The 72089-nt window shown below is 39.9% G+C and overlaps 1 protein-coding gene across 1 annotated transcript; it reads right to left on the bottom strand.

Annotated features, from left to right (window-relative positions):
- Window positions 1-34005: 34005 nt before the first annotated feature.
- On the bottom strand, window positions 34006-62114 carry LOC126484446 (store-operated calcium entry regulator STIMATE-like). Its single transcript, XM_050107966.1, has 5 exons — window positions 61776-62114; window positions 39856-40000; window positions 35812-35933; window positions 35537-35733; window positions 34006-35432 (listed from the first exon to the last, which is right to left on the bottom strand). Exons 1-5 carry the CDS (start codon window positions 61897-61899, stop codon window positions 35208-35210), a joined length of 813 nt encoding a protein of 270 aa, XP_049963923.1. The 5' UTR covers window positions 61900-62114; the 3' UTR covers window positions 34006-35207.
- Between the last annotated feature and the right edge of the window lie 9975 nt (window positions 62115-72089).

The following is a 72089-nucleotide window of genomic DNA, read 5'->3' as shown; positions in this document are numbered from 1 at the left end:
GATTAGTATCTTTGTAGAGCCAGCCATTACGAACTATTCACGTGGTATGCAAGATATGTGAGAAAGGTGAAACACCCTCAGACTCCAAAAAGAGTGTAATAGTGCCAAAACCAAAGAAGACAGGTGCTGACAGATGTGAACACTAGTGGACCGTCAGTTTAATATCATCGTTCGCAAAATACTGACACGAATTATTTACAGATGAAAGGAAAAATCTGTGGAAGCCGACCTCAGGGAAAATCAACTTGAGTTTCGGAGATATGTAGGAACAAGAGAGGCAATATTTGCCGTACCGTTTATCTTGAAGAAGGTCAAATCTATGTCTATAGCATTTGTAAATTTAGAGAACGTTTTTGACAATCTTGGCTGAAATAGATTGACTGAAATTCTGAAGGTAGCAGGGATAAAATATACGGCGCAAAACTTTCTCTGCGACTTGTACAGAAATTAGATTGCAGTTAGAAGAAACGAGAGACATGAAACAGAAGCAGTAGTTGAGAAGAGAATTAGGCAGGGTTATAGCCTATCCCCAATGTTGTCCAGTCTGCACACCGTGTAGAAACGTAGGAGAACTTTGGAAGGAGGATTAAAGTTCAAGAAGAAGTAATAGAAACATAGAGTTTTGCACACTGGTAATAGAAAGTGTTTCTGAAACAGAGAAACTGTTTAACATCGAATATAAATTTGAATATTAGGAATTATTTTTTCAAGGTATTTGTTTGGAGTATAGCCTTCTACGGAAATGAAATGTGGACATAACACAATTCAGACAAAAAAGAATAGAAGTTTTTGAAATGTGATGCTACAGAAGAATGCTGAAGGACAGATGGGTATATCGGATAACTAATGAAACTTTAAATAAAATTAGGGAGATATGAAATATATGGCACAGATTGACTGAAAGAAAGGATTAGGATATTCACACATCAGGGAGTCGTCAGTTTGGTATTAGAGAATAGTGCGTGGGGCAAGAAGTTGTAGAGGGAGACGAAGGCTTGAGTACCGTAAGGAGGTTCAAGTGGGTGTGGAGTGCAGTAGTTATAGAGAGATGAAGAGGCGTGGACAGGATACAGTAACATGGACAGCTGCATCAAACCAGTCTTTGAACTGAAGACCATAACAATAACACACTGGACCTCGTTAAACATTTAACAGAGTAGCGTTTTCACCAGATGTAACGCTATTTTTCGCCATTCACCTCGTTTTTGGATAGTAATGAGAAAATTATTAAGTTTTTTATTACAATGGTTTTCATTTTGCCGTTGCAATACAGCGCTGCAAAGTAAATAACTTTCGCGGTTTGTCAGTAATAGGCAGCTTCTGTGTTGCGTCTTGTGACTTATTACGAATAGACAGCTGCGTGCGGTCAGGGTCTTATTTGCGCGCCTGCAATGTATTCGTTCCTTCGGAAGCTGCTACCTGTTATCACGAAATCAACAGCGCCGCAAACAAGCAAGGTAGCGCGTACGCCGTTCTCTGTGTAGGCTGTACAAATGGTTCAAATGGCTCTGAGCACTATGGGACTTAACATATGAGGTCACCAGTCCCCTGGAACTTAGAACTACTTAAACCTAACTAATCTAAGGACATCACACACATCCATGCCCAAGGCAGGAGTCGAACCTGCAACCGTAGCGGTCTCGCGGTTCCAGACTGAAGCGCCTAGTGCCGCTCGGCCACATTAGCCGGCGTAGGCTGTACAGTTTAAAGCTATACGAGACGGTCCATGTTTTACTCCAGTCGTGCGTGCCCTTAAGAAACCAGCGACAGTGATGAAATTACTGTTATTTTTATGTAGCTTCATTAAGAGAGAAAAAAGAAAAAACAACGTTAAGATTTTGGGTGCACGTCATCTACACCAAGAATTATGATCATGGAGAGTTTAATACACTATTTCGAGACTCGATAGAAGATGACATATTTTTTGTCAGTACGGCACTATTCAATATAGCTCCCGAGAAGTTTATATCTCTCTTGAATTAATTTGGCGTGGTCTAAACAAACAAAATACCTTCCTCAGAAATTCTGTTGGACCAAACGAAAGACCAATATTTACTTTGAGGTATAGATATTTATTTTAATCCAGTAATTATACTTTGACTTAACGTGGATGACTTAAATTTAATTAAACTTATTTTCAACATTAACGATTCATTGAAATTATTTTTAACTTAAACGAGTGAGGCGCAGCTTTCTATACAGATACTGCTACAAAAACTACTTTCTTTTTTTAATTAAAAGATTTTTCCTCCACTGTACTTCTACTGGAACGGACTCTCATGAATTCTTAGGAAACCTAATTTCTGTTGCAGTTGGCATGTTAAGCATCTTCCTTTTGGTTTCAATTTGGACTCGCAATAAGAACGTTTTGACTGTGTTCTGCACGGAAAAAAGTAATCGTTAATTTTTTCTGTTTATCTCTTGTCTTATTTTTAATTTCCAAATATTCTTGAAAACATTATCTTCTTTTTTCGTGCTGCAGGCTTTTGCACTTTTGGAGTATTCCAACTTAAAGGAGCGGCTGTACTACTAGTGAAGTACGAGGGTCGTTCAATAAGTAATTCAACACATTCTTTCCTGAAAGCAAGTTGGTTTTATTCGGGATTCCAATACACCTTACTCTTCCCACAAAATCTTATTTTTCAATATAATCTCCGTTCAATGTGACGGCCTTACACCAACTTACTAGTCGGCCGCTGTGACCGAACGGTTCTAGGCGCTTCAGTCCGGAACCGCGCTGCTGCTACGGTCGCAGGTTCGAATCCTGCCTCGGGCATGGATGTGTGTGATGTCCTTAGGTTAGTTGGGTTTAAGTGGTTCTAAGTCTAGTGGACTGATGACCTCAGATGTTAAGTCCCATAGTGCTTAGAGCCATTTTTGACCACCTTACTGCGAGGGTCTGTATGCCACTCTGCTGGTGAACGGCGAAGCAACGTCTTGCTGCATTAGTAATGTCCCTATCATCCACGTGCTGTTTCCCATGGAGTGCTTCCTTCATTGGGCCAAACAGATGGAAGTCGGAAGATGCGAGATCCGGGCTGTAGGGTAGTTGAGGAAGAACAGCCCAATGAAGTTTTGTGAGCTCCTCTCGGGTGCACAGACGTGTGTGAGGCCTTGTGTTGTCGTGGAGAAGGAGAAGTATGTTTCCATTTATATGACGACGAACACGCTGAAGTCGTTTCTTCAGTTTCTTCAGGATAGTGCAATACAGTTCAGAGTTGATCGTTGCACCTTGAGGGAGAATATCAAACAGAATAACCCCTTCAGAGTCAGAACGTGGCCATGACTTAACCAGCTGAAGATGCAGCTTTGAACTTTTTTTTCGGAGGAGAGATAGTGTGGCGCCACTCCATTGATTACCATTTTCTTTTCGGTTAGAAGTGATAAACCCATGTTTCATCGCCTGTGATAAAAATATTGTTACAATCAGCCTCGTAGCGCGCAATCAATTCCACACATATGGATATTTGTTGATCTTCATGGTCTTCTATTAGGCGGCGAGGAACCCGGCCGGCCTTTGGGTATCGCAACTGGTGGACGAGTGTGTCAGCACTACCAACAGAGACATAAAGTTGTGCAGCGACGTGTTTTGATTGTGATCAAATGTTCAAATGTGTGTGAAATCTTACGGGACTTAACTTCTAAGGTCATCAGTCCCTAAGCTTACACACTACTTAACCTAAATTACCCTAAGGACAAACACACACACACACCCATGCCCCAGGGAGCACTCGAACCTCCGCCGGGACCAGCCGCACAGTCCATGACTGCAGCGCCTTAGACCGGATTGTGATCCCTCGGCTATCTCGAATGAGAATGTCCGCCAAGTTCCAACGTTGCAGGAGTCACAGCTGTGTGCGGTCGGCCGGCACGCAGGAGATGGGACAGATTTGAGCGGCCTCGTTGCTATGATGACGGACGCCTCCCCAAAGACACACCCTGCTTTTGTTCACTGCCAGATCTCCATAGACGTTCTAAAAGCGCCTATGAATATCTGCGATGCTCTGGTTTTCCGCCAAAAGAAACCCATTGACAGCTCTCTCTTTGGAACGATCCTTCGTTGCAGACGCCACCTGTCGGAAATTCATGAAACTAAAGAGGAGCTGAAGGGGTAATATTCCACAATGTCCCACAGCAAATTTCGCATTATTTCATCCGAAATTGACAGAGGAAAAAAACGTATTGCATCACTTATTGAACGCTGCTCGTATTATAAGACAGTGGCTATTACGTTCGTTATATGTAATGAAGTGATTTTGGATAAAATATCGTTTAAAAAACGAGAATTATAAAATTATGAAAATGTGATGTTTTGTTTTGGTTTGTTTCTCGCACTCAGTTTAGCACAGCACCTGTAAACGGGAACGGCACTAATTCAAAGTGTTTTCCGAAATTTTCCGATCAGAACCAAGATGGCTGGGCATTTAAAACATTAGGCCCTATACAGATTATTTCCTTACACTGATCACGTACTTACGGATTTCACGCCCTCTGCCTGCTGACACTCACATGAGGCTATTACTGCAAGAGTCAAGCGATACTCGATGGAAGCCTTTTCACCTCATTATTTGCGGTTGTTAAAAAAAAAATGGCTCTGAGCACTATGGGACTCAACTGCTGTGGTCATAAGTCCCCTAGAACTTAGAACTACTTAAACCTAACTAACCTAAGGACAGCACACAACACCCAGCCATCACGAGGCAGAGAAAATCCCTGACCCCGCCGGGAATCGAACCCGGGAACCCGGGCGTGGGAAGCGAGAACGCTACCGCACGACCACGAGATGCGGGCTGCGGTTGTTAAACATACGGGAAAGAAATAAGATGCAGTACTGGTCACAGAACCAGAGCTTTCATCAAACCAACGTACGAGATCCCTGGTAATTTCATGAAAACATAAGAGTAGCCTATTTTGTTCCCGATGATGTCACATCAGTAATTCTTCGTTCTCACAAAACTTATTCAAATTTCCTTTTTTTATATAATTCCATGTCTGAAGTGTTGTAATTTGGAATAACTATAAATATTTTGTAGGCCTATTCAGTAAAAAAAAATGGGGGCCAGCAATGATCACTGTTGTTTTGATGACCACGGTTTAAAGGTCACTGAAGAAGAAATAACGGAAAATTAATTTTTCAAAATTTCACACTCTAAATGTAAAAAATGTTATTGTAGTGTACCTAAAGTGCAAATGAAGGCTCAAAGAAAGAAGCTTCAAAGAGGCCTGTTGAACAAATTTAAAAAAAATAATAACTTTGGTGGCTTTCTGTAGTCTTCAACGGTGCGAAGCAGCACAGCTGCCAACGCACGTGGCAGAATTATGTACTGAAGTGTCCAATCGCTACGTTCTTAGTATCCTCAAACGTACTAGACAGTAATTAATAACTTTACAGCTAAGTTGTTTTTGCAGCTTTTTAAAAACGTTTCGCCAACGTTTCTACTTACACCTGTCGTTTTTACCGTTGTGATCTAACGTAAGAAACATATGTGTTTCAAGAAATCCCATACCAAGATGTAACATGAAACACAAGGGTTTTCCTATTTTTGTAATAGTAAATAATGACCCATAATTCTATTGTTGTTGTTGTTGTTGCTGTGGTCTTCAGTCCTGAGACTGGTTTGATGCAGCTCTCCATGCTACCCTATCCTGTGCAAGCTTCTTCATCTCCCAATACCTACTGCAACCTACACCCTTCTGAATCTGCTTGGTGTATTCATCTCTCGATCTCCCTCTACGATTTTTACCCTCCACGCTGCCCTCCAATACTAAATTGGTGATCCCTCGATGTCTCAGAACATGTCCTACCAACCGATCCCGTCTTCTAGTCAAATTGTGCCATAAATTCCTCTTCTCTCCAATTCACTTCCATACATGGCTACACTCCATACAAATACTTTCAGAAACGATTTCCTGACACTTAAATCTATACTCGATGTTAACAAATTTCTCTTCTTCAGAAACACTTTCCTTGCCATTGCCAGTCTACGTTTTACATCCTCTCTACTTCGACCATCATCAGTTGTTTTGCTCTCCAAATGGCAAAACTCCTTTACTACTTCAAGTGTCTCATTTCCTAATCTAATTCCCTCAGCATCACCCGACTTAATTTGACAACATTCCATTATCCTCGTTTTGCTTTGTTGATGCTCATCTTACATCCTCCTTCCCAGGCACTGTCCATCCGTTCAACTGCTCTTCCAAGTCCTTTGCTGTCTCTGACAGAATTACAATGTCATCGGCGAACCTCAAAGTTTTTATTCCTTCTCCATGGATTTTAATACCTACTCCAAATGTTTCTTTTGTTTCCTTTACTGCTTGCTCAATATACAGATTGAACAGCATCGGGGAGAGGCTACAACCCTGTCACACTCCCTTCCCAACCACTGCTTCCCTTTCATGTCCCTCGACTCTTTTAACTGCCATCTGCTTTCTGTACAAATTGTAAATAGCCTTTCGCTCCCTGTATTTTACCCCTGCCACATTCAGAATTTGAAAGAGGGTATTCCAGTCAACTCTGTCAAAAGCTTTCTCTAAGTCTACAAATGCTAGAAATGTAGGTTTGCCTTTCCTTAATCTATTTTCTAAGATAAGTCTTATGGTCAGTATTGGTTCACGTGTTCCCACATTTCTACGGAATCCAAACTGATCTTCCCCGAGGTCGGCTTCTACCAGTTTTTTCATTCGTCTGTAAAGAATTCGTGTTAGTATTTTGCAGCTGTGACTTATTAAACTGATAGTTCGGTAATTTTCACATCTGTCAGCACCTGCTTTCTTTGGGATTGGAATTATTATATTCTTCTTGAAGTCTGAGGGCACTTCGCCTGTCTCATACATCTTGCTCACCAGATGGTAGAGTTTTGTCATGACTGGCTCTCCCAAGGCCGTCAGTAGTTCCAATGGAATGTTGTCTACTCCCGGGGCCTTGTTTCGACTCAGGTCTTTCAGTGCTCTGTGAAACTCTTCACGCAGTATCGTATCTCCCATTTCATCTTCAGTTACATCCTCTTCCATTTCCATAATATTGTCCTCAAGTACATCGCCCTTGTATAGACACTCTATATACTCCTTCCACCTTTCTGCTTTCCCTTCTTTGCTTAGAACTGGGTTTCCTTCTGAGCTCTTGATATTCATACAAGTGGCTCTCTTTTCTCCAAAGGTCTCTTTAATTTTCCTATAGGCAGTGTCTATCTTACCCCTAGTGAGATATGCCTCTACATCCTCTAGCCATCCCTGCTTAGCCATTTTGCAATTCCTGTCGATCTCATTTTTGAGACATTTGTATTCCTTTTTGCCTGCTTCATTTACTGCGTTTTTATATTTTCTCCTTTCATCAATTAAATTCGATATTTCTTCTGTTACCCAAGGATTTCTACTAGCCCTCGTGTTTTTACCTACTTGATCCTACCCCCATTACTGTCAATTTAATTGTTCCCTTATGCTCTCCCTGAAACTCTGTACAACCTCTGGTTCTTTCAGTTTATCCAGTCCCATCTCCTTAAATGCAGTTTCTTCAGTTTTAATCTACAGTCCATAACCAATAGCTTGTGGTCAGAGTCCACATCTGCCCCTGGAAATGTCTTACAATTTAAAACCTGGTTCCTAAATCTGTGTCTTACCATTATATAATCTATCTGATACCTTTTAGTATTTCCAGGATTTTCCATGTATACTACCTTCTTTTATGATTCTTGAACCAAGTGTTAGCTATGATTAAGTTGTGCTCTGTGCAAAATTCTACCACACGGGTTCCTCTTTCATTTCTTACCCCCAATCCATATTCACCTACTACGTTTCCTTCTCTCCCTTTTCCTACTCTCGAATTCCAGTCACCCATGACTATTAAATTTTCGTCTCCCTTCACTACCTGAATAATTTCTTTTATCTCATCATACATTTCATCAATTTCTTCATCATCTGCAGAGCTAGTTAGCATATAAACTTGTACTACTGTAGTAGGCGTGGGCTTCGTGTCTATCTTGGCCACAATAATTCGTTCATTATGCTGTTTGTAGTAGCTTACCCGTACTCCTACTTTTTTATTCATTATTAAACCTACTCCTGCATTACCCCTATTTGATTTTGTATCTATAACCCTGTATTCACCTGACCAAAAGTCTTGTTCTTCCTGCCACCGAACTTCACTAATTCCCATTATATCTAACTTTAACTTATCCATTTCCCTTTTTAAATTTTCTAACCTACCTGCCCAATTAAGGGATCTGACATTCCACGCTCCGGTCCGTAGAACGCCAGTTTTCTTTATCCTGATAACGACGTCGTCCTCTTGAGTAGTCCCCGCCCGGAGATCCGAATGGGGGACTATTTTACCTCCGGAATGTTTTACCCAAGATGACGCCATCATCATTTAAGCATAAATTAAAGCTGCATGCCCTCGGGAAAAATTACGGCTGTAGTTTCCCCTTGCTTTCAGCCGTTCGCAGTACCAACACAGCAAGGCCGTTTTGGTTAGTGTTACAAGTCCAGATCAGTCAATCATCCAGACTGTTGCCCCTGCAACTACTGAAAAGGCTGCTGCCCCTCTTTAGGAACCACACGTTTTTCTGGCCTCTCAACAGATATCCCTCCGTTGTGGTTGCACCTGCGGTACGGCTATCTGTATCGCTGAGGCACGCAAGCCTCCCCACCAACGGCAAGGTCCGTGGTTCATAATTCTATTACATATTGGAAAACTCAGATGAAGAATGCCTCAAAATCTGAAATACATTTTATTGTTTTTCCATTCATAGCTGTGATGCAGGATGGTTTCAAAGTTTAAAGTGTTCCAAGTAACCTCAAAAGGTAGTAGCTTTTTTTCTGTATAAGGTTACATACGCACCGAGTCTACGATAGGTAAGTACGATCACACATGCTTGCGAATGTACGGGGGGTATCCTACAATCATTACTGTTGAAATAATGGAGGCGTAGACAATTTTGGTCGAATAGTATGAACTTCTGGCACTTCATATCACTTTCATATTTAGTTCTTCATTTTTAGCACCGTGGGGCTTCCAAATAGACCCTACGTGGTGCTAGTGATCATATACTGCAGCCTAAGGATTCTACTTTTTCGAAGCAAGGCGGCTATATATACAGTGTGATCAAAAGTATCCGGACACACCAAAAAACATACGTTTTTCATATTAGGTACATTGTGCTGCCTCCTACTGCCAGGTACTCCGTATTAGCGGCTTCAGTAGTCATTAGACATCGTGAGAGAGCAGAATGGGGCGCTCCGCGGAACTCATGGACTTCGAACATGGTCAGGTGATTGGGTGTCACTTGTGTCATATGTCTGTACGCAGGATTTCCACACTCCTAAACATCCCTAGTTCCACTGTTTCCTATGTGATAGTGAAATGACACATGAAGGGACACGTACAGTACAAAAGCGTACAGGTCGACCTCGTCTGTTGACTGACAGAGACCGCCGACATTTGAAGAGAGTCGTAATTGTAATAGGCAGACATCTACCCAGACCATCACACAGGAATTCCAAACTGCGTCAGGATCCACTGCAAGTACTATGACAGTTGGCGGGAGGTGAGATGTGAGAAAACTTGGATTTCATGGGCGAGCAGCTACTCATAAGCCATACATCACACCGGTAAATGCCAAACGGCGCCTCGCTTGGTGTAAGGAGCGTAAACATTGGACTATTGAACAGTGGAAACACGTTGTGTGGAGTGACAAATCCAGTACACAAGCCGATGGCAGGGTGTGGATATGACGAATGCCCAGTGAACGTCATCTGCTAGCGTGTGTAGTTCCAATAGTAAAATTCGGAGGCGGTGATGTTTCGGTGTGGTCGTGTTTTTCATGGAGGGGACTTGCACCCCTTGTTCTTTTGCGTGGCACTATCACAGCACAGGTCTACATTGATGTTTTAAGCACCTTCTTGCTTGCCACTGTTGAAGAGCAATTTGGGGATGGCGATTGCATCTTTAACACAATCGAGCACCTGTTCATAATGCACGGCCTGTGGAGGAATGGTTACACGACATTAACATCCCAGTAATGGACTTGGCTGCACAAAGTCCTGACCTGAATCATACAGAACACCTTTGGGATGTTTTGGGACGCCGACTTGGTGCCAGGCCTCACCGACCGACATCGATACCTCTCCTCTGTGCTGCACTCCGTGAAGTATGGTCTGCCATTCCCCAAAGAACCTTCCAGCACCTGATTCAACGTGTGCCTGCGAGGATGGAAGCTGTCATCAAGGCTAAGGGTGGGCCAACACCGTACTGAATTCCAGCATTATCGATGGAGGGCGCCACGAACTTGTAAGTTATTTTCAGCTAGGTGTCCGTATGCTTTTGATCACATAGTATACATAGTTATTGGTTTCTGGAGTAAAGTTCTTAAATTTCTCTTCCCAAAGGCGGGTCAGAGCTGGTATTAGTGTATCTTGTCTGAGGAGTGCCTTACGCACTCCCTGCTCTGTTTCTGTGACCAGTAATGTGTCTTATTTCTGTATACAGGGTGTACATAAAGTCCGCAAACACTTTCAATTATTTATTGCAAAAAAAATGTGTGTGAAATCTTATGGGACTTAACTGCTAAGGTCATCAGTCCCTAAGCTTATACACTACTTAACCTAAACTATCCTCAGGACAAACTCCGAAAGTTTTTTTTTCCCTCCCGGAGCTCTGCTTCATCACGTGGTAGGTGCGGTTCATACACCAGATTTTTAATGTGTCCCCACAGAGAAAAGTCACACGGAGTGAGATCTGGTGATCAAAGAGGCCATTTCATGAAACAGCTGTCCCCTTCTGTAGCATGGCCGATCTATCGATGCAGCCGCTTTGTGTTCAGGTACCCACGAATTTCACGATGAAACTGGGCTGGAGCCCCATCCTGCTGAAAGATGAATGGAGAGTCCGATTGCATTTGAGGCATCAGCCATTGCTGCAACATGTCCAAGTAGGAATATCCTTATGAATGTCTCTTGTACGCGCTCCACATTCACTTCACTCATATTGGGACATCCGCTTCTCTTGCCGGGCATAAGCAGCCCACCGTAACGAATTTGTTGTGCCAGTGGTAAGTAGCCTTCCTTGTTGGTGGCTTCATACGGTACTTGGTTCTAAACATCCGTGGAACAGCTGTAGCACACTTATTTTTGTCGAACTCCAACACATAGAAAGCTCGCTCTGCACGTGAGCTCGTTATGTTTGCGACTAGCGCTGATTATCGGCAAATTACCAGACTCCGCTGTGGCGGTATACATGAATAAAAATTCTCAGGGTTCCTCTTCAAAATGACATATGTACGATATCTGTACAATTGTTGGTTCTTGTGTAATAAATAATTTAAAGTGTTCCCAGACTTTATGTACACCCTGTATTTGCCTTATGCTTATCAATCGCTAATAATGAGGTGGTGAAAAGACTTCCATCGAATATCATGCACTAGACTCTTCCAGTAATGGTAAATCTCTTGCTTCAGGTCAGTGTTAGCAGGCAAAGGGCATTAAATCCGGAAATCCGTGATCAGTATAAGTAAACAATCTGTACAATGTTTTAAACCCCCTGACATGCGGATACTGATGCGCTGATTTCAGAAAAAAACTCCGAGTTCGTGCGGTTGCAATTTTCTGTTAAAACTGACTGCGAGAAACAAAGAAAAACATATTTTCATAACCTTATAATCACAGTTTTTTTAAAAGATTTTTTTATCAAAATCGTCACATCATATATAAACTATATAATATCGAGTGTTTTCGAATACAGAAAACAGTTTTGTTTCCCCATGATTATTTCTGAATTATGAAATATAACGAACCTGCGTCCGTGGCAGAAGACGTGTACAGACTTGAAATTCCAAGTGACACTATTGCCACTCGAGTGGCAATATCAACTGCCGTATTCTAACCTCCTTAATTAATTTATTCCATCAATTAAGAATTATTCTGTGCACAGGGTCAACACATATTCTATCATGCGAATGACGAGACAAAATTAAGATATTGTGCGAATTTCAGAGTTAAAAGCTTTGTTGCTATCTAAAATATTTTTTTTTAAAAAAAACTTAAAAATTTACTTGGTTCTTTCATTATTTTGTTGCTGTCTGTAACCTGGTTGTCTTTCGTTGATAGTTGGAGTATGCTGACTGTTAAAGTTTTCAGGCCCATTGCGCCTCGTAGAGGAAGACATTTTATTCTTGTGTCGTTCGACACGCTTAATCCGCCAGTGTTTCGTCCTTTTACATTACAAACCAATCAACCAATCAACCGCCTCGCATTTTACGCGTCGTCCCCACAACAATCATGCTGCTCGAATTTCACGCTGGTCGGCACGCACCATGCAGCTTTAAGAGTTCTACCGCACTGGGATCCAGGGGAGGTCTCCTGGCAGAGACACGAGACAGAAGCGTGGGATGCAATGGCGCCTCCCGCACCTGGCACCTACCTGAGCGTGGCAGCTCTGCCAGCCTGGGGGCGCTGCCAGTGGAGTTCATGGCGGCTTACGGCCGCTCCAGCACCTCGACGCGGGTAGCATTCATTTCACGCTAGGTGAGGAGAGCGCTACGTCAGCGTGACGTAGGCACGCGTCATCATGAGTTTCACGAGCTGTCCTATCGACTGTTGTGTGCGTCTTGAATCTGCACTGTTCATTGTTCTTAGTTGATTTACAACATGAAGGCAAAATTAAATGGAACTAGATGGTTTAATATTTCCAGCAACATTCGAAATTACTTCGAACTTAAGTTTCTCAGTTTAACGTTTCTGCCCACATGAATTATGTACAATTCATCGGCTTTTATAAAAATATGAAACACTTTAATTTCTCCCTATTTCACGTTTTTATCCACATGATTTATGCACGATTAATCGGACTAAAAAATGCCTAGACACTTTCGTTATGGTTACGATTCCTTCATTCAGATATTCTTTATGTTCATGAAACACACAATAACATCCCACATTCTTTGCATTGCAGATTAATAATTAATTATTTCATGTACCTATCCACAGGATTTAGACACGATTCATCGGATTTTTTTAAATAAAATGGGGTAGCATTCATTTCGGGCTAGAAAAATAACAAGACACTTTCGTTATTGTTATGATTCCTTCATTCAGATATTCGTTATGTTCATGAAACACACAATAAATCCCACATTCTTTGGATTGCAGCTTAATAATTAATTATTTCACGTTTCTATCCACACGATTTATGCACGATTCATCGGATTAAAAAAAAATTGATCAAAGCTTTTTTTTTTACTTTCGTTATGGTTCCTTCGTTCAGACATTCATTATGTTCCTGAAACACAAAATACCATCCAAAATTGTTGGGATTACAGCTTAATAATTAATTCAACTGGGAATTCGTTTGTACACATGTATTTACATTTAGCTTTGACGTTATCGGTACAACCGCAAAGATCGATATACGCACTCATGTAGTCGATTTAGGTTATTTACGTCACGATGAAGTAGTGTTACGACACTATGAAATACGGTTCTCCTCACCTAGCGTGAGATGAATGCTACCCCCTGGACGCCAGCAGAGCTGCCGAGCGCTACCTGCCGCTAACCCGTACCTAGTTTTGTCCGCCCACAAGAGCGCTATGGATAGTTTTGACACCGAAACTTTTGTCTGTGAGGTTCAGATGAGATCAGCAACTTGGGACACTCCATCTCAGAATTATTCAAAGCGTGAACCGGAAAAAAGTATTGGGAATTACGAGGGTTATAAATAAAGCTCAGTTCGAAGAATATTCCTCTCCACATTACAATCACGTTCAAACTACTTACGATGGCTCACTTTGTGGAACCTGGCTGACTGGAGACCCTGGAAGTTATCGATCCTCAATTTCTTCACAACCTGTTCCTGATGCTCCACTCCAGCCGCAAGAGCTTTACACGACAGACAAAGAACGTTTGCTATCCGAGCTATACATGGTGGTCCATTGATCATGACCGGGCCAAGTATCTCACGAAATAAGCGACAAACGAAAAAACTACAAAGAACGAAACTTGTCTAGCTTGAAGGGGGAAACCAGATGGCGCTATGGTCGGCCCGCTAGATGGCGCTGCCATTGGTCAAACAGATATCAACTGCGTTTTTTAAAATAGGAACCCCCATTTTTATTACATATTCGTGTAGTACGTAAAGAAACATGAATGTTTTAGTTGGACCACTTTTTTCGCTTTGTGATAGATGGCGCTGTAATAGTCACAAACATATGGCTCACAATTTTAGACGAACAGTTGGTAACAGGTAGGTTTTTTAAATTAAAACACGGAACGTAGGTACGTTTGAACATTTTATTTCGGTTGTTCCAATGTGACACATGTACCTTTGTGAACTTATCATTTCTGAGAACGCATGCTGTTACAGCGTGATTACCTGTAAATACCACATTAATGCAATAAATGCTCAAAATGATGTCCGTCAACCTCAATGCAATACGTGTAACGACATTCCTCTCAACACTAGTTCGCCTTCCGTAATGTTTGCACATGCATTGACAATGCGCTGACGCATGTTGTCAGGCGTTCTCGGTGGATCACGATAGCAAATATCCTTCAACTTTCCCCACAGAAAGAAATCCGGGGACGTCAGATCCGGTAAACGTGCGGGCCAATCCACCTGTCATGAAATATGCTATTCAATACCGCTTCAACCGCATGTGAGCTATGTGCCGGACATCCATAATGTTGGAAGTACATCGCCATTCTGTTATGCAGTGAAACATCTTGTAGTAGCATCGGTAGAACATTACGTAGGAAATCAGTATACATTGTACCATTTACATTGCCATCGATTAAATGGGGGCCAATTATCCTTCCTCTCATAATGCCGCACCATACATTAACTCCCCAAGGTCGCTGATGTTCTACCTGTCGCAGCCATCGTGGATTTTCAGTTGCCCAATAGTGCATATTATACCGGTTTACGTTACCGCTGTTGGTAAATGACGCTTCGTCGCTAAACAGAATGCGTGCAAAAAATCTGTCATCGTCCTGTAATTTCTCTTGTGCCCAGTGGCAGAACTGTACACGAAGTTCAAATGATAAGTGCACAGAGGTACATGTATCACATTGGAACAACCGAAATAAAATGTTCAAACGTACGTACGTTCCGTATTTTAATTTAAAAAACCTACCTGTTATCAACTGTTCATCTAAAATTGTGAGCCATGTTTGTGACTATTACAGCGCCATCAATCACAAAGCGAAAAAAGTGGTCCAACTAAAACATTCATATTTCTTTAAGTACTACACGAATATGTAATAAAAATGGGGGTTCCTATTTTAAAAAATCGCAGTTAATATCCGTTTAACCTATGGCAGCGCCATCTAGCGGGCCAACCATAGCGCCATCTGGTTTCCCCCTTTAAGCTAGACTAGTTTCGTTCTTTGTAGTTTTTTCGTTTGATGCTTATTTCGCGAGATATTGGCCCGGTCACTATCAATGTACCACCCTGTATAAGTTTTCCTCGAAAACTACTTTCATACCGAAATGGCACAGCCACATCTCCTGCTGCAGTAACAGATGCTAATGGGCCAGATACCTCAGACAGGCTAGAAATATTTTAGACCGATTTCCGACTTCTTGTCTAAAACTTTTATAATTTTAATTTCAGTTTATAATAACGTACTTTTCAAATAAAAACTGAAGAGCACTTCTATGTATAGTTTACAGTTACAACTAAAACTGTAAATATCGCTGCAGAAAACAAATAGCTATCGAGTACACAGGTCACAAAAATCTTTCCCTCTGATGAGATTACTTTCCTTAAAACCATGATTTTTTTCGTCAGTTAATTGCGGGAGATCTCCACTACCTCTTCAAATGAACAGTATGACGTTCTCGGGATATTGGAAAATTTAGCACTGTAGTTTCTTAAATCATTATAAAGCGAGTCGAATAACCCATTAATTTCACGATCAGCAATTAAGGAATGTGCCCAGAACTTCTTTTCCTGCATTCCCTTTTTATTTCGAGCTTGCACACAAAACATGTAGCTCTTCTACTGAGCGGAGACTGAAGGCATTCCTCTGGCGTCTCATGCTGTCAGACCTGAGCACTGCCAGCAGACCTACCGTGGCGTCACAGTGCGGTAGGGCCCTTAGCGCACACGTTCTGCAGAGAATAAGACAAAGCGATACGTGCGGCTCTTGCAGTACGCTCCAATAAATGTACTCTACATCGCAGGCGTTTCGCGTGACTCGTTATTTGATTAATCGTCTGCGCAAGCACGGTGGAACTCGTGGCTGAGACGTATTCGCTACTTTGGTCTTCAGTAATACACACCTCAAAAAAAGCTTTGCATCACCTCGAATCCGAGAGTTCCGGAACCTGTACAGAAAACTGGAATAGAGGTCAACATAAACATCATTTCCGTCCTTTCTATTGCTCATGAAAACCACACATTGCATGTGGCACCACCATTGAGACCTTCAGAGGTGGTGGTCAAGATTGCTGTACGCACCCGTACCTCTAATACCCAATAGCACGTCCTGTTGCATTGATGCATGCCTGTATTCATTGTGACATACTATCCACAAGTTCCTCAAGGCACTGTTGGTCCAGATTGTCCCATTCCTCAATGGCGATTCGGCGTAGATTCCTCAGAGTGGTTGGTTGGTCACGTCGTCCATAAACAGCCCTTTTCAATCTATCCCAGGCATGTTCGATACGGTTCATGTCTGGAGAACATGCTGGCCACTCTAGTCGAGTAATGTCGTTATCCTGAAGAAAGTCATTCACAAGACGTGCACGATGGGGACACGAATTGTTGTCCATGAAGACGAATGCCTCGCCAATTTCCTGCCGATATGGTTGCACTATCAGTTGGATGATGGCATTCACATATCGTACAGCCATTACGGCACCTTCCATGACCACCAGCGGCGTACGTCGGCCCCACATAATGCCTCCCCAAAAAAGCAGGGAACCTCCACCTTGCTGCACTCGCTGGACAAGCTGTGTAAGGCGTTCAGCCTGACCGGGTTACCTCCAAACATGTCTCCGACAATTGTCTGGTTGAAGGCATATGCGACACTCATTGCTGAAGAGAACGTGATGCCAATCCTGAGCGGTCCATTCGGCATGTTGTTGGGCCCGTCTGTACCGTGCCGCATGGTATCGTGGTTGCAAAAATGGATCTCTCCATGGACGTCGGGAGTTAAGTAGCGCATCTTGCAGCCTATTGCGCACATTTTGAGTCGTAAACGACGTCCTGTGGCTGCACAAAAAGCATTGTTCAACGTGGTGGCGTTGCTGTCAGGGTTCCTCTGAGCCATAATCCATAGGTAGCGGTCATCCACTGCAATAATAGCCCTTGGGCGGCCTGAGCGAGGCATGTCATCGACAGTTCCAGTCTCTCTCTGTATCTCCTCCATGTCCGAACAAATCGCTTTGGTTTGCTCCGAGACGCCTGGACACTTCCCTTGTTGAGAGCTCTTCCTGGCACAAAGTAACAATGCAGATGCGATCAACCACGGTACTTGTCGTCTAGGCATGGTTGAACTACAGACAACACGAGATGTGTACCTCCTTCCTGGTGGAATGACTGGAACTGATTGGCTGTCGGACCCCCTCCGTCTAATAGGCGCAGCTGGTGTAATGTTGTTTACACATTTGGGCGGGTTTAGTGACATCTCTGAAAAGTCAAACGGACTGTCTGGCAAAACTTTTTTCGATGTGTGTAGTTAACAGTGGCTTGCATTTCGGATGCACTATTCTTTCCTATTATTTTTCCACTATTTTTATTGCTACCGAAAAATTGAATGAATATTGACATAAATTACTACGTGATAGGCCTCTATATTACGACGCCACTTATATAATCAAGAAATTCATAATATGGTCGTAAAACATGACATGTTAAAGAACAAAACTCTACAGGCATAGGCACATTAATCATAGCAGCTCACTTTTCATACTTCCCGAGTCATAACGTTCTTCCCTCCAATAACATTTGAGTCAATATTGGAAAATGGTGAATTTTAATTTTAATCAATATGGCTGTCATGATTCCGGTTGATGTTTTTGATGTGGGAGTCAAAGTCTACGGCAGTGCTCTATTTTTTTCGAAATTATTTAAAAATTTCCAGTTCTTTGAAATGCGTCACTATTTTATAAGAATGCTTTGAGGTATGAAATATAAAACAACTAAAATATGAGTTAAAACTAACAATTAACTTCTTGCCAGTTCTACTTTCCACAAAACGTTCTCCCTCCCCCTACCCTCCGCCGGCCGCGGTGCCCGAGCGGTTCTAAGCGCTTCAGTCTGGAACCACGCGACTGCTATGGTCGCCCTTGGATGTGTATGATGTCCTTAGGTTAGTTAGATTTACGTAGTTCTAATTTCTAGGGGACTGATGACCTCAGATGTTAAGTCCCATAGTGCTCAGAGCCATTTAAACCCTACCCTCCTTGTTTGTGTATACTAAATATGGGAGTTTATTTCTTTCCTCTCCTTTTCATTTTTCAGCATCTGTTTGAGAGTTGGCTCCCAAAATGGCAAAACTCCAAACCGCAATAAGGCTGAAGCAACTACATCATCTGGTTTTCCCCTAAGCCAACCACAACACGGTTCACTATCTGGCTAGTGAATCAGAAATATCTGCTGTATTGGAAAAACAGCACAACTATTCCTATCGTTAAGATGAATGAAAGAGTGCTAGCAGGTAATCAGACCCTGAAATGGTCATTGGTGTGACAATTGCTTTCAGAATGTGCAAGACACTTGATATCAGTGCATTTGATCACCATCAGATTGTAGCTACCTAATGCGTGGAACAGTCTGTCTTTGAGGGCAAGCCAGGAAGATTTTCATTTACCATGTTAGGGTTTACATAGATGGTGTACTGTGAGTGTCTCAACTTGGGAAAACTGCCACTGCAAGAGATGACTGTGACTGGCAACAAGGAGTAGGCGACATATGTCATTTACTACCACAGATTGTAACCAGGGGTAGATGAATCACAGTGAAGCAAATCATGTGTCAGTTCAATTCTGGACAACAGTAATTGGTGAGGAGCCTTACTATTCACAACAAAATTCTCACTAAAGGTACAAGACATCACTGCACCATAGGTGAATATCTGCCCACTGTGTGTAACTGAGCACGAACTCTAACTAAATTTATATAGAAAAACTGTCACTGGATGCTCAGAGCATAGAAAAAGGTCACCTGGATTGAAAAATTAGGTACACATTGTAGCATGCCAATGAGTATATATGAGGGCCGTTCAGAAAGTAACCTCCAGTTGGTTTAAAAAAATACACCAAGTTAAATAAAAATATTTTAATATATACATCTTACAACTACATCTTTGCACTATTTTTCTACATAGTCTCCATAGCGATTGAGGCACTTATCGTATCTCTTCACAAGCTTTGAAATTCCTTCTGCATAAAAATCACCCGCTTGTGCCTGGAGCCAGCCTGTGACCGCATCTTTGAGCTCTTCGTCGTCATCAAACCGCTGTGACCAGAGCCATTTCTTCAAATGCATGAAGAGGTGATAATCACTTGGCGCCAGGTCTGGGCTGTAAGGTGGATGGTTGATAACGTCCCACTTGAAGGACTCAAGAAGGGCCGTTGTTCTGCGAGCAGAGTGAGGACGGGCGTTATCGTGCAAAAAAACGATACCGGAAGACAGCATACCACGGCGTCTGTTCTGTATAGCCCGTCGTAACTTTTTTATTGTTTCACAGTACACATCTTGATTAATGGTCGTACCACGTTCCATGAATTCAACCAACAACACCCCTTTGGCATCCCAAAACACCGTTGCCATCAGTTTTCTGGCAGAAAAATCTTGCGAGGCTTTTCTTGGTTTGGTAGGCGAATTTGAATGTGCCCACATCTTTGATTGTTCTTTTGTCTTAGGGTTCACGTACTTAATCCAGGTTTCGTCACCGGTCACGATTCTGTTTAACAATGGTTCTCCTTCGTCCTCATAACATGACAGAAAGTCTAATGCAGAGGCCATTCTTTGAGTTTTGTGGTGGTCGGTAAGAATTTTGGGCACCCATCGTGCACAGAACTTACGGTAACCCAATCTTGCTGTCACTATCTCGTACAAGAGTGTCTTAGAAATCTGTGGAAAACCAGTAGACAACTCCGACATTGAGAAACGTCGATTTTCACGAACTTTTGCATCAACTGTCTGAACGAGTTCGTCAGTCACCAATGATGGTCTACCACTCCTCTCTTCATCATGAACGTTTTCTCGTCCACTTTTAAATAAACGTACCCATTCACGGACAACTCCTTCACTCATAACTCTTGGTCCGTACACGGCACAAAGCTCACGATGAATAGCTGCTGCAGAATATCCTTTGGCTGTAAAAAACCTTATGGCAGCACGCACTTCACATTTGGTGGGGTTTTCTATTGCAGCACACATTTCAAACTGTCACAAAAACTAAACTAGCGCAGGTACGACGTTCACTCGACCACGGCTTGATGCTGACTGACCTGTTGAGTGCGTGAACGCACAGATGGCGTCGCTACTCCCCCCACAACCCGCACTGTGACCAATCGGAGGCTACTTTCTGAACCGCCCTCGTAGAAAACCACATAAGTTTATGTATCCCACTCATCAAAAGGAGACTGCTCTCTATATGCTCATGCTCAACTGGAACAGAAGCTACGCCATATTGGAAGGGGGGGGGGGCACTTCTGTCACCACAGCAAATGAAATAGTTCAGTATGTCATGTAACTGCAATGTTGCCACACCTTGCACTGGCTGTTGACATGATAGCAGAGTTCAGGATGGTCACTGTGTGTGTGATGTGAGCATATTTAGTATCTGCCAGATCATCAGTGCATGATATAACAATGTGTTCAATGTGCTTGTCATAGTAGTTTTTCCACATTCCTATTTTCTTATTCATTATTAGTTTTGTTCCTGCATGCCCTCTAACTGGTTTTGTATTTATAACCCTTTATTCACCTGACAAGAAGTTCCGCTCCTTCTGCCACTGCACATTGCTGATTCCCACTATGAATAACTTCAACACCAGTGTTACATCAAATCATTGCAGCCATCAAAATCATATCTGACCAACTACATGCTGCTACATAGATGTGTCTAGCTCAACTGCTTATGAGTGTATAGTGGAAGAACGCATAAAGTGTATTATTTCATTACATGGACTGATACATATAAATATTGCAGTCACCATCAGATCTACGTCATATAGTCCTGCTTCTTAACACACATTACACTCTATTATTGTCACTGTTTCAACTGTAAAAGGGAGAACAACCATATTTATTAAAAATTCTACAATTCTAATTCAACCAGTTCATTTTACTTCACTATTTAACACATATTTGAACCAGCAAGGTTAGGGCCTTCAGGCCCTCTCTAACATCTAACCAGACTTCCTCAGTAAGTAAACATTCCAGTATGTATGATATATATGCAATATATAATTATAATGATAGTACAGGTAAAGCAGTAGTAGTAACAATAATGACAATATAATGTAAGAAATGTCAGTCTTATTAACATTAAGCAATTTCCTCATTACATTCTTGCCAATGTGGGTAGTCACATCTAACAGAACCAAAAAAATAAATGTTGAGAAGAAGTTGACTGGTCAGAGGAAGAGCATGAAATAGTAGGATAAGATTAGCAGTTGAGATGGAAAGAAGAAAACAGAAGTAGTAAGGGATGAGAAAAATAGAGACTGGTGCCATGCCAATGGTAAGAGAGAAATCCTTGATCTTATCTTGAACGCAGAGCAGTTTTGCATAAGGTGCAAGTTACAGAGTGATTTGTTCCATAGTCATATGGCTGAAATGGAGGAGTTGGAGAAAGATTGAGTGTTGTGCAAAGGTAGAGCCAAGATGCTGGACATATCGGATCTGGTATTGCAAGTGTAGAATGACAGGTATTAGATATGTTAGGAGAGGCACTGAGTACTCAAGTGACTAAGAAGCTGATGAATAAAACAAAGCGAGTGAAAAATCAAGCCACCTATCCAATCACATCCAAACTTGCTGAGAGTAGGGAGGACTCATATGGATAATCAGTTTGTTCTCTGCAACACATACTAAAATACACAAAGCTGTGGCATGAGTTATTTCCCATTTTAAATTGGAGGGATGTTTGGTGTTAAGACCCTTTCAGGTCAGTCTACAAATAATTACATTTCATACATCTAAAGCTGATGACATATTAGTCTCACAGATAAATTAAGGAGGAAGCCACATGTTTTAATGACTTCAAGATCATGAGCAAGGAATGAACAGGTGTACTAAAATACGGATCCAAGAAAGTGGTGACAAGTAAGGCTTGTAGTGTATTGTTTGACTGATGTGAACTGCCTTCAGAAACTTCCAAAATTTGCAGTAGCTAAAATTTCTAATGTCCAAGGAACATAACACAGTCATACTTGGCTTTTAGATGATATAGCACACCTGTGTCAAGTGTCACCCAAACCGTATGTGACAATCATTGCAATAAAAAGCAAGTTGTACTTGCACTTATAGTGATCTGTAGATTATTAACTGAATTCAGATTCACTTACCAAACAGAGTTCAACAGTTTGAAGCCATGTATCATACCGCTTTTTACAGTATTATACTGAACAAAAACTGGATGTGGTTACCATTAACTTGGGCAAGTAGTCTCAGCAGCAACTGCTATTAGAAAGTTGTAAAGACTGAAATAATTTCCTTATTCCAGGTTTCTGGAAAGTAGTAAATATACAAGATATATAGAATTTCAGACGGAACTAAACCCTGTGGCAATCCATTGTTAAGTTTGTGATATATGCTATGGGTAATGTATGTTTGAATTTAGAAAAATTCATTACCAGCATATCATCATAATTTATGTCTAGTGTTAATTCGCTCATACTGATAAGCATAACTTCTTCAGGATAAAAGCAGCTACCTGAAAACTAACCAATACTCAAGCAGCTTTTGCACCTATGTCTTCAAGTAACTTCTTACTGACTTTAGAGGCCAGCTATGCACTGGCAAAGTTAAAAACTAATATAATATGAACATCAGTGTTAACTAGAATTTACATCCACAAGTACAAATATACTGCTAAATTTTATAGGAGTGGCTGATGAGGTACTCTTTAACTTTCTTTCTGTATGTTAGAGGCTTCTGATTTCCCAGCTGACATTTGCTCAACAAAACCTCTTTCTACCTTTTTTATGTATCCACAGCCCACCTACCTTGTAATAAGATATAATCCATTTTGTAGCACTTCATTTCTAAAAATGGATGAGAAAGAACAGCTCCATCATCCCTTTGAAAAGTTATAGTTAAATAACAAAATCAGTCAACTGGTTACACACATTACTTGTAAAGTGTCAGAGCAGCTAGTCACCTCACTGAACACTCCCCCATTTCCAACTGCGTCGCGTGCAACATTGATAGCACATTAAATTAACCATAATGTTGCAAATACGAGTGGAAAAGTTGCCTTGAATGCCTTAAGATGGTAAAAAGGGCGCCAATTTGTATGGAGGAATGCACTACAGTCCTGGCAGCTTAGCAATGAGGGCACCAAACACACCACTACTCTACTGCCTTCAGCACTGTTTAGCTACACTTTGCTAATGCTAGGGGATGTCGTCATTGGCTTAGATTAGTGAAGAGTCACAGTTAGTTCTTTGGGGTCTCCCCCATTCATTCATGGTGGTAACTGATGCCAGATAGTGGTTGCCTGGCTCAACAAACATTCGAAAGGAAAGTCTTTGATGCCACCATCATCCCATTGTTTTCATTTTTGCTCAGTTTTTCACAGACCTTAGTTGAGTTATGTAGCCGTCTGCAGTCGATTTTCACTGCTACCACTGCATCGACATGTTGGAAGTTTCAATGAGGTAAGCAGTCCCGTCAATCTCCCTTGTGGCATACTACACCATTTCCCCTCCAGTTAGGTAGGTGTGTGTGTGTGTGTGTGTGTGTGTGTGTGTGTGTGTGTGTGTGTGTGTGTGTGTTAACAACATCCTTTCTATCTTATACTGTGAATATACAAAGCAATGGAATTTGGGATTTAAGAAATCTCTTGTTGCTATTGGTAATAGCAATCTTAGTTTTCCCATCTTCCTCTGTGAGTGTACAACCACAGCTAAGAGTACTCGTGATATCTTTTTACACTATGGCACCAACTAACTAAATGCAGTCACTAGTAATTTTCCAACATACGATGTGCCAACAAACAGGTGATAAATTGGGTGAGAATTTTGAGAATTTTACGACGATAAATTTTCAGGCAAGAGAACTGGTTGAGATCAATTCATTGCATTCAATCTTGTAAATTTGCAATCTGAGAAATAACAACAAAATGGAAAAATTCAAACAAACTAAAACTATTTAAACTGATTTACAAGTATTTATTTCATGATCTGCACGAAATAGGGAATGTGTACAAACAGACTTTATAAAGGCTCAGTAGCGTCACCTAACAGAAACCTATAGGACAAATGTAAGGATTTAGAAGCATATTTCACTAGGGGAAAGATAGATACTGCCTCCAGGAAAATTAAAGAGGCCTTTGGAGAAAGGAGAAGCAGTGGTGTGAATATCAAGAGCTCAGATGAAAAACTAGTCTTAAGTAAAGAAAGGAAAGCTGAAATGAGGGTGGAGTACATGGGAGACGAACTTGCAGACAATATTATATAAATGGAAGAGGATGTATATGAAGATGAGATGGGAGACATGATACTGCAAGAAGAATCTGACCGAACACAGAAAGGCCCAAGTCGAAACAAGGTCTCTGGAGTACATAACATTACATTAGAACTACTGATAGTGTTGGGAGAGCCAGCCATGACAAAACTCTTCCATCTGGTGTGTAAGTTGTACGAGGCAGGCAAAATACCTCCAGACTTCAACTCTCAGTTTGATAAGTCATGATTGCAAAATACTAACACAAATTCTTCACAGGAGAAGAATGGAAAAATTGGTAGAAGCTGGCCTCGGGGAAGGTCCGTTTGGATTCTGGAGAAATGTAGGAACACACATGGCAATACTGACCTTACAACTTCTCAGAAAACGGGTTATAGAAAGGCAAACCTACATATATGGCATTTGTAGATTTCGAGAAAGCTTCTGACGATGTTGACAGAAGCTCTCTTCAAAATTCTGAAGGTAACAGGGGCAAATTACAGGGAGTTAAAGGCTATTTACAACTTGTAAAGAAAGCAGATGGCAGCTATAAGAGTGGAGGGGCATGGCAAGGAAAGGAATGAGACAGGATTGTAGCCTGTCTCCATTGTTATTCAATCTGTACACTGAGAGGGGGGGGGGGAGGAGGAGAAAGAGGAGAAGGAATTAAAGTTCAGGGAGAAGAAATAAAAACTATTATGTTTGCCAGTGACATTGTAATTCTGTCAGAGACAACAAAGAACACTAAAGAGTAGTTGAGTGGAGTGGGTAGTGTCTTGAAAGGTGAATATAAGATGAACATCAACAAAAGCAAAACAAGGATAAAGGAACGTAATCTAATTGAACAGTTGAAGCTGAGGGAATTATATTTCGAAACAAGATCTCATAGTAGTAGGAAATGAGATCTTAAAGTAATATTGAGTCCTCTACTTGGGCAGTAAAATAATGGATGATGACCGAAGTAGAGAAGATATAAAATGTAGACTCGCAATGGCAAGAAACGCATTTCTGAAGAAGAGAAATGTGTTGACACTGAATATAGAGTTAAGTATTAGGAAGTCTTTTCTGAAAGTATTTGTATGGAGTGTAACCATGTATGGAAGTGAAACATGGATGGCAAACTGTTTAAATAAGAAGAGAATAGAAGCTTTTGAAATGTGGTGCTACAGAAGAATGTTAAGGATTAGTGGGTGGATCACTAACTAATGAGGAGGTACTGAAGAGAGTTGGGGAGAAAGGAAATTTGTGGCACAACCTTACTAGAAGAAGGGATCAGTTGATAGGACACATCCTGAGACATCAAGGGATCACCAACTTGGCATTGGAGGGAAGTGTGGAAGGGTAAAAATCGTAGAGGAGGACCAAGTGATGAATACGATAAGCAGATTCTGAAGGATGTAAGTTGCAGTAGTCATTCAGAAATGAAAAAGGCTTGCAGAGGATAGAGTAGAACCGAGAGCTGCATCAAAGCAGTCTTCAGACTGAAGACCTCAACAGTGGCAATGGAATAAGACATGAATAAAATATTTTGTTTTCAAGTCCCATCATACCTAATAAAAGTCTCAAGCTTTTGGCACCTGCCCCCACTGTCATCATCAGGTGCACTGTTCCGGGGTGGTGGGATCAAATTATGAATAAACAAGACGACAAACTGTGCGCCTTCTAGCAGCTCCAGTTCATTGTGGAATCATGTAACAACAGGTGGCACAAGAGCTGATGCCACAATTGAAAGTGCCTTCCCCACCACCCTATAAGCATCAAGTATCTCTCTTTGTTTTCGCAGTGTCCAAAGTCCTTCACCAAGCCTTTCAGATTGGAGTAACCCTAAACACAACTAAAATTATTGCAGTTTAATATAATCATGGCCACACCATTTAATAATTGAATCGCCATATGAAGATACATGAGAATGTTGACATTTCCTCTTGAGACTCTTACAAGGGGACCTTCTCGGAGGTGCATTGAGTTATCAGCTCCCACTTTGCCTGCTTATAGTGTGGGTAGGCACCTATCACACACTAAAATTGTAGGTGCCAATGCAGCCTCGTTTTTGAAATATTGCCTGTTGAAGTTTGGGCAGCTCTTTATATACAGAAAAGTTCTACTATTGTGGCAAGTGAGCGAGTAGCCAAGTGGCAAGCGAGCAAGACTCCCATCTAGGCGACCCTGGTTCAAGACCCGTCTATGCTACTTTTGTTTTCTTTTTGTTTTTTCAAATACTTGCTTTAATTTACAATTACTCATTGAAATTTTGCAAGGAATTGATTAAAAAGATTTACAAGCCTCTAGAAATCAAAATTACAAATTGAATGTCACATTTTGTTTCAATCTTTTGCATTTTTTTTTTATTTTAACAGGAAATTAACCATAATTAAAACACTGGCATATATAAATTTGCCTATTTACCTGAAAATTGAGAGAAGTTGTTAAAATATTTCTTCAAAAATAGTCAAACTCGTCATACAAATGTTGGGACAGGGTCCTAGGAAATTTTATACCTGTCAGATCGTTGACGCGTCGTCGCGCCTAATCCTGTTTATGGCCTGTGAGCATCGGCTTTACCCTATTTGTACCTGCCGTTCAACGAATAAAGGGACTCTACTGTCTGCGTACAAGAGTAGCACTGGTTATAACTGCTGAAACTATTGTAAGCTTGGCTTTGAAGTGTGCAGACATTTATACTTTAAAATGGAGCAAACTGCAACTTGTTCACGAGTTGTCAGCGAGTGCAATTTTGACAATATTGAACATTTGGTGGACGACCAAGGAGGTCTTCTGTGGGCTCCACCTAACAATGAAGAACAGCAGGAGTTAACAGACGCAAGGCATTGTCTATGGCAGTTACTTATCAAAAACAACTTTATACTGGAATCAGTGAGCTCCAACGTCAGCGAGTGATCTTCATGAATCGGCAGAGAAATGTTCAAATGATTTCTAGACATGTACGGGACTATGACATTCATGGACCACGAAGTGTTATTTTCCAACAATGAAGAGGTTGCGAGTCGTCCTGAAGCAAGCCATGATGAAAGTGATGCATGGAAAAAACGAGAAATAGAAAAAACACCTATTTCTTTGGATTCTAATGGAGAAGATGCTGGAGATGAGCAGACCAGAATCCCATATCCAGTGAAAGTCAAGGCCGTAAAGATGGCAGAACTTCATCTAATGTGGTCATTGAAAACATTACAAAAACATTCAACGAGATTATTGAAAAGCAAAACCCACTTGTTAAAGTGGAGATTCGAAACTGCAGTAGGAGGGATGCGAAATGATAAATTGGAAGTAATCAATTCACATGTTTACAACTGGTTTATCAAGGCGAGAGACCAGAGAGCAGGCCTCGTAACAACACAGATGCAATCACATTGTCTGGAAAACTGCTGCCTAAAGTATTTGTTTGCCTGCAAGAAGTGACTGGAACATTCGGCCCCGAGTCCAAAAAGATGTCGACAGATATATGGAGAAAACCAGAATGTTCACATCACAGTGACAAAGTCCGGAAAACTGCATAAACATACAAAAAGTATTTGGATGAAATATTTCAACCGTACATGGGAAATAATTAATTCATCTACATCGTTGACACGTGGTGTGGGCAAACTCCATGGACTTGCATCAAATGAAATCCAATGATGAAGATGGCCTACCAACTTGTTCTCTATTGATACCACCGCAGTGTACACCGTTTTGTCAGCCATGCAGTGTATATTTTTATCACCCAGTAAAGAATTACATTTGCCACTTCCAAAACTCTCCGTACCTATTGCAACACAACATAGAAATCACATCCACGGAGGACATGGTAAAAATCCATTCACTGGTACATGACCAACTGCAGGCTCCGATATATAAAAATAGGATAAGGTACGTGAATAAAGCATTATTTTCAATTTTTGGATAGCTTGCTTGGATTTTCAGATATGCTACAAGTTCATTGTTAATATTGTTACAGATATGCCTGGCATGTTGTGAAGCTAGATCCATCGCAAAAAGAAGTATTCCACAACATCAATGCAGTGGCATTTCCTGTGGACCTGAGAAAATACAGATGTGATTGCGACGAAAATGAATGTGCATTCGTACAATGTTCATGGTGTCGAAAGTACAAATGTTTTGATTGTTTTTATAACAAGTATCATCCATCTGAATGTACTCATCAAAATATAGGAAATATCGATTAACTTTCCATTAAATGAAACATATTTTTAATCCCTTATTTGTTAGTATTTATTTTATTCCCTACCTCAATGGAACAAAATTAAAAATACAACAAAAAATTGAACAATAATAAAATATTTCAAGAAATTACATTACGGTTAATTTCTTGTTAAAATAAAAAAAGAAACTCAAAAGATTAAAACAAAATGTGACATTCAATTTGTAATTTTGATTTATAGAGGCTTGTAATTCTTTTTAATCAATTCCTTACAGAATTTTCATGATTAATTATAAATTAAAACAGGCATTTGTGGGGGGGGGGGGGGGGGGGGGGGGAAAGAAAACAAAAGTAGCATAGACGGGTCTCGAACCAGAGTCACCTGGACAGGAGTCTCGCTCGCTTGTCATTTGGCTTCTCGCTCACTTGCCACAATAGTGAAACTTTTCTGTATATAAAGAGCTGCCCAAACTTTAATAGGCAATATTTCAAAAATGAGGCCGCATTGGCACCTACAATTTTAGGGTGTGATAGGTGCCTACCCACACTATAAGCAGGCAAAGTGGGAGCTCATAACTCGATGCACCTCCCAAAAAGTCCCCTCATTAGTGCATCTACATCTACTTGATTACTCTACAATTCACATTTAAGTGCATGGCAGAGGGTTCATCGAACCACAATCATACTATCTCCCTACCATTCCACTCCCGAACAGCGTGCGGGAAAAACAAACACCTAAACCTTTCTGTTCGAGCTCTGATTTCTCTTATTTTGTTTTGATGATCATTCCTACCTATGTAGGTTGGGCTCAACAAAATATTTTCGCATTCGGAAGAGAAAGTTGGTGACTGAAATTTCGTAAATAGATCTCGCCGCGACGAAAAACGTCTTTGCTTTAATGACTTACATCCCAACTCGCGTATCATATCTGCCACACTCTCTCCCCTATTACATGATAATACAAAACGAGCTGCCCTTTTTTGCACCCTTTCGATGTCCTCCGTCAATCCCACCTGGTAAGGATCCCACACCGCGCAGTAATATTCTAACAGAGGACGAACGAGTAGTGTAAACTGTCTCTTTATTGGACTTGTTGCATCTTCTAAGTGTCCTGCCAATGAAACGCAACCTTTGGCTCGCCTTCCCCACAATATTATCTATGTGGTCTTTCCAACTGAAGTTGTTCGTAATTTTAGCACGCAGGTACTTAGTTGAATTGACAGCCTTGAGAATTGTGCTATTTATCGAGTAATCGAATTCCAATGGATTTCTTTTGGAACTCATGTGGATCACCTCACACTTTTCGTTATTTAGCATCAACTCCCACCTGCCACACCATACAGCAATCTTTTCTAAATCACTTTGCAACTGATACTGGTCTTCGGATGACCTTACTAGACGGTAAATTACAGCATCATCTGCGAACAACCTAAGAGAACTGCTCAGATTGTCACCCAAGTCATTTATACAGATCAGAGACAGCATAGGTCCCAGGACGCTTCCCTGGGGAACACCTGATATCATTTCAGTTTTACTCGATGATTTGCCATCTATTACTATGAACTGCGACCTTCCTGACAGGAAATCACGAATCCAGTTGCACAACTGAGACGATACCCCATAGGCCCGCAGCTTGATTAGAAGTCGCTTGTGAGCAACGGTGTCAAAAGCTTTCCGGAAATCTAGAAATATGGAATCAACTTGAGATCCCCCGTCGACAGTGGCCATTACTTCGTGCGAATAAAGAGCTAGCTGCATTGCACAAGAACGATTCACAAGAACCAGGCTGATTACGTATCAATAAATCGTTCCCTTCGAGGTGATTCATAATGTTTGAATACAGTATATGCTCCAAAACCCTACTGCAAACCGACGTCAATGATATAGGTGTGTAGTTCGATGGATTACCCCTAGTACCCTTCTTAAACACTGGTGTGACCTGCGCAATTTTCCAATCTGTAGGTACAGATCTATTGGTGAGCGAGTGGTTGTATATGATTGCTAAGTAGGGAGCTATTGTATCAGCGTAATCTGAAAGGAACCCAATCGGTATACAATCTGGATCTAAAGACTTGCCCGTATCAAGCGATATCAGTTGCTTCGCAACCCCTAAGGTATCTACTTCTAAGAAACTCATGCTAGCAGCTGTTAGTGTTTCAAATTCTGGAATATTCCATTCGTCTTCCCTGGTGAAGGAATTTCGGAAAACTGCGTTCAATAACTCCGCTTTAGCGGCACAGTCATCGGTAACAGTACCATCGGCACTGCGCAACGAAGGTATTGACTGCGTCTTGCCACTTGTGTACTTTACATACAACCAGAATTTCTTCGGATTTTCTACCATATTTCGAGACAACGTTTCGTTGTGGAACCTATAGCCCGTGCCAAATTTCGCGCGTCTGTAAATTTTAGTCAATCTTCGGGATTTTGCGTTCTTCTGAACTTCGCATGCATTTTCCGTTGCCTCTGCAACAGCGTTCAGACCTGTTTTGTGTACCATGGGGGGATCAGTTCCATCTCTTACCAGTTTATGAGGTATGAATCTCTCAATTGCTGTTGCAACTATATCTTTGAATTTGAGCCACATCTCATCTACATTTGCATAGTCAGTTCGGAAGGAATGGAGATTGTCTCTTAGGAAGGCTTCTAGTGACACTTTATCCGCTTTTTTAAATAACATTATTTTGTGTTTGTTTCTAGTGGATTTGGAAGAAACGGTATTGAGCCTAGCTACAAGGACCTTCTGATCACTAATCCCTGGATCAGTCATGATGCTCTCTATTAGCTCTGGATTGTTTGCGGCTAAGAGGTCAAGTGTGTTTTCGCAACCATTTACAATTCACGTGGGTTCGTAGACTAACTGCTCGAAATAATTTTTGGAGAAAGCATTTAGGACAATCTCTGAAGATGTTTTCTCCCTACCACTGGTTTTGAACAAGTATTTTTGCCAACATATCGAGGGAAGGTTGAAGTCCCCACCAACTATAACCATATGAGTGGGGTATTTATTTGTTACAAGACTCAAATTTTCTCTGAACTGTTCAGCAACTATATCATCGGAGTCTGGGGGTTGGTAGAAGGAGCCAATTATTAACTTAGTTCGGCTGTTAAGTATAACCTCCACCCATATCAATTCGCACGGAGTATCTACTTCGACTTCACTACAAGATAAACCACTACTGACAGACACAAACACTCCACCAATTCTGCCTAATCTATCTTTCCTGAACACCGTCTGAGACTTCGTAAAAATTTCTGCAGAACTTATTTGAGGCTTTAGTCAGCTTTCTGTACCTATAACGATTTCAGCTTCTGTGGTTTCTATTAGCGCTTGGAGCTCAGGGACTTTCCCAGCACAACTACAACAATTTACAACTACAATTCCGACTGTTCCTTGATCCAAGCACGTCCTGTATTTGCCGTACACCCTTTGAGATTGCAGCCCACCCCGTACTTTCCAGAGGCCTTCTAACCTAAAAAACGGCCCAGTCCACACCACACAGCCTCCACTACCCGTTGTTGTGGACTGGCAGGAGCCAACCCACAGGGTTTGGAGGAAGCCGAAACGCACGCGTTTATGCTCACGCAGGCTGGTGTGAGGTCTGGAACAGGACAAGGAAATATGAACTTAGAAAAACGGACGCAGACGGTGGAAATACTTAACTTTAATCCATTAATGTTGAATGTAGCTCTTGTCTTTACATTCTTTACATTATCAATAGCAACTGATAATGGCGCCTTGCTAGGTCGTAGCAAATGACGTAGCTGAAGGCTATGCTAACTATCGTCTCGGCAATTGAGAGCGTATTTTGTCAGTGAACCATCGCTAGCAAAGTCGGCTGTACAACTGGGGCGAGTGCTAGGAAGTCTCTCTAGACCTGCCGTGTGGCGGCGCTCGGTCTGCAATCACTGATAGTGGCGACACGCGGGTCCGACTTATACTAACGGACCGCGGGCGATTTAAAGGCCACCACCTAGCAAGTGTGGTGTCTGGCGGTGACACCACACCCGTGTAGCCACCAGCTGAGTGTAGTGATGCCAGAATCAATACATAGACTGTAATTTGACTGCTGTTTTGTTATACCCATTTTCAGATACAACATTACAGGACATCTGATAACAGTGCATGAATCACTTTTTTTTCCTTACTTTTACAACAGCACAAAGGGTGCACGGAAATGATGTGCAATATTCTGTGCAATAATACTGCAGTACATGTGCTGTAGCAAGAACAAACACGATTTATGGAACATAGTACTTTATAAGATGGCTCTGAGCACTATGGGACTTAACTTTTGAGGTCATCAGTCCCCTAGAACTTAGAACTACTTAAACCTAACTAACCTAAGGACATCACACACATCCATGCCCGAGGCAGGATTCGAACCTGCGACCGTAGTGGTCGCGCGGTTCCAGACTGTAGCGCCTAGAACCGCTCGGCCACGCCGGCCGGCGTAGTACTTCATAGAGCAACACATGAGAGGTGGTGCTTAGCACAGAACACATTGACTGGACAACAGTAATACACCGTAAATAGGTTGAGCACTCATATGCAGTTGCTTAAATAATGCCGTTCCTTTGGTGCGCACCAACCCAGATGGCCTCTACAAGTGAACCTGCGAACTGTATGGAGGTGCACACACTGAAATTGCGTGTGTAATGGAGCATGTATTGGCATAGTCACAAAAGGTATGTCATTGTAGTGGCAATGAATATAAAATAAACAAGCAAATGTGGGGAATTCTTACTCTATTCAGTTCATTACATACTTAACACCCAAAGGTGCACTATGTAAAGGTGGCCATGATACGGCTATCTTTAGCAGCAGATAATGTGCCTAATAGCAGTGCACCATTTCAGTCTCCTTGTGTTTTATTTGTTGAAAAAGCATACGACTGGTTTGTTACCTGCAATATCAAAGAACCATTCAAAACCAGGAGTTAAGATTCATTTCCATGCTACATTCCTTGCAATTTTCTCGAAATATTTCCGTCATGCAATAAACCACGGCAACTACAAAAATCATAGATAGTATTTATTTCTTTTCTGTGAACTGAAAAGAATTAACACGGCACTGGAATATTATATTACACTGTCCATAAATATTTGCTTGTTTAATTCAGACAGAAATAAAGATGACTTATGCTCAAGGAGCTTTGTCAATTAAAATTAATAGTAAGTCAATAACAAAAGAAATTTTGGGAAAATTTTCATGGAGAAATTACTTCACAGATATCTGTATTGGCATTGCCTCATTTATTTCCATGTAATATGTAATTTATTAAAATGATTCTTCTTGAATCACAGTTTCAACAGTATTCTCATCAGAACAAAATAACTTTCTCATCAAACACAAAATTTATAAATTTACTCTACAGCAAAATTTCCATGTACTCTTATTGCTCCACAGCTACTTTCATTTATGTCATTTTATGTTTGTTAAATATCATAACGAAATCATAAATGAAATGAATGACACCTGCAGTTAGTAAATTCATTGAGCAGACTACTCTCTACAAAATATGTCACATTTGCGCACACAAATGTGGTAGAGAATAAAACCTGCCTCAATGCATTGATACATGGACGGCTATAATATAGCACAGAATCAGTCAAATTTATCCATACTAGAATTACAGTATTACTCAGGCTTGATAAAATTTATCCAACAACAAATGTTGATCTTGAAAATAGACTGGACGGCCCACAAAAATTATTTTTATCTAGACATTTTTAGAAATCATAGAGGCAGCTGTGACAGTAGTAAACGATTCTGATGAGAGTATACACTTGCAAAATTGTAAAATTACACAATTTCAACACTCCAATAAAGCTACAAAGGAATACAGGAGGAACTTCTGTAGATAATTACACAAACTGAACATGATCTGAAATGCATTTCCAAAGACAATATATAAAAAACATATTGTATTTTGTTTGTAAATTGTACACAGACGAAACAAAGAAAAATGACACTCATACTCTGAGACTCTACACATTAGGCCTTCTCAAACAGGCCTATGTAAAATATCAATTAATGGTAATAAATAAGAAAATAAATAAGACTATAAAATGTACACAATTCATTATCTGAGCCTGCGAAACTACAATGAACATATCACATATTATAAAGCACATATTTTATGAATCTCATAAGATCTTGCAGGACAGTATTGCTATATATTGTCATTACTACAAAACAGTTGAATGTACTGCAGACCTCATCCTCTAATGAAAGGAACATTGAAAAAATATACTGTTTAACTCATTAAAAGAGCCACCAATTTACAAAACTGGTTATTAGTATAGTTATTTGGTATAAAATATTCCATATGATTTGTCAGTCTAATACTCGCAACTCCTTCCAAAGAGAATGCGATTGTGGAATTCAGAGAATTAGTCTCATATTTTTGTTAGAAATTTCCAATCCAACACTAGGTGATTGTAGCATTTGGTAAACGTTGTTGGAGACATTCATTAGCTCCCAAGAGCTCTTCATCTGCAGACAGCAGAACATCAGATTCTGAATCATCTCGTTTTGCCCTTTTCAGTTTTCTGTATCTTATCTTTACCTTCTCAAGAAGACCCTTATCACTCTTGTAGCTTTTAAAATGAGTATGTCTCATAAGAAAATTGTCTGTGACCCAGAATATCAATGCCTGTAATGATGAAAATTTATATACATACTAAGTCACATGAAGCAATTTTATTAATTTCACTTGTTCATGTAATAAATACAAGAAAAATTTTGAATAATACTTACGTTTACAAAAAAGGGAATGATAAATATCACTAAGGCCAGCTCCACCTTCGGATTTGTTATTGGTGAAAGTATGAAATCCCTTACACTGTTCCAGAAGCCAAACTGGATCAGCAACGTAATACATGCCTTTACTATGATCATCAACAGTACATACAAGCAACACTGCGCTAACCAGGCATTAACAGATGGGGGTTTGCCTGCAAACAAAATGTTGTTATAATGATGAAATTAGAGCTTAGAAGGTTAATCTTTAGACAAAGGATAAGTCAACTTACCATATTCACCAAAGTTAATAGCTTCCCACTTGTTTACTTTTGATAGATACTGTGACAGCCGAATGCCTATATAAATTATAAGCAGCCCAACAGAGGAGTCCAAGAGAAAATTAATTATGTACCTGAAATACAAACTCAGATTAATACTGTCACCTTCTATAGATACAATCTGTTACATTACCACTAAACAAAACTTGTATGACACTATAACTGGTAATCCTGAAAGACAAAAAGAGAATGAAAATGTGTTGAGCAAGAATGCTGAAGAGTACAAGGGTAGACTGCATAACAAATGAAGATTTACTGAACTGAGCTGGGGGAATAAGAGTTTCACAGCACAATTTGCCTAAAAGATGAAATACATTGGTATCACACAAGCTAAGATATTATGGAATAATTAATATGCCAAGGGAAGGAAGGGTAAGGGTAAAAACTGGAGATGATAAAGGCTTGAATACAGCAGGCAGGTTCAAATAAATGTAGGTTGTATTAGATTTACAGAGATTTAAAAAATCACAGTGCTGCATCAAACCAGTCATTGACTGAAGATGATAAAAAACAAAGCTGTTAACTAAAATTGGCAACTCATTTTCTAGTCTGAATAATATTAAAGTATTGAAGAATAAAAGAAAAAAATACTGACTTTTCAGAGAATGTTTATTTAAGTTCTTGATATCACTAATATGGCACAACAACTACACCAAGCTTTGAAAGTCAAATGTACAAACTATCTATCATTAGCATTTGTTGAATAATCTGCTACAGCTGTCCTCATTTTAACAATTAGTAAAAAGAAGACAGTTTTCTGTTTCCATAAACTACACTAGCCCTAAGATAATGCAGAATCAAAGGACTGAGATAATGTACCAATAGTTAAAAAATTATTTTAAGGACATACATTTCCCTCTACAATACTGTGCACTTTACATGTTTTCATCCGTGACCACAGTTTAGGAATGCCTTTCATCTGTACCATGTCTGTTGCCATGTCTGAATCCAACTGTCAATTCCTTAACTGTTGAAAAGACAGAATACATTCCTTATAAACCTTCAACCTTTGATACTTTTTTATTACCAATATACAGACCAAAATACACTGAGCAGTGACATTAATGTGACCACCACATATGTTCGACGTCAATGTGCAATAACCGCTCACAGGTGCCAGGTGGCAGCACTAGCAGTGGAGGGTATATAAAGCCTGCAGGGCAGGACGGGTGCAGAAAACAGTCCATTTGTCATCATAATGCTAAAACAGAATGATTTAGCTTATGCCTAAAAGAACAATCGTTAGCTTTCAGGTCAAGAGTGTAAGCAGTTCTGAAATGGCTGAGGTTTTAAATTGTTTGTATGGCACTGTCATCAAAATATACCATGCAAGACAAAATGGTACTATCCATAACCAGTGCTGAGGCAACTGCGGTGCACCACAGTCCACAGATGACGAGGGTGAATGACAGCTGCAGAGATGTGTATGGGCCAACAGATGTTCAACGGTTGAGAAACTGACCACCCAGAGGAATCTAGGGGGCTACCATCAGTATCTCCTCAATGACAATTTGGTGAACAGTGCTGCCTCTGCAGCTGGCGCCAGGTTCATGACCCATGCTGACTACTGTTCATCGGCAACAAAGACTGGAATTTGCTTGCCAATACCACAACTGACATCCACTAAGTGGTGACAGGTGGTCTTTTCAGATGAATCAAACTTTTGCCCAAAAGACATATGGCCTTTGGCATGTGCACCATGAAATGTCTGAAAGCAAACATGGAGGGAGCATTATGGTCTGGAGAATATTTCTGTGGCATTCGCTGGGTGACCTCGTCATTCTGAAAGGCACAACGGATCAATACATATGCACCTATCCTTCCAGACCATGTCCACCCCCACATGCAGTCCGTTTTTCCTCGGCACAATGGCATCTACCAGCAGGACAATGCAATTTGTCACACAGCTCACAGTGTACATTGTGATTCAAAGAGCACAAGGATGTGTTTATTGTACTCCACTGGCCATCACATTCCCAAGATTTACATGCAATCGAGAATCTGTGAGACCACCTCAATCAGACTGTTCTTGCCATGGTTCCTCAACTGAGAAAACCTAGTGCAGCTGGCCATGGAACTGGAGTCAGCAACACTTCACAACCCTGTCGGTACCTTCCAGAACTTCACTGACACACTTCCTGCACGTCTCACAGAGATCTGTGCTGCAAAAGGTGGTTTTTCGTGCTGCTGACAGGAGGTCACAATCTGTCTGGACAGTCTGATATCCAAAGTTTCCCACTGAAAAATCTTTAATTCTGGTCTTACTTTTGCATTAAAATCCCTCACTATTGTCTTTAGTGGAATTTGTTTTCATTTGTGTGTCATTAACTCTATAGAAATCTTCGACTACTTCATCAAACTGTGTAAAAATTAGTGCACACACACACACGAATAGTTTCCACAGATAATCTTTAATTTATTTTTAAAACAAGTGTGATTTACCTCGTATTCACGTCCACAGTCTCAATTTCTTTCAGAAAAAAAACCACTTAGTCTCCCACAGACTGTTCAATTTACTGAAAAAAACTGAACTTTATTTCATTGTTTATGTTGCATCACTAGCCAGGCTTCAATAGGTGGCTGCAATGTGGCATGAAAAGTGTACACAAATAAGTAAAAATTAAATCAGAACAAAATTACTGTAGTTTCACATGGAGAGCATTGTGTTCTCGTAGTTCTTTTTATTGTATTTATATAAAAAGCGTTCTGTATAGGAACAAATTCCTGTTCCTATAAAACATGAGTCAGTTTTAAATATTACAAGACTCCTCATCAACATAATCTGCATCTGAAAATGACCACAGACTAAATCAGGGTAGTAAAATGAAATAAGTGTTAATGGAAAAGTTCAATTTGTTCCAATAAATTAAACAGCATATCACAGGCAAAATGCTTTTGACCTTCAAAAAGGGTCTTATTAATCTGTCAGATTACTTCAAAATCTTTAGTCTTAGTAAATTACATTGTTCAAAATTAAGACCATATTGAATTCCATTTTTGCTCTGTTTCTCTGTAGCAAGACTTACTCCCTGATTACAGTTCTAAACAGTTTTATATTTTTCACCACACCATTGATAAATCCATTCCAGTCCAGTTTGTGTTATTTGACCTATTTCTGTCAATGCCAAACAGCAAAAACAGTTTTCTACACCTTCCACTGTCTTACCCACCTATTTTCACCACCCCCTCCCTCCCACCTCTGTTACGTTCAATGCACTTAGCCTTTCACTCTTATTAACTCACGCATGATGTTTAAGCAGTAATCTCTGTCATACATATTACAATTATGCTCTCAGGTTTTCAAGGTTCATCTGATGCAGCCCCTAACAATCAGTATTTCCTTCTCATCCCGTGCAGTAAGTCTCTGCCAACCAGTGGTACTGGGTGACTTTCCTGAAATCTACCCCTTTTCTTGAACTTCTCCAGTCCTTTCATTTCATCCCTCTTCCTTCCCCTTCAACCCTTCTGCCTCAAGGAGCCACTGACTCTGAAAGCTTGCTTTATTTATTACAACCTTCTTTTGTGTGTGTGTGTTCTGCCACTGCTTGGTGTGTAGATTTTTTATCTATCCAATTAATTTCCAAATACACATTTCTCAGCAGAGACCTTAAAATTTGTTATCTCTGCCCACCACCAACTCTCCTCAATGTTGCTCACTGTTAATGAGCAGCAGCTAAGAGACTGGATCCAGAGCATAATACCGTACACGAATGGCAGAAATTCACAGCCAAATACAAATCCTTTGTCCTATCGCTGTGCCATGAGCTGTTTCATTAGATCCATTCAGAACAAACTGAGCTGCTTATATGAGTTGGCTAAGTTGTTTGGTACTGAAAGGTATGTAAGAGATTGTGTGAAGTTTGGAAAGTAGGAGACAAGTACTTTCTCATGGACTGTTATTAAATCACTATAATTTAATAAAGTACATAAGCCAATAACAACTTATTGCTGTATATGAATATCCGAACATAAATGCAATACTGATCCCTTACTTACCATGTGCAAGGATCACCATGGAATGTGCTTGCCAAATACACATTTGCAAGATGTATTACTAATGCTCCCATTCCCTGTTTAGAAGTATCATAGAACCAGATAAGCCATGGGCGTCTTTCATACCGTGGCTCACAAAACCGTTTCACTGTATAAACAGAAAAATAGTTTTAAGGATACAAGAAAACCCAATCCACCGAAAAAGAAAATCCTCTTTTTTTTCAAAAATTATGCTCTAAAATGATAAAACTAGTTAAATATCAATTAGTCTTATTTTAACAAGAAAATACATAATTTATGTCACTACTGCTTACTAACAGTCATTGGACAAGAGTCATAGCACAAAGCTTAGTTTGAGTTCGTGAGTGACATGTAGGAAGGTGTTTCTTCGTCTCTCTTTTTCCAATTAGTAATAATATAAGAAATAACTGGGCCAACATCAGCTCAAACATTTCATGCCTCAAACATTAATATTCAGCTTTCAGGAGATACAACAAGGAAACTTAGCTTGCCAGGCAACAGAAAAATTCTAACAACTGTCACTCTTTGAAACCAAATCAACGAAAAGTGATACTGTGTCTGAACTGGAAAGAACTTTGCAAATAAATGTTACATTATCACCTCCAAAATATAAACACAGAAATGGCCACAATACGAAGTTGCCATTTACTTGGTACATTACATCTGAACCTATCTTTCCAGGATGCGTTGCAGCAAGAAGTTTATCATTCTCACACTGGCACTGTCATCATCTGTCCAGTTAGTTAACATATTGAAATTATCATCACGAGAATTTCAATGGGAACTGGAGCAATGTTGGTGTGATAGCAGTTCACCTACTCTTAGTAGAGTTGAACATGTGAAAACAAAAAAACCACAAGTAACTGCAATTATTTTTCTGTGATCATTGTGGTGGTAGTGATGGCTTCTCCTGCTAGGTGCCTCCAAAGTATCACACTGTTGAATTATTTGACCAACCATCATTCGTGCTGAAATGTCAGTTAGGCCAGAGCGCCCTTTTTTTTTTTTTTTAAGTTATTTCATGTGTTTGGTGACTTGCAGGTGCAAATATGAAAGGACATATCAACACAAAACTTTTGTCAAAAATCATTACATGCAATAGGGTGTGGTGTTTTGGTTAAGACTCACAAACTGGGACCACCTGACAATCAAGAGGGAGGCTGGTTTATCCCACAGCCGAAGAAAGCGGGGAAAAAAAAAAGAACCTACAACCTCTTCAATTTTCTGTTCAGTTCTTCTGTATATTATTTTAGTCAATTATTTATGAGGATGATATATCAGACAGTTATGGTTTCCCTATTTTTCTGCTCATGCTTTCTTATTCTACATTCACCAGCAAACATGGTGAGAACACAAGCACGAGTGTCCAGGCTTATTACTTGCTGAAATGCCATGAGAGATTTTTGCAATTATGATGGTCCCTTAATTACACATGGTCCACTCCCATTACATTAGGACAATGTTTATTGTTTACTATTCATGGAAATTTTTCAACCTCAGCCTGAAATCTTCCTCGTGGTCTTCCATTTTGTGGTAAGTTCCATGAAAGGGTTTAGAGGGAGAGGTATTACTCCTATGATTAAACTTTGAGCTATTTAATCATTTGTCAATTTTCATCATGAGCTGAAAAATTAAGGTTCCTTGCTGTAGGTCAGTATTTTAATCTGTAAACTGCTGCCCAACTGATTCTGATAGCTGAGTCACATATCACATATGACAAAAATCTGAAATGAAGACCCAACCACATGAATACAGACCCATATCCAACCATATCTATCATTAAACTCAATTTTCTGATAAGGAAATGAGTAATAGTATCTGCTTTCTTGTAGTAATTTAACACTTTGGTTTCAACAGTAGTGTAGTGGTGCCCACAGCTGGCTCTGTGATAAGGGTTGTGCCAGCAGTAACTTATAAGTCTGGGTATTCAACAAGGTATCAAACCACTGTATCTGCTCCACACTGACACTTGGGCTGATCTTCCTGTCAGAAGACATATTCATGTATGAACTGCATGCATCCAGTGTGAACGTGAAATAGGACAATGGACCCACCTCAAGAAGTGCGATGACATTGACTCAAATTTTGTGATTATTCAAATTTGGTCAACTCAGGACCATGTGAAATAGACAATTTATGACAGTCTCTCTTCTAGATTCCTAATACTACTACTTTCTTGCTCTGTTGCTCTCTTCTTTCTTCTGTCCAAGACCCCCTCTCTTCTGTCTGTTATTCCCAACTCCTGTAGATATTTCTTAAATTCTACAAGTAATGAAATTTTGGTTTTGGATTTTTGTCAAAGATGATTAAGATTTTTTGTCAGTCTCGTCATCCATTATTTTTAAGTGGCAATAAAATTAATCCATCACTTTCTCATTGTATTTATTATATTTTTACACCTGTTTTCATCTCAAAAGGTTTTGATATTTCACCTAAAATTTTAAATTAGGAAGTTGTATTATTTGGTTAACGATTGCCAGTGTTTTACTGTCAGCTCCAAATTCTTCTAGGACATTGTATATGTATCTCTACTGACTAATATCATAGGGTTTTCAAAAATCAACAAAGGATGCATAAAGATTTTGGGCTCGAAGTTTCTTGTATCTGATTATTAGATTTAATACCTGCACGACACATGATCTTCCTCTCCTAAACTCTCATGGTATTCTCCTAATTGTTCCTCCATTGGATTTTCTAATATATTTTCCAAAACTTCAGAAAGGATTTTGTGTGTCACTGGGGCGGAGAGATATCTGTTGGTAACTGTTTACACTTGCTTGTCCCACTTTAGTCTAATGGTAGAATAACCAATATTCCCAATCTTATGATATTGGTTCAGTCTCCCACATGTACTCAATTCCTTTATATAGCTGCTTCACAGTTCCATTGTCCACATTTTTCTACAACAGCTTTATCTTTTCACAGAACTTTATTGTTTTTTGTTCTTTAACAATTTGTCACTTTTCCTCCCATTTACACAGAAGAAATCATCTTAGATACATCCTTAAATTGGTTTCAGGAATTGGTAACATCAAAGGCTTTGCCTTAAAGACTGCCCTGGCTAGCCCATGCATCCCATAATTTCCAGAACGCCAATGTGATTTCATATCCAAAGCAAGTCATTGGATGATGCTTATTCTGTACAGGTCACTTAAGAACGATTGGATGTCATGTATCAGGATGATATGGACACTACTGAGAAAGTCACTGCATACAAGAGCTCAGATGCCATGAATTATTATACTGATGAGAGCTTGTAGTAGAGACATCCATTCTGCTGTATAAATGCTACTTTCATTCAGTATAATGTGGTATTCAAAGGTACTATTATTTTTTCCTTCCCCTCTGGAGCAATCTGTGTAGATCAGGCTGAACTGAGTAGATCCGAAAACGGATAAACCTGCTGCTGCATCAACGATAATGCTGTGTCGGAAATCAAATTATGCTGCAGGACAAAAGGATATGCCACAGTAGTAATTACGGTGTTAGGATAGCAGTGTGAGTGTCCTAGGTAAAAGAGATCACTAATCAAACAGTGGCAAAATATTATATAGTTGGTCAACTTTATTTAAAAACAATTTCTATGTAATTGGATGTCTGTGTTATGGAAGCAGGCTGAATAACAAGGATATTCTGGTACTCTACTTATTTTAATTCTATAATAAATTAGGAGTTGTTGGCACCATCTGTTCAAGGAAGACCTTTACAGGTCTTTGTAGAAAGATCCTGTTGCAAACCAGATTTCGCTGAATGTACAGAACATAACAAATCTAGACTGTGTGACCAAGCTGTAGGTGATACTTCCACAATCTAGATGGGTTGAGAATGATTATACACTATTATGAGAACTGTGCTATATTATAAATGCACAAATCAAAACCAGTGCCCAGTGCCGTAGACAGAGCTTGGACAAAAGGAACAAGGCATTATTGGTAAAGCTCTATTATCAAAACAACAGTAATGCTGCAACTGCAATTTGAGAATATTGCCGGGTGAAAGGATTACAGATGGGTCCTCTTTCTCCACCTGCTGTGTGTGTGATGAAGTAGTTTGAATCAACTGGAGAACTGGGTGTAGTTTCGGGAAGAGGCAGGTGACCAGTTGCAACACAGGTGGTTGATGAAATCACTGTTGCTATGGCAAACAACGCTGCATGCAATTCCTGATCGTGAGGCAGTGCGCGTGCTGTGTCATGACAGATGAACATCACATGGTCAACTGTATGGAAGGTGCTTTGAACCATTCTCAAATGGCATCCGTACAAGATCCCTATCATACAGCAGCTTGCACCATATGATGTACAACGACGTGTTGACTTCGCTCTCCACTTTCTCGTAAGGATTGAAGTTGACAAGGGCTGGTCTTGGACTATCCTATGGACAGACAAAGCTCATTTTTCTTTGGCGGGTGAGGTGAACTCTGTGCTTGAAGTTCCTCTTTACAGGAACGTGTCACCGTATGGTGTGGCTTCATGGCTACGTTCATCATAGGCCCATTCTTTTTTGAACAGGCTGGCACTCAAGGGCCAAAGACGTGCAGCGTGACTAGCTAGGTTACTGTGATGTGCTTTGTCATCATGTTATACCCACCCTACAGAGGCACATTGATTTCAACAGTTTTCATGCAAGATGGGGCCCCACCGCACATTGCGAAGTTCACCTGCTTCTCCAAAACACATTTGGAAATGATTGAATTATGATCCAACTGTTTTCAAATGCTTGGCCAGCATGATCACCTAAAATCGCCTCCCTGTGACTGCTGGTTGTGGTGCTGGCTGAAGGATAAGGTTTACTCGGAAACATTCACACATGTGCTGATCTGAAGAGCAGCATATCAAGAGAAGTAGCCAGCATACCTACAGACATGCTTCGTTCAGCTGTACAGAACGCAATCCTGCACTTTCAAGACTCTTCTCAACACTGATAGTGTCATATTGAGCCTCTTTTGTAGTTGAACCAGTATGTAATGGTATGATGTACTGTAGCAGCACATTAGAAATGTTTCAATTTAATTGAGTCTGTATTATTTCTCTTCCCCACGTCCTTGACACTAATGCTACCAAGTCTGGTACTCTTACAGTACTTAGTTTCCATTTTATAATGTGTTGAATAGGGAAAGTTTAATTATAACCACCCAGTATTTGGTAAAGGCTTGGGGGCTGAACTGTTAACTCCTGTTACATGCAGCCAGTGCAGTTTACTATGACACACTGCTTCATGCAACAAACTGTATGATGTGGAGTGCTGTGTATGCCATAGAAACGAGCATTATGCCAGCCTGTGCGAAGAATGTGCTTGGCTCATGCATGGCAAACCGTGGGTTCCCCAAAAGCTTAGCCAGGGCAGAACAGCCTTAAAGTTTTCTTGTAAATAAGACTTTAGTGAGACTGAGTTCTGGTTATAGTTTAAATATGTGGTTATAGATAATACATTAAAGGATGTTTTAAATGATACTTTCATTATGTAGAGTGTATATTATAGCAATGTGAATAGTAGCAATGTAGTGTGTCAAATTTCGTAGAAAACAGTGGTGTCTTGTTATGCGATATTCCACATATTTGGTAGGCTGTGTACTTCGATATAGGATAATCTGGTGGTCTGAAGACCACTGAGGAATAGTTAGTGAATATCAGTAACCTCTCAGATTTAAGACAGACGTAAATAGTTGTGGTAAAGTGTAAATCATGTAACCGAAGTTTAATGGATTCCTTTTAGCACTCATCTGGATGACCTCCAACTTTTCTTTATTTAAGGTCAATTGCCAATTTTCACACCATACAGATATCTTATCTAAATCTTTTCTCAATTTATTTTGATCTTCTGATAACATTAAGAGGCAAGGGTTCAAGAGGCAACAGTCTCAGATGATTAGGATTTCCTGCCTTTACGTCATAAGAAACTGATCTAACACAGCAATATGCGGAGGTACCACACAGATTTGAGTGGCTGTGATGTCATCAAATCATCCAAGATCCCTTGAGATACAGTGAACACGATAGCAGAAAATCTGCCTACATTACTTTCCACACTAGAAATTTGACATAATGGGATAATGAGTCAGACATTAAGAACGATTATGGAGTATCAGAGCAGGTATACAAAGGGCAAAGGAGGGTATCTGAAAAGCAGCTGTGACCCTGTGAGTTATGTATTTACATTTTTGGTGAATTGGCGATTTCTTATGAGGTGATAGTATTACGATGATGTGCTAGGGCAATGATTACATTGTATTGTGGAGGATGATGAAGTATTATTTGTATTATTTAACTCTTATGAAGATGAAGTTTTTGTTCAGGATTCTTAATCATGAAGATGTAATGGATTCATTGAGCCATAGTATAATAATTTTCTTACCAGTCAATACGCCTGAGACTGCGACCTTAGCAATGCTACCATAGGCTCCTCTCTTTTGTAAATAGTTTTCCTCATTTGTTATGTCATAGTGATAAGGCAACAGGATAGTATGTGTAGAGATTAACACAAATGAGTTCCTGCCGGTCAAGAAGTATATACAGGGTGGTCCATTGATAGTGACCGGGCCAAATATCTCATGAAATAAGCATCAAACGAAAAAACTACAAAGAATGAAACTCGTATAGCTTGAAGGGGGAAACCAGATGGCACTATGGTTGGCCCGCTAGATGGTGCTGCCATAGGTCAAACGGGTATCAACTGCGTTTTTCTAAATAGGAACCCCCATTTTTTATTACATATTCGTGTAGTACGTAAAGAAACATGAATGTTTTAGTTGGACCACTTATTTTGCTTTGTGACAGATGGTGCTGTAATAGTCACAAACGTATAAGTTCGTGGTATCGCATAACATTCTACCAGTGAGGATGGTATTTGCTTCGTGGTACATTACCCATGTTAAAATGGACCGTTTACCAATTGCGGAAAAGGTCGATATCGTGTTGATGTATGGCTATTGTGATCAAAATGCCCAACGGGTGTGTGCTATGTATGCTGCTCGGTATCCTGGACGATGACATCCAAGTGTCCGGACTGTTCGCCGGATAGTTACATTATTTAAGGAAACAGGAAGTGTTCAGCCACATGTGAAAAGTCAACCACGATCTGCAATAAATGATGATGCCCAAGTAGGTGTTTTAGCTGCTGTCGCAGCTAGTCCACACATCAGCAGCAAACAAACTGCGCGAGAATTGGGAATCTCAAAAACGTTTGTGTTGAGAATGCTACATCAACATCGACTGCACCCGTACCATATTTATATGCAACAGGAATTGCATGGCGATGACTTTGAACGTCGTGTACAGTTCTGCCACTGGGCACAAGAGAAATTACGGGGCGATGACAGATTTTTTTGCACGCGTTCTATTTAGCGACGAAGCGTTTTTCACCAACAGCAGTTAACGTAAACCGGCATAATATATACTACTGGGCAACGGAAAACTCACAATGGCTGCGACAAGTGGAACATCAGTGACCTTGGCGGGTTAATGTATGGTGTGGCATTATGGGAGGAAAGATAATTGGCCTCCATTTTATCGACGGCAATCTAAATGGTGCAACGTATGCTGATTTCCTACGTAATATTCTACCGATGTTACTACAAGATGTTACACTGCATGACAGAATGGCGATGTACTTCCAACATTATGGATATCCGGCACATAGCTCGCATGTGGTTGAAGCGGTGTTGAATAGCATATTTCATGACAGGTGGATTGGTCGTCGAAGCACCATACCATGGACCGCACATTCACCAGATCTGACGTCCCCGGATTTCTTTCTGTGGGGAAGTTGAAGGATATTTGCTATCGTGATCCACCGACAGTGTCTGACAACATGCGTCAGCACATTGTCAATGCATGTGCGAACATTACGGAAGGCGAACTACTCGCTGTTGAGAGGAATGTCGTTACACATATTGCCAAATGCATTGAGGTTGACGGACATAATTTTGAGCATTTATTGCATTAATGTGGTATTTACAGGTAATCACACTGCAACAGCATGCGTTCTCAGAAATGGTAAGTTCACAAAGGTACATGTATCACATTGAAACAACCGAAATAAAATGTTTAAACATACCTATGTTCTGTATTTTAATTTAAAAAACCTACTTGTTACCAACTGTTTGTCTAAAATTGTAAGCCAAATGTTTGTGACTATTACAGCACCATCTATCACAAAGTGAAATAAATGGTCTGACTAAAACATTCATGTTTCTTTACGTACTACACGAATATGTAATAAAAAATGGGGGTTCCTGTTTAGAAAAACGCAGTTGATATCCATTTGACATATGGCAGCGCCATCTAGCAGGCCAACCATAGCGCCATCTGGTTTCCCACTTCAAGCTAGGCAAGTTTCGTTCTTTGTAGTTTTTTCTCGTTTGGCGCTTATTTCGTGAGATACTTGGCCCGGTCACGATCAATGGACCACCCTGTATATAAGAGGTGTGCAATATATGCACTATGAGAATGTGAGAGATGTGAATTTTATCATGTGATGGGTTTATAGAGAGGCTCTGTGTCATTAATACTAATGAATTTGGGGACAAAAGTTAGCTGCATTAACATGCAAATATTAATTAGGAAGATTAGTGAGTTTATCCTGACAGGATGCATCCTTGGTCCTCATTCCCTTCCCATCTGGTGAAATGACACAGCTACAACTGGAATAAAAAGAAAAGGTGGAAAAAGTAGTGCAAACAAGGATCTAGAGATGCTGTGTCTGTTAGATAGTGGAATGAGTGTAGAGAAACGAGGGGAGGGGGTGAAGACACCAAAGTGCAAAGATTATTCAAGAGCATGTCAAGATGGAGAATGCAAAGGCTAAAAGCAACTGTGATGTACCAGTGCTTCTATTTCAGCCAATTCACAACTGGCAATCCAGTTGGCTGGGTTTTTTCTGGGAGGAAGAGAATGTAATGGCACAAATGAAAGCCAGCACCTAGTGCTGCAGACAAGACACCAAGATCTGGGCACTGACTGTCACAAGCCAATGACCTATGCTGATAGAAGCACCCTCCGCTAAGCAACTGCTTCCACACCAACATACTACAGCAAGTCAATGTCTACCCAGGACACTGACCACCCCTTTTGGGAAGCTTCCATGCTACGAGGGTTCATAAACAAGGAGGAACGCAGTCAGATGGAATGGTCAGCTCCAGACAGCTGAATTTAAACCCTTCGGTCAGATGAACACATCTTCGGCATGGAAGGGTTATGTTATGACACCTGCCGCGTGTCACTTATCGCTGCGAGATCAAAAACATTCCACTGACACAGTCATAATTAGTACATCTGAGCTATTCTGTGCCAGAGAATAGCATACATGTGACATGCCCAATATTCTGCCACTGCAAGACCCCCTGCTGAGCAAAATGCTGCTTTCTCACAGTCAAGGAACAAATGCATGACCAACTGACTCCATGCTGCCGGAGCCCACCAGCCACTTCTCTAGCCAACGGTGGCGGGGTTGGCTCTGGGCAGTATCTTCATCATCTGCCTCCCTACAAGACATCGGTGACTGCCGCACACCAGAAGTGCAGCCATGTTCAGTTTACCACCCACTATGGCATCCGCAACTGAAGTGTCCACATTCATCGAGTAAGCAGCCTTCTTCCAGCTGAACATATACACCATAGGCTGTTCGTTATGCCTGCTGCTCTGATGCAGGATAACACCGGCTGACTATAGTCCTTGCCCTACACAAGGGCTCTCCCATATATCATTGAACAAACCTAAGAGAATAGTACAGAGCTGTTACATTAACACTCATGTCTCTCTACAGCCTGAGTCCCTCACCTGCTACATTCAATCTTCCTCTGGAATCTACATGACCCCGAACAAAACTGCTATATTCTGGAGTTACCTTATTTCTCCCTCACCGTCACATAAATCCAATGCATCCCAGGTGAGAGTCAAGCCCTCCTGGAAAACCCTTAGACTGCTCCCATCACCCAGTAGCGTTATTACACAATCTGCCCATTACAGTATACTCCCCAGTAGGTATTTCAGAGATAAAATAACGAGTTAAGATTCTGCATACAAGTAGACTTCAGTTGCTTGATGTCTGGTACTGAATATTGAGGAATAAGCACAACTGGTGGTGAAAACACTTTCTTACAGTTGGTGATAAAATTATACTTTGGGGTGAGTGAACAAGTCCATCTCAGTAAAAATGCATAACCTGGGATTTCACGAATGAAATAAAGTTTCTATGATTCTTTATCATATGTCTGTGTTGCAGAAAAAGCTATTTAGGGATGACGTTTTACATCTACATCTTCGTGATTACTCTGCCATTCACAATAAAGTGCCTGGCAGAGGGTTCAATCAATCACCTTCAAGCTGTCTCTCTAACATTCCACTCTCAAACTGCGCGTGGGAAAAACAAGCACTTAAATTTTTCTGTGTGAGCCCCAGTTTCTCTTATTTTATCATGGTGATCATGTCTCCCTATGTAGGTGGTGCCAACAGAATGTTTTCGCAATTGGAGGAGAAAACTGGTGATCAAAATTTCATGAGAAGATCCTGTCGGGGGGGGGGGGGGGGGCTTTGTTTTAAAGATTCCACTCCAATTCACATATCATGTCTGTGGCACTATCTCCCCTATTTCACAATAGTACAAAACGAGCCACCATTCTTTGAACTTTTTAACGTCATCCATCAGTCCCACCTGATGCGGATCCCACACCGCACAGCAATACTCCAGAATAGGGTGGACAACCATGGTGTAAGCAGTCTCTTTAGTAGACCTGTAGCACCTCTAAGTGTTCTGCCAATGAATCGCAGTCTTTGGTTTGTTCTACCCACAACATTATCTATGTGATCATTGTAGTTTAGGTTATTTGTAATTGTAATCCCTAAGTATTCAGTTGAATTTACAGCCTTAAGATTTGTGTGACTTATCGCGTAATCAAAATTTAGTGGATTTCTTTTAAGTACTCATGTGAAGAACTTCACACTTTTCTTTATTCAGGGTCAACTGCCACTTTTCACACCATACAGATATCTAAATCATTTTGCAATTCGTTTTGGTCATTTGATGACTTTACAAGACAGTACATGACAGCATCATCAGCAAACAATCTAACAGGGCTACTCAGATTGTCTCCTATTTCGTTAATATAGATCAGGAACAATAGAGGGTCTATAATACTACCTTGGGGAACACCAGATATTACTTCTGTTTTACTCTATGACTTTCCGTCTCTAACTATGAACTGTGACCTGTGAGGAAGTGTCAAAAGCCTTCTGGAATCAATTTGACATTCCCTATCGATAGCACTCATTACTTCACGAGTATAAAGAGCTTGTTGCGTTTCACGAGAACAATGTTTTCTGAAGATGAAGTAAATATTCCTGAATTCCAATCAAGAACAACTGCCAAGATGAGAAACATAGAAGTAGATATCCTCGGTGTAGCAAAGCAGCTTGTATCACTTAATAAAGGCAAGCCCTCCGGTCCAAATTGTATACCAGTCAGGTTCCTTTCAGAATATGCTAATGCAATAGCTCCATATTTAGCAATTATATACAATTGCTCTCTCACAGAAAGTTCTGTACCTGAAGGCTGGAAAATTGATCAAATCACACCAATACCCAAAAAGGTATGACTGTAAGCAGCTAAAGTTCTGGATTTCATTGTCATTTCATTCTTCGAGAGCTGCAAGATCACCAATGGTATCTGTTCTTTCGGACATGTCCGAAAGAACACATACCGTCTTCATATATTTACTGTGAGCGTCCAATGGCAGCATTCTGCATGCATTATAATCTACATCCTTTGATGTGTGGGGGAGTAGAAGCAGTTAACATGATAGGTGGTTCCTTCTGCAGCCCATAGGGAGGAAGTGGTTCTGGATGTAAGACAACTCACCAACAACTGTTCAACAGCATTGAACAAAAGAGTGATTTACTAAATGGTGACCTGTCTACAAATAGCTACAATCTGCAATGATTGACGATGACCCCTGTCTACAACACGTTGGCTGTGGATGGTACCTCTAATGGCAGTAGTTTTCCTCACATTGACATTTTCTTGGTAGTTCGATAGTGGTAAATGAAAAGTCCCGAGCATTCTTGATCTCAGGGATGAACTGTCCCTTGCACCATACTCCCAAGACACAACCACAATATCTGACAGATGTTACACATCTTTCCCATGTTGCATGCAACTGTTATGCCATAGGCCAGGGCAAGTTCCATGGATATCCCAGTCATGTGACATGATGAACTAGTCCATTGCCCCGTAATCAAACAGCACTGGATTTTTCTTTTTAGTTTTATTCCTTCTTTTACATTTGTTTCTTTCATCGAGGTCAAGGTAGTTGCAAGCGCGCGCGTGCCCACACACGCCCACGCCCACGCCCACACACACACACACACACACACACACACACACACACACACACACACACACACACGCGCACACACGTACGCACTCGCACAACAGTCAAAGTTTTAAGTATGACCATAACGTAGCACTGAAGTTTCAGTGTGTATAAGAACATGTACCTACACACACATGAAATGTTAATTACACAATCATTTTTTGAGGTGCTAATTAAAACTTTGTGACTATCCTGACATGCCAGATCTACAATAATGCCTCTAAAGCAGACAACAGTAAGAAATAATTTACTGACATTTGTAGCTAAAAGTTTGGTGAACGAGGCAGATAGATCACGCAATGGAAATAATGATTAATCCAACAGATCTACACTATTCTGCAAATACCATATTGTTTGTGACTGAGGGTACTTCATGCATCAAAATCATTTACTATCCTTCCGGTTCCATTTGTGGATAGCGTGCAGGGACATCAATCATTTGAGCTGCAGTTTTACCTTTATGGTCACTTTACAAGTTGCATATGCAAAGAAATAATATGTTGTTTATGCTTCTTGCAACATATCCTCTTACAATTTGCTCTACAGGGCACATTATCTCTAGTGTCCGTCACCGAAGTTGACCATATTCATGAAACACTTCTTAGTAAATGAACATACGATTGAATGGTCTGCTTTTCTTTGGGTTATTTCTATGAACCTTACCAGATAAGAGCAAGAGACTAAGTAGCAATACTCAAGACTTAGTCAAATAATGGTTTCCTATGGCAGCTCCTTTGCAAGTAAATTACATTCCACTAGCACACTTCCAGCAGATCTTACACTGGCATCTGTCACTTCTACAACTGGTTTTATGTGGTTGTTCCACTCTTCACAATCTCGAAAACATATTCTTAGGTATTTAATTTCCAGTTACTTACCTCCAATTGGGTAATCAAGCAATAAATAATACTTTTTGCCTGTTCATCCATAATACATTAAATGTTTGAATGTTGAGAAGTAAATCAAATTCCTTACATCAAAATTCAATTTCCTAAAGAAATACCATACGTACAGCTTCTGACACTATGCACCAGGTTGTACATAACTCATTTTGAAAACTTATTTCCTTCCTCAGGGAGGAAAAAGTGGTATCTTTTGGGATGTTTGGCAGAGTGTGTAGATCACTCAGACTCTAAGATGAGTGCAACCCATTCGTCGTGAGGATGAGTGGACATAAAGGTGAAGGAAGACGCAATAGGAGAGTGGAGATCAGAGAAAACCTATTGTTAGGGATTATGAATCATCTAAAATTCTCTAAATGAATTTGTTAATTGCCTTCTGAGGAAATTTCTGAGGACATGTGGCTCTACTGACAGTCTTAATGATGATGGCACACTTTTGGGTAAAAAGTTCCAGAGATAAAATGGTTCCCCATTTGGATCACAGAGTGGAGACTAATAATCAGTAGGATCCTGTCACAAGGAAAACCATAGTTGGCATTCTACAGATCAGAATGTGGAATGTTATATACCTTTGTGTGGAACATAGGTTAGGATCTTACAGAATTTAAAAAAAGAAATGTGCAGGGTGTAGTTAGATATAATGGGAATCAATAAAATGCAGTCGCAGGAAGAGGTCAATAGAGGATTAACAACACAAAATCAAATAGGGATAATACAGGAGTAGTTCTAATAATGAATAAGGAAACAGAAATGAACAGCATAATAAACTCATTATTACAGGCAAGACAGATACAACGCAAACATCCACCAAGCAGTTGTAGCACAACTTTATATGCCCACATGATGTGCAGATGAAGAGATTGAAAGAATGTATCACTGAAATAAAAAATTATTCTGCCAGTAAGGGAGTCAAAAATTTAATTGTGGTGGTGGAATGGGACTGGAATTCAATATAAAGAATTACAGACAGACGGTAAAATAGCAGAACGACAACGATGGGGAGAAACTGAGTGAAAGCAGATGCTGGTTAGAAGAATTTTAACAAGAGTACTAATTAACCGCTGCTAACATGAAAGAAGGTTGCATATGAGGATAAAACTCGGAGACATGGGATTGTTCGAGATAGATTATATAATGATGCAATAGATTCTGAAAACAGATTTTAAGCTGCAAAACAATCTACAAGGGCAGATATCAACTCTGTCTATAATTTACTGGTTGCAAACTCAAGATTAAGAAATAGTGGAAAGGTTCAAAATTAAGGATAAGCAGGCAAAGGGAATGCAGATTGACAAAGTGTGAAATTGCTAAGAAGAAATGACTGGAGAAGTAATGCAAAGCTGTAGAAGCTTACACAAGCGCAGGAATAATAAATGCCACCTAAAGCAAAATTAGAGAGACCTTTGGAGAAAAGAGAAGCACCTGTATGAATATTAAAAGCTCAGATGGCAAAGCAAAAACAGGAAGGGCTGTAGAAAGCAAAGAAACTTTAAGACCATCTCTTAGAAATTGAAGTCGATAAATAGGATACTGTGAGCATAATTTGCCCAAGTACTGAGAGATCTAAGTTGAAACAAATCCCCAGGAGTAGATGACATTTACTGACTTCTTTGGGAGAGCCAGCCATGACAAAATATCCCACCTGACATGAGAGACAGATGATATATAGCCAGACTCCAATTCCAAAGAAAGTAGTTGCTGACAGGTGTGAAAATCACTGAACCATCAGTTCAACAACTAACGACTGTAAAACGCTGACAAAAATTATTCAGACACACACGGGAAAACTGATCGAAGGTAACCACAGGAAGCTCAATTTGGTCTCTGGAGAAATGTATGACTATGCAAGACAATACAGACCTTACACCTTAATACCAATATATTTATAGGATGTTCTTAGTGTTCAATGAAATACAAGCTTTGAAATTCTGAAGGTACCAGGACATAACACAGGGAGCAAAAGATTATCCACAACTTGTGCAACAACAAGACTGCAGTTATAAGAGACTAAAGGGAAATGTAGTTGAGAACGAAGAGAGACACGGTTGCAGCAAGATCAACTGAACCTACCAATACCAAATGTTGACTTCACTCTGCGAAGTACTGATGATATAGCATGTGACATTATACACATGCAAAAAGAAGAATGGACACTGCAAAACATTTTTGTAATTTCTTGGAAACTAGGTTCTGGTGGCAGACTGATCTGTAGCATAGCCCAAGGTATACGAAAGGACAGGTTAGATTAGATTCAGTTTTCATTCCATAGACCCAAAAAAATGAGACGATTCTCATGTGTGTGGAACATGTCAGAAAGTATAACAAAAACATTTGAATATAATACTTACTACCCTGATCATTTGTCAGGAGATTGTTGAAACAGGTGAATACAACAATGCGGTAAACTGGAACAGCTAATATTTATAGAATTAACTCGCTGTCAGAATGAAACAATGTTATGCACTATTAATAAATTTATCATACACAAAATTACCAATCTTCACTGTTGTGACCAAGTGCTCTCAAAACTGAAATCTAACAGACATATTTACTTAAGTTGGATTAACAGTATCTGTTAAGATATTCATCTATAGAGTAGAAGGAGTTGCCTATCAAAAAGTCTTTCAAACTCTGTTTAAACCATGCTTTATCTGAAATCAATTTTTCAATGGTTGGTGGCAATTTATTGAAAATGTGTGTTCCTGAATACTGGACCCCTTTTTTGGACCAAGGTAAATCTTTATGTAGATTGTCCTTATTCCTAGTACTGATTCTATGTAGTGAGCTATTGCTTGAAAATGGAGATGTATTACTTGCAACAAATTTCATTAAGGAATAAATATAATGAGAATCAGTGGTTAGAATACAAAGTTCCTTGAACATGTTTCTACATGGTGGTGTTGAATTTACACCACAAATGATTCTTATCACACACTTTTGCAGCCTCAAAAGTTTTGCTCGGTTTGATGAGTTGTTCCAGAATATGATCCCATATGACTGTAGTACATGACAGAATGAAAGTAAACAAAGTAGGTCTATGCAAGTTTTTTTATATTTTTATCTCTTACACCTGACATCATTCCCACCGCAAATACAGAATTGTTTAAGCACTTAATCAATTCTGTGGTATGCCCTTCACAACTGAATTTAACATCGAGTTGTAATCCCAAAAACTTAACACTGTTAACCTCTTCGATCTGTATGTCCTCATATGTAATACACATGCAGGAAGGAAGTCTCTTACAGGTTCTGAACTGCACATAGTGGGTCTTCTCAATGTTTAATGACAGTTAATTAATTTTAAACAATTAATGTAAGTGAAAATTTTATTGGCAGCTATTTCTATATCTGTACTTGACTTGCTACTTATTGCAATGTTTGTATCATCTGCAAACAAGATAAATTTAGCATCTGGCATTGTAACAGATGAGAAGTCATTAATGTACACAAGAAAAAGCAATGGACGCAAGATGGAACACCACATGTAATTACCAGTTGGATGAAGGCTGACTGCTTACTGCACAGGTATTTCGGAATGACAGCCTTTGTATCCTGTTAGATAAGACTCAAACCATTTCACAGCATTGCAGTAACACCATAATATTCTAATTTACTTGAGAGAATGCTGTGGTTCACACAGTTGAAGGCTTTTGACAGGTCACAGGAAATGCCAGTAGCCTCTAATTTATTACCTAATGAATTAAGTACAGTCTCACTATAAGTGTAAACAGCTTTCTCTACATCAGAACCCTTAAGAAATCGAAACTGTGACTTGGACAATATATTACTTGCAGTCAGATGTTTAAGGAGACTGCTTGAACACAACATCTTCAAACATTTTTGACAAAGCCGGCGAAACTGAAATTGGTTGATAGTTTGATGGTATCTCTTTATCCACCTTCTTGCACAGAGGCTTAACTTCAGCATACTTTATCCAGTCTGGAAAAGTCCAGCTGATACAAGATTGACTACACAAATAACTGCGAGTACTCTTTGATTAACTTAGTTGACTTGTTATCATACCAACTCAAATAATTATATTTTAAAGATTTTATAATGGATGCTACTTCTTTTGGAGACATGAGTGCCATTCCCATTTTACTAAAGTTATTTTTAAAGTCTGGTCTCAGATACTCCATTGCACTGTTGTTGTTGTGGTCTTCAGTCCAGAGACTGGTTTGATGCAGCTCTCCATGCTACTCTATCCCGTGCAAGCTTCATCTCCCAGTACCTACTGCAATGCACATCCTTTTGAATTTGTTCAGTGTATTCATCTCTTGGTCTCCCTCTATGATTTTTACCTTCCACGCTGCCCTCCAATACTAAATTGGTGATCCCTTTGATGCCTCAGAATATGCCCTACCAACCGATCACTTCTTCTAGTCAAGTTGTGCAACAAATCTCTCTTCTCCCCAATTCTGTTCAATACCTCCTCATTAGTTATGTGATCTACCCACCTAATCTTCAACATCCTTCTGTAGCACCACATTTCGAAAGCCTCTATTCTCTTCTTGTCTAAACTATTTGTTGTCCACGTTTCACTTCCATACATGGCTACACTCCATAGAAACACTTTCAGAAACGATTTCCTGCCACTTAAATCTATACTCAATGTTAACAAATTTCTCTTCTTCAGAAACGCTTTCCTTGCCACTGCCAGTCTACATTTTATATCCTCTCTACTTCGACCACTGCGAGTTATTTTACTCCCCAAACAGCAAAACTCATTTACTACTTTAAGTGTCTCATTTCCTAATCTAATTCCCACAGTATCACCTGATTTAATTTGACTACATTCCATTATCCTCATTTTGCTTTTGCTGATGTTCATCCTCCTTTCAAGACATTGTCCATTCTGTTCAGCTGCTTTTCCAGGTCCTTCACTGTCTCTGACAGAATTACAATGTCGTCGGCAAACCTCAAAGTTTTTATTTCTTCTCCATGGATTTTAATTCCCACTCCAAATTATTCTTTTGTTTCCTTTACTGCTTGCTCAATATACAGATCGAATAACGTCGGGGATAAGCTACAACCCTGTCTCACTCCCTTCCCAACCACTGCTTCCCTTTCATGCCCCTTGACTCTTCTAACTGCCATCTGGTCTCTGTACAAATTGTAAATAGCCTTTCACTCCCTGTATTTTACCCCCGTCACCTTCAGAATACGAAAGGTTATTCCAATCAACATTGTCAAATGCTTTCTCTATACAAAAGCTAGATATGTAGGCTTTCCTTTCCTTAATCTATTCTCTAAGATAAGTCGTAGGGTCAGTATTGCCTCACGTGTTCCAACATTTCTACGGAAACCAAACTGATCTTCCCTGAGGTCGGCTTCTACCAGTTTTTCCATTCGTCTGTAAAGAATTCGCGTTAGTATTTTGCAACTGTGACTTATTAAACTGATAGTTCAGTAATTTTCACATCTGTCAACACCTGCTTTCTTTGGGATTGGAATTATTATATTCTTCTTGAAGTCTGAGGGCACTTCGCCTGTCTCATACATCTTGCTCACCAGATGGAAGAGTTGGCTCTCCCAAGGCCGTCAGTAGTTCCAATGGAATGTTGTCTACTCCCGGGGCCTTGTTTCGACTCAGGTCTTTCAGTGCTTTGTCTAACTCTTCACGCAGTATCATACCTCCCATTTCGTCTTCATCTGCATCCTCTTCCCTTTCCATAATTTTGTCCTCAAGAACATCGCCATTGTATAGACCCTCTACACACTCCTTCCACCTTTCTGCTTTCCCTTCTTTGCTTAGAACTGGGTTTCCATCTGAGCTCTTGATACTCATACAAGTGGTTCTCTTTTCTCCAAAGGTCTCTTTAATTTTCCTGTAGGCAGTATGTATCTTACCCCTATTGAGATAAGCCTCTGTATCCTTACATTTGTCCTCTAGCCAACCATGCTCAGCCATTTTGCACTTTCTGTCGATCTCATTTTTGAGACGCTTGTATTCCTTCTTGCCTGCTTCATTTACTGCGTTTTTGTATTTTCTCCTTTCATCAATTAAATTCAATACCTCTTCTGTTACCCAAGGATTTCTATTAGCCCTCGTGGTGTATTTCTTTCCCCCATTCTTGTCAATCGTTCCCTAATACCCTCCCTGATACATACTACAATCTCTGGTTCTTTTAATTTATCCAGGTCCCATCTCCTTAAATTCCCAACATTTTTCAGTTTCTTTAGTTTTAATCTACAGTTCATAACCAATAGATGTGGTGAGAGTCCACATCTGCCCCTGGAAATGTCTTACAATTTAAAACCTGGTTCCTAAATCTGTCTTACCATTATATAATCTATCTGAAACCTGTCAGTGTCTCCAGGCTTCTTCCATGTATATACTATATCCCATACGGCTTTTATTTTGTTGCCTGATGTAATTATCTTTCTCATAATAAAGCTACTTCGATTTCTGAATTACTTGCTTCAACATTTTGCTGTGTTGTTTGTAATGCATTACAATTCTAACACCAGAGCTCTTCCTAGATAGTAGATACAGTTTCCTTTTTGTCCCACATGATATATTTATTCCTTGTGTAATCCACAGTTTATTTTTTGACTTGTGTGTGATTTGAGTTACCTTTAGGGGAAAACAAAGCTGACAATTTTGTTGAATGCTAGATAAACTAAAAAATGTGAATATAAAATAGTAATTGTGGTTCAATACTGATCTATAGCATATCCCAAAGCCTAGATTAGATAGAAAAGTGACAGTTTGTTTTTGAGTTAGTGAAGTAGTATAAAAGGCTTCAGTTTATCTTTGTTGCCCAATATTATTCAACCTGTACACTGAAAAACCCCAAAAGTAAATAATGGGGAAATTTGGAAATGGAACAAATGTTCTGGGGGAAGAAATTAAATATTAGAAGTTTGATGATGACATAGTAATTGTATCACAGATGGTAAAGGACACTCAAGACCAGTTCGACAGAGTGGATAGTGTCTTGACTAGGTTCTGCTCTCTTTGAACTGTTTATCATCCACCTTTTACTTCTGTACAAAGCTGCACTCCTGGTAAATGGCTTCAGGGAAGAGTTAGATACCAGCACTACTGAAACATTTAACTTTTCTTTAACAGCTCCAATCATGAGGAGGGAGGTGTGTGCATTGTGGGCGTGACATGGTGACCGCCCTCCTGTTAATGAGTCACATAGCCTGGCAGCCGGCCATTGTGTGGTGGTGGACAAGGTCAGCAGCGCACGGGTAGGCCCCAGGGCTAATGGATCAGCTCCACATACAGGAAGTTGTGTAAAGCAAGGTGATGGTGAGGCAATTAGTTTAGAAAATTAGGAACTAAATTTGGGAGTTTTGTTATTTGAACAGAAAAATAAGAGACACTGGTGTAAGTAGAGTGAATATAAATTACACACTGGCAATAGCAAGAAGAAAATTTCTGGCAAAACAGTAAACACTGAAAAAAAGTTAATGTTGCTGTAGTAATGGTATCTACGTCTTTTCTGAAGGCATTTATCTGGAATGTAGTCTTCTACAAAAGTAAAAGGCATGTGATAAAGAGTTTAGACAAACTTTTTCAAATATGATGCTGCAGCAGAATGCTAAAGATTAGATGGGTAGATGAGACAACTGATTTGGAGTTAGTAAATCAAACTAGTGAGAAAAATATTTATTGTACAAACTGACTACAAGAAAACATTGGTTGACAGGTCACACCCTGTGTCATCAATTTGGTAATTGACAGAAGTGTAGGTGTAAAACCTTAGGAGACCAAGGCTTTAGAGTAAAAAGGTTCAAACTGATATAGGTTGCAGCCGGTATAAAGAGACTTGCAAAGGATAGACAAGCATGGAGATCTACATACAGCCAGTCTTTGGACTAATAACAAAACAACAAATACGAAAGTTGTAAATGTTTGCATGTATTCTGATGCAAGATACAGACAGAAAGAGGTACAGGGTTACACAGTGGGGAAAAAATTTGGCTCAGCACAGATTGAAGATTTGGAATTTATTTTTTAGCAGAAAGGAAACTAGAGCCATCAGGACAAAAAACGTTCACACTATGGGAAAATAGTATGAAAAATCCTAATCTAATGTGACAGCAGTACCTAAATGAACAGCAAACTGTCCTCATTAGATACTGAAAAAACATGCCCATCTCATATAGAAGTTCTTTCTTTCTTACTGTTATTCTCCATAGGAAGAGACTGTGCACAGGTTTGATTTGATGTTATCTTCTATTATTTATGAGTAATGTAAGGGAGGCAAGTATCTGCTTCAGTACAATATAACAATCTCACCATACCACATCTGAATATAACATTAGAGAGAAAGTCATCTCTACGACTACTGTATCTTCATTGTTATCCATCCGATATTTCAAAGTACGTTAGGCAGCTCATCTCCGTAAATGTAATACTCCCTCACAGACACGGGGTGCTAGTGTCGTAATGACAACAGGTACCGCTATTAAAAGTGACGAGTCAAAACTTACACCAAACTGAGTCCTGAAAGATGTCATTTGGCAGTTTCGTCCTGACTCTATTTCTGCCTCCTCAGATAATTAAATAAGTAAATTCTAACAAGTGCTACACCGTATCCTCCACACAAAAATTAGGGAAATAAATATCTGCCACGCAAAAGCAAAGCGAACTACTGTATCACAGTTTTACATACTTACAAATAAGGCACGTAAAGGCCAAACAGGCTAACAGTATCTGTAGAAACCATCCAAGAGAATCAGTGAGAGCATTTTTTCCGCAGTGTGGGTCGTCCAGCTTCACTTCAACATTTGTTGTATTCATTTGTAAAAGTGAAAAACACTTTTAACTTAAGAACATTATTTTATATTTAACGGCTAGGAGACACAGAATGTAATTTTTACAACAGTATGAATTATGAAATTAATGTGGAGCTGGTCGCTGTGTCTCACAATATTACTGACTCCTCTTATGACGCTGCTTATTCACTGTACGCAACAACCACCATGCTACCTTCACATCAACTGACATTTAATCCAAAGATGTTTCAAGGTATTAAGCCACAAACCAAAGATTTTCATACTGCCATAGCCCACTCAACCACGGCCGCCTGTATTAGAGGCCGGAGGACTGAAATGTGGCAACGTTACGTTAAGGCCTACCGCATGGCTGTGGCTATAAGCCAGCGAACGGAAGCAGTTGTTTACGTACTTTCGCGGTGTCTGTTTTATCCGACATTACAGTGTAATTATGCTATACTGGACTCTGCAAAAATTATAGCAGGTAGTCGTGACTACAGTAGAAGATATAACACAATGTAAGTATACAATTCTGTGAAGTTTGTAGTATTTTTACATGTATATGTGCAAGTGTGCTACGTGAACGACTTTCGTCTACACAATTGCAACAAAAGTTCTACTATATTCTAGATACAATTCGAAAATAAAGTTCTGAATTCACAAGGTTAGTATCAGAATCTTCTCCTAAGTGATTTGTGTCAATATTATTAATATTTCTACACATTTGATTCTATTGTAGACTTGTGTTTCGTGATGTCCCAGCAGTAGAAAAAACCAGTCCACTCAAATTCTCATTTGCTATTTTTACATAATAGTATTTTGATTTCAGATGTTAGCAATTAATGCATCATTCTATTTGCACATGCCAGAAAAATGTTGTGTTCCTGGTTGCAACAGCAACTACGAATCCAGCAATGAAGAGGGTTACATCGCAGTGTTCAGATTCCCTACTGAAGAGGAAAACAGAAAACAATGGACAAGAAATATCCCCAGAAAGGACTCGACTCCATCAAATGGAAGTGTTGTTTGCATTAAACATTTTGAAGAAAGTGACGTATCAAGAGTGGAGATCTACAAGGATTCTGATGGGAACTGTCACGAGTTTCCTCGTCAAAGGCCAGCTTTTACCAGAAGCTGTGCCAAAAATATTCCCTGGGTTACCATCGTATTTAAGTAAGGTGCAGCCTCCAAGAAGGTGTTTGTCATTTATATAGGAAGGAATATGATAATACATTCCAAATAACAGACTGAAATAATTGCAAGTCTGCAAATAATGTTAGTAGGCAACTCACAAAATTGTTTGCTGAACTTGTATATCCAAATCTCGGGTAAGAAACGTCATAATATGAAGAACATGTGAGTTATTGAAAAGTTCATCGTTGCAAGGAAACGAGAATAAAATGCGTAATTCCGACATAAAGTCGGCGTAATACTGCGAGAAATTAGCTTTTCTAGGTTACTGTCTTATTTATAGGGACCAAATCTACAAAAAAAAAAGTGATTGCGTATTTATATCTGACACGTCTTCTCCATTCGACGAAATCTAAGCTTTAGTCTCGGTCTAGCTGGTCACGCTAGCCGGCCTACTGACGTCACAGGCTACGTCGTTGTCAGCTTGACGACTCCGGCCTCTAATACAGGCGGCCGTGACTCAACACAAAAGCCGGAGCCACAGGATAGCATAACAGTCTCGACACTTCGCCTGGATTTTGTTGCCTACTGCTCCAGCAGCGCGCCAAACGGCCAGTAAGTAAAACTGTGGAGCTCGGCATGATCGTGAAAGCGAAAGCGAATGTTAATTGGTTATTTTGATTTATGTAATAGTTTTCACAACGGGATCGTCTATAGAGTAATAAATAGCAACAACAACAACAAGAATATGCCACATGTCTTTTTTTACGTTCCCTAAGGACCCTGAGAGGTATATACTATCGTGAACTGTATCGTCAGGATTCGCTTGCAAACTACAGCTGCATTAATGATTTACTGTTTCGTTTTAGGAGCAGAATAGCTAGTGAATAGCAGACGAAAATATCTTATGAAAAAAGATCCTATTTACTTTTATTGTTCCCTATACTTCGAACCAAACAAGTTTATGAATGCAGACAATAACAAACTCGTGTGGAATGCAGTACCCACACTGTTTGACATCCCAATAAGCTACCTCAACTGACGATGAAGAGGAAATTGCCATAAAGGTTTGATAATGCGTCTAAAGCAGTAAAACAGTCCTATGGCACAGAAGCAGCCAGCTCAAATCTCCAAGCCAGTGCCACATTCCTCTGAATCGTCAACACAGATCTGCTTTGACGATGAAGTGATCAGTTTAAGTGCAGTTATTTGTGTCCTGCAAAAGCGTGTGAAGTGTCAGAATGTGCGAATCACCAAACTTCGTGCAAAACTATTACAGGACAAAGAAAGTGCCTCTCATTTTAAGTATAGACAGCAACAGAAAGTGTATCAGAAGGATCAAGTAAAAAAAACAACTAACTAAATTTGAAAACCATAGGATCCTGATATTTAAAAACAGATGCCCTTGATTTGTTGTTAAGTCAGATGAATGTCATTGAAGGAGAAACGTGCTGCAAGATGGAAAGACGAAAATAAGCTGTTTACTTGTTGTATATCATAACCTCACTTTGAACAGTTTTGTACTGGGCTAAGCAAAGTGCCATTGAATTGATGTTCGATTTAGACTGAACACTTGTTCATTTGAGCAGCTGCCAGAGAGTTACCTTCAGGAGCCAGAAAACTGGTGTTAATACACATGTTCAGCTACTTGGCGTTTCCTGCTTGGAATTGCAAACATACTGGTGCATCATGTGACCATGTGAAACACTGTGGCATGGTAGGTCTGTTTGAGCAGTTGCCAGAGGACTACCTTGAAGAGAAAGAAAACAGGCTTTCCTGTGCACACTCAGCTTCAGTGACATAGGAACACCGTGCTCGGTGTATGCTTCTCATCGTATTTCTGTTTGGAATTTCGTGTGTACTAATCATCATGTGACCATGCGCAGCACTGTTGCATGCTGTTCAGAGAGGACATAGGGAGTTACTGTACTTAGAGCAATTGTTTTATCATATGCTTTCCAGATGAGAAATAGAAAATAATGAAGCGGTTCTTGGCATAATATTCATTTCAAAACTAGACTCTAGAGGAGAAAGTACACTAATAGTTGCCCGGCTAGCCACGTGGTGTAACACACTGCTTCCCAAGTGGGAAGGCTTGATGGTCCTTGGCGTAAATCCGCCGGGCATATTAGTGTCGAGGTCTGGTGTGCTGGCCAGCCTGTGGATGGTTTTTAAGGCAATTTTCCATCTGCCTCAGTGAATGCAGGCTGGTTCCCATTATTCGGCGATTGCTGAATAAATGCTGTCTCCACATATGCGTACACCATAGTTACTCTACCACACGAACATTAGGGTTACACTCATCTGGTATGAGACGTTGAGATGTTCTGGAAGGGGTGGGGGAGGGTGGTCTACTGGGGGCCGAACTGTACGGTAACCCTGGGTTTGGTGTGGGAGGGCGGTGGGGTGAGTGGACTTTTGTAGCCTGTTGTGGGGTTGTGAACCACTGAGGGCTACAGTGGGGACAAAGACTGTCCATAGTTTTTAGGTCCCCAGTTCAATACACACACCCTAATATTTTACTGTGTGATGACTTTGAGGTAGATTTTTAATTCATACTCTGCAATACTGTTGTGTACCATTATGAAGTAGGCTTACATCTTCATAGCACTGTAAAAAGCTAATAAGAAGGAATTCTAATTTCTTGCAAAAATAAATAAAGTTGCTTATGTAGAACAGAAGTAAGGACAATAAGTTATTTCATGGCTATTTCAAACCATACAAAACTTAGCAGGGTCATCTGTGAATCCAAGAAACTGAATAACTGGGAGTTGATGTTATAAGGTAGGAATAAACAGAAAGCTATGAACAGAATTACATGTTAAATCATAGTGTGCTGCTAGTCTATAAGTTATCAAAGAATGGCATTATGTAAATTTAAAATGAAACAACACAAATTAAGAACTAATGTCAAGTGTTGAAAAATGTCTTCGGATCGAAAAAACATCGTTACACAGAAGGTATATTTGTAAAAGGTGCCTTTTATTTTGCTAAAACTGTCAGTATACGTGAAACAAAATATTTTATTCAGTACTACTGACGATATTTGCATATGTTCGTACAAATACAGCATTAAGAGATCTTAGACCACGTAATAAAAGAAACAGGACATAAGAAAATACTCCAAGAGCATCATAATTTCGTAAAATACACTAAAATGTATTATTTAGCTTAAAGTTCACATTCGCATGCCCACAATCACACTGAAGTACCTGGTATTAAGCTCTTCATTGTAGTTTTTGGGTGTCAATTTGCTTCCCTGTTGTGGCATAATTCCATACATGCTAGAAAATTAAAATGTGCATTTGAAACTTAACGAACAGCTGAAACTAATCAGTAGTGTAGAACAGAACACTTTACTTCGAATTAATTGACAGCCTTTGCAGAATAGAAGATAGATGATTAATAAAAGTCAAATTTCTTTAGCAAACAGACAAAAATAACTTCATTGTTCTGCAAGACAATTAATGCTTTATTTACTAATAACATGGAAATAAAATAAAATCAGAAAACTGAAGCTAATAATATATTATTTTAGTCTTCTATGATTATGCGAATATATTTAAATTCAGTTGGTAGCTCCCACTCAGAGAAACCCGTTTTGTTTGCATTTGATATGAGAGCTGTTTTCACGAAGATAAAACAGCAAAATAATGAAACATAAACATGGGTCAAGTGGAGGCAACATCACACTACAACTCAGACTGCTCTGCACATGCACGAATTTGGCAGCTTAGGTGTGACAGAAAAATTTTTCCAGGTAGCATCTACTCACTGCTCAAACAGCTAACAGCCACACTCGAAGTAGCCAGAAGCAGGAGAAGGTGCTGCAAAATGTGAGTCTAGCTCCCAACATGTGCCTGAGCCCACAGACAATTCCTCAAACGAACCTGTTGTTACATATCATTTGTGGCAGAAATATGCCAACTGCAAGTGCCATTGGTTGTGACTTGTTGAGTATCTGTCTCTTCATGATCTTTTTGTATACTAGGAAATAAACAGCCAAATTATGTGACAAGGAAGAATATGAATGTTATTGCTCCTCATTTTACTTGCAGGAATTTAAGCTGTCCTTTTAGGTTCCAGCCTTGTCACACTCTCCAAAATCATCACATATTAACTAACAGCCAAATTTTTGTGACAAGGAATAATATTAACGTTATTGCTACTCATTTCACTCGCAGCAATTTAAGCTGTCTTCTTAGGTTCCAGCCTAACTATACATGCTCAGAAATCACCACATGTCCGCAATTAAACAGTCAAATCTATCCATCGTTTTCTAATCAGACAGAAATGTAAATAACATCGAACATTGCACAGCGTACATGTCTTACATTTATAAGAAAGTCCCATAATCCGTTAACAATGCTAAGATGAAAAAATTTGCATATAGCAGTAAGTAAACCTACTTCCAATTTATGAAAATTTAAGCACTGACAAATTCGCAAAACCTCCAACATGAAAATCGAAAAGTGCTGCTGACAACAGATGTCAACAACACTAATAAACCATTAACAGTAAAAGCAGGAAGTACATCTGCAGTAGCCCCTTCTGAAATTCCTGCAGGTTTTCGGGCCTTAGCCGACCGAAGTGGCTGTGCGGTTAAAGGCGCTACAGTCTGGAACCGCAAGACCGCTACGGTCGCAGGTTCGAATCCTGCCTCGGTCATGGATGTTTTTGATGTCCTTCGGTTAGTTAGGTTTAACTAGTTCTAAGTTCTAGGGGACTAATGACCTCAGAAGTTGAGTCCCATAGTGCTCAGAACCATTTTTTTTTTTTTTTCGGGCCTCAATTCCTTCGTTAGTGGGGAATGTATGACACAGCCTTCATCCCATCTTCCCAGACACAAGTGAACCCGACAGCATCTGGTTTCTCATTGTCATTATTTTGCTCTAGTCCCCAGACAGTGCCCAGGCAATGGTTCCACCAACAACTGCTGCCTCCATGTGTAAAATGCTGTGTAAATGTACATTTAGATAAACATACTCTTATGCTAACAAGTGTCAATATAAAACGAATAGTTCAGCCAATAATTCAGAACAGTAAGAATATAATTCTGTGATACTTACATGAGAGAGCAACAATTACTTAATAAATGATAATAACAAAAATAAAAATAATTACTTAATAAACTGGCATCTTAAGCTCTCAGAAATTTTTAATTTCAATGAACGACTTTACAAAAAAAAGCTACAGTCCCCTTTAAGATTCATGCAGTATTACCATCTAGTGCACATACAAGCATTTGCACCAGGACTATCCTGCATACATTGTGTAATCAGGTGATGTGAACCAGCCTGTAGTTCCAAATATGCATGCTTGGGTAACTATTGCATGGGTGTGCACCATAGATGCATTGTGTAATAGAGGTTTAATACACCCTTTACTCTAACGTATATCTCGCATCTTTCGTTGTTTGGGCACTTGCAGTGTTAGTTGACCCCTTTGATCTTATTGTATTACTCAAATGCTTCTGATTTAGATAATGGAACACTGCAAGAAGTACATATTTCTTTCATGCTTTGCACTATGTGATTTGAGAATTTATTGTCATTGTCAAGTACAAATATTTACGTAAGTTTAAAATGCATTAAACCAATTTTGACCACAATAAAATATTTATTTGTAAGGATAACCATTTTAGTCAGAATGTGATCATATTTAGACAACAATAGGTAGTGGATGTGAATGGAGAAGACGTTGTGATTCCACAAATATCAAATAATATTTTATTGTAGGCAAGACTGTTTTTAATCAGTTTTACGCATTTTAACTAGATCAGTGATTTTGTTCAGGAGAAATGTTCCCAAAAATTATTTGAATACCATTCTGAATAGTGTTTGTATGTGTGTTGTGCCTCTCTTGCATTATACTATGTCTTTTTGTAGTTATAAGGCTCTGTGCCATCTCCATTATGCAGAAAACAACACACACAGTACGAAGTGTCACAAACAGTGTGAGGAATGGTTTGACTGTGTGTGGTTTTCTGTGTAAGGTAGGAGCCATAGTACGTTATAACCTCAAAAAGATGGCTAAAGTGCAAGAGAGGCAGAGCAACACACACCACACTAATGTAGATATTTGCTCTGGACATTGATAAATTCTTGAAACACATCACGTTAAGCAAGATAAAACAATAACTTGTGCAGTATTTCATTATTTAAATAATAAATGACACAGTTGCAGGCTTTACAAAAACATCAATGATGATGAATAAAATTGAGTCAACTGTTTCCGCTTTCCACTCGTGATCGGTACCTCTTGGAGCAGCATTGATGCAAAATGTTAAATGAGAATTCTGTATTATTCTTGATGTTTACCACTTTTCTCATTAACATCCTGCTTCTTTATATATTTTGATTAGATGTTTAGGACGACAGATTGGATAGATTGTTGCAGTGGATTTGGTAACACAAATTTTGTTGCTGACTGACAATACAGAGCAAATACTTAGTAGCAATGTTAATTAACTACAATATACTTAATGCCCTAACATTACAAATGCTAGAAATTATCTAGTTTTAAGTAAAACTATGACTGGTTTAGTTGGTAGGCACTTGTTATAAATCGAGATGCAGCTTAATTTCACCAGTATATGTGTAACAATATAGTATAAATATTTCTACCTATGCCACCTCCCCTCTAAAGTGAGCCAAGTTAATGTGTACATGTCATTTATAGCAACAAGTATGGTATGTGACACACAATTATTGGACCTTGTGATCTGATCCTTGTGTGGGAGAGGGAAAATTTATTCATTTTGAAAGTGGAATTAACAGAGGACAATAGGATCCTTTTGCTTTAAATACTCCAAGATTCATATATACTATGGATTTCTGCAGAAAAACCTCCCAAAGAATAAAATTACCCTTGGATGTATTAAATTTTCACAAGGTTTAGCTGTACTGTCCCTACAAAAGGCTAGCAGGAATCTAGTAGTCATTTTCTTCAAGAAGGCTGTGAGACTAAACACAAAGAGCACTGCACATGCACATGCTTATCTCTTTGGAGCAAAGGTATTAAACACTTTGAAGCATGGAGGTATAAAATAAAAAGAGAGGCCCTGATGTCACAACTTTGAAGCCACGAAATTTAGTTGGTAGTATCTTGATCTCACCATAATACTGCCTTTCTAAGCTTGTGTGTATTGGATCGTGTCAAGTTTTTTGAAGGATTTTGAGCTATAATGGCGATGTGCATAGTCTTTGGGTGTATGAAGCATTCTGATTGTGACATGAAATCTGAAGGAATAACATTTCAAGTGTAAGTTGTCTCGGTAATGTGTTATTTTGCCAGTTTTGTTGCCAACAAGCTTGTACTGCTTCTTTACTTACACTATAGCATACTTTTCTCTGGTATTGTTTCACATATTTTCAAAAGAAGGAGGTCGGATAGCTGTGCTGGATGCTACTATGAGGATAAAGAAATGGCGAATGTCTAAATGGTGCTCTATATGTTCTCAGCATTTTCGAGAAGAGGATGTTGACAAAAGCTCACTTTGAACCATTCGTCTTAGGAAAAATGATGTGCCATCAAATTTTCCAGCTCTCCCAAAACATTTCCAAAATGTTTGTTACTTCATATATTTCAAGTTCATTTTTGTGTTAACATATACAAACCACAGTCAATGGAAAAATCTTGAATGATTTTCTTTCTCAATATTCATGCTCTGAGATAATATACTCATTTTAAAAGCCAAAAGTAATTTAATAGGCCTAAAGGAGTAGTATTCAGCCTGTGTGCAATGGTGCACCATGAATGACTGCCAGGGGCACCAAGGATTTGTTTCACAGTTAACAATGAGAAGACAGTAGAGGGAAATTTCATTTCTGGTATAACCTGTGTGATCTTGGAAAAATTCCACTTTAGATGTTGGCCAGCCTACATAATCAGTCATAACCTCAAATTTTGATTTGAATTTTTGGTTCATCTTTAAGCATTTACCTTACTACTGATCTCATTTCACATAGATCGTGTAGGCACATAGTAAGTCATACATTTCTAACATGCTGAACAATTAATATATGTGGTTTATAGTGAATACACTCAATAATCATTAAATATAAGTACATCATGCAGAAACACAAAAGGAAAAACACTATGTGTAACACAATACAAATACTGAGAAAAACATTTTAACAAATATAAGTGAGATATCCAGAATGAGATTTTCACTCCGCAGCGGAGTGTGCGCTGATATGAAACTTCCTGGCAGATTAAAACTGTGTGCCCGACCGAGACTCGAACTCGGGACCTTTGCCTTTCGCGGGCAAGTGCTCTACCATCTGAGCTACAGAAGCACGACTCACGCCCGGTACTCACAGCTTTACTTCTGCCAGTATCTCGTCTCCTACCTTCCAAACTTTACAGAAGCTCTCCTGCGAACCTTGCAGAACTAGCACTCCTGAAAGAAAGGATATAGCGGAGACATGGCTTAGCCACAGCCTGGGGGATGTTTCCAGAATGAGATTTTCACTCTGCAGCGGAGTGTGCGCTGATATGAAACTTCCTGGCAGATTAAAACTGTGTGCCCGACCGAGACTCGAACTCGGGACCTTTGCCTTTCGCGGGCAAGTGCTCTACCATCTGAGCTACCGAAGCACGACTCACACCCGGTACTCACAGCTTTACTTCTGCCAGTATCTCGTCTCCTACCTTCCAAACTTTACAGAAGCTCTCCTGCGAACCTTGCAGAACTAGCACTCCTGAAAGAAAGGATATAGCGGAGACATGGCTTAGCCACAGCCTGGGGGATGTTTCCAGAATGAGATTTTCACTCTGCAGCGGAGTGTGCGCTGATATGAAACTTCCTGGCAGATTAAAACTGTGTGCCCGACCGAGACTCGAACTCGGGACCTTTGCCTTTCGCGGGCAAGTGCTCTACCATCTGAGCTACCGAAGCACGACTCACGCCCGGTACTCACAGCTTTACTTCTGCCAGTATCTCGTCTCCTACCTTCCAAACTTTACAGAAGCTCTCCTGCGAACCTTGCAGAACTAGCACTCCTGAAAGAAAGGATATAGCGGAGACATGGCTTAGCCACAGCCTGGGGGATGTTTCCAGAATGAGATTTTCACTCTGCA

The sequence above is a fragment of the Schistocerca serialis genome, chromosome 6, assembly GCF_023864345.2.
Source record: "Schistocerca serialis cubense isolate TAMUIC-IGC-003099 chromosome 6, iqSchSeri2.2, whole genome shotgun sequence".
Lineage (NCBI taxonomy): Eukaryota > Metazoa > Arthropoda > Insecta > Orthoptera > Acrididae > Schistocerca > Schistocerca serialis.
Note: the sequence above shows the minus strand (reverse complement) of the source record. Positions and strands in the feature narration are given on the sequence as shown.

Coding starts and splice junctions, on each gene's coding strand:
- LOC126484446 (XM_050107966.1), bottom strand. CDS start 61,899: ATGAATACAACAAATGTTGAAGTGAAGCTGGACGACCCACACTGCGGA. Junction 35,934..39,855: donor CATGGTGATCCTTGCACATG/GTAAGTAAGGGA, acceptor TTTGTATTTCAG/GTACATAATTAATTTTCTCT. Junction 35,433..35,536: donor TCATTCCCTTTTTTGTAAAC/GTAAGTATTATT, acceptor TCATCATTACAG/GCATTGATATTCTGGGTCAC.